This window comes from Triticum urartu, chromosome 4 (assembly GCF_003073215.2).
Source record: "Triticum urartu cultivar G1812 chromosome 4, Tu2.1, whole genome shotgun sequence".
Taxonomy (NCBI): domain Eukaryota; kingdom Viridiplantae; phylum Streptophyta; class Magnoliopsida; order Poales; family Poaceae; genus Triticum; species Triticum urartu.
This window is the reverse complement of record NC_053025.1, coordinates 484,404,593-484,476,681: the sequence shown is the minus strand read 5'-3', so window position 1 is coordinate 484,476,681 and position 72,089 is coordinate 484,404,593. Positions and strand designations below refer to the sequence as shown.

The 72,089-nt window shown below is 43.8% G+C and overlaps 3 protein-coding genes across 3 annotated transcripts; 1 reads left to right on the top strand and 2 right to left on the bottom strand.

The window, feature by feature from the left end:
- The first annotated feature begins 26,532 nt into the window (after nucleotides 1-26,532).
- LOC125552176 lies at nucleotides 26,533-27,783 on the top strand. Its single transcript, XM_048715657.1, has 4 exons — nucleotides 26,533-26,989; nucleotides 27,099-27,191; nucleotides 27,273-27,410; nucleotides 27,504-27,783. The coding sequence occupies exons 1-4, from the start codon at nucleotides 26,768-26,770 to the stop codon at nucleotides 27,546-27,548; spliced, it is 498 nt and encodes a 165-aa protein (XP_048571614.1). The 5' UTR covers nucleotides 26,533-26,767; the 3' UTR covers nucleotides 27,549-27,783.
- Nucleotides 27,784-27,817: 34 nt separating this feature from the next.
- Nucleotides 27,818-28,508, bottom strand: LOC125552177. Its single transcript, XM_048715658.1, has one exon. The coding sequence runs from the start codon at nucleotides 28,417-28,419 to the stop codon at nucleotides 28,072-28,074; it is 348 nt and encodes a 115-aa protein (XP_048571615.1). The 5' UTR covers nucleotides 28,420-28,508; the 3' UTR covers nucleotides 27,818-28,071.
- A 261-nt stretch (nucleotides 28,509-28,769) lies between these two features.
- LOC125552175 lies at nucleotides 28,770-47,294 on the bottom strand. Its single transcript, XM_048715656.1, has 25 exons — nucleotides 46,865-47,294; nucleotides 46,717-46,776; nucleotides 46,533-46,625; nucleotides 45,929-46,157; nucleotides 45,323-45,429; nucleotides 45,138-45,200; nucleotides 44,738-44,838; nucleotides 38,730-38,824; nucleotides 38,479-38,499; nucleotides 36,253-36,348; nucleotides 36,034-36,154; nucleotides 35,773-35,931; nucleotides 35,500-35,684; nucleotides 34,443-34,714; nucleotides 33,892-33,993; nucleotides 33,481-33,657; nucleotides 33,204-33,392; nucleotides 32,831-33,072; nucleotides 32,610-32,756; nucleotides 31,562-31,787; nucleotides 31,246-31,365; nucleotides 31,004-31,147; nucleotides 29,880-30,065; nucleotides 29,514-29,573; nucleotides 28,770-29,423 (listed from the first exon to the last, which is right to left on the bottom strand). Exons 1-25 carry the CDS (start codon nucleotides 47,135-47,137, stop codon nucleotides 29,352-29,354), a joined length of 3,540 nt encoding a protein of 1,179 aa, XP_048571613.1. The 5' UTR covers nucleotides 47,138-47,294; the 3' UTR covers nucleotides 28,770-29,351.
- Between the last annotated feature and the right edge of the window lie 24,795 nt (nucleotides 47,295-72,089).

The window sequence follows — 72,089 nt, the reverse complement described above, 5'->3', positions numbered from 1 at the left end:
CTCTGTGGTGAAAGAAGGGGAAAGAGAAATCTTTCTGGTAAAATACGAGCGCTTACCTGACTGGTGTGCTGTTTGTGGCCACCTTGGGCACCAATTTAAGGAGCACGGAGATGGTGTTCATCCACCTGAAGCTCTGGTCTACAAGAATTTACGGGCATCGTGGTTTAGAGGACCGGGCTGGGGACCGGGAGAAGGAAGAGGGCGTGGCAGATCGGGTCGAGGCCATGGACGAGGCCGCGGTTCTTCTCAGAGGAGTCAGGAGATGTGGGCTGAGCAGGAGGATCCAGAGAATATGAAGGGAGATGTTGCTATGGATGATGCAGATAACAACAGGAAAAGAGGCGCTCTAGTGGTGTTGGACCCGAGGGGTTCTGCTAGCTCTATGCATGTTGCCCAACCAAGCAACCCTTTGCCTATGCAGCAGAACCAAGATGTACCAGCGAGTTCTCCATCCAAGCAGGAACCAAAGAGGAACAAACTTTCTCTACCAACCCAAGACAACTCAATGATGAAAAGCCTAGTTTTGACAATAAACAATGATGCGCGTTTGGCGGGCTCCCAAGGGGAGTCGCGGCATGCGCAATGAGTCTACTATGTTGGAACTATCGCGGGGCTGGCAAACCCGCGACAGTTCGAGAGCTTCGTCATCTAACGAGGAACTTGCCCCCTCTGTATTTGATACATCTCCAATGTATCTATAATTTTTGATTGCTCCATGCTATATTATCTATTGTTTTGGGCAATATTGGGCTTTATTTTTCACTTTTATATTATTTTTGGGACTAACCTATTAACCAGAGGCCCAGCCCAGATTTGTTGTTTTATGCCTATTTCAGTGTTTCGAGGAAAAGGAATATCAAACGGAGTCAAAACGGAACGAAATCAACTGGAGAAGTTATTTTTGGAAGGAAACCTACCGGATAGACTTGGACCCTACGTCAGAAGATGAAGGAGGTGCTCACGAGGATAGGGGGCGCGCCCACCCCCCTGCCTCGTGGCCCCCCCTTCGGTCCACCGACGTACCCCTTGTACCCATATATACCTACGTATCGTAAAACTTCCAGAGAGCACAATAGATCGAGAGTTCCGCCGCCAGAAGCCTCCGTAGCCAGCGAAAGCCAATCTAGACCCGTTCTGGCACCCTGCCGGAGGGGGTAATCCTTCTCCGGTGGCCATCTTCATCATCCCGGTGCTCTCCATGACGAGGAGGGAGTAGTTCTCCCTCGGGGCTGAGGGTATGTACTAGTAGATATGTGTTTGATCTCTCTCTCTCTCGTGTTCTTGATTTGGCACGATCTTGATGTATCGCGAGCTTTGCTATTATAGTTGGATCTTATGTTTCTCCTCCCCCTCTTCTCTCTTGTAATGAATTGAGTTTCCCCTTTGAAGTAATCTTATCGGATTGAGTCTTTAAATATTTGAGAACACTTGATGTATGTCTTGTCGTGCGTATCTGTGGTGACAATGGGATATCACGTGATTCACTTGATGTATGTTTTGGTGATCAACTTGCGGGTTCCGTCCATGAACCTATGCATAGGGGTTGGCACACGTTTTCATCGTGATTCTCCGGTAGAACTTTGGGGCACTCTTTGAGGTCCTTTGTGTTGGTTGAATAGATGAATCTGAGATTGTGTGTAGCATATCGTATAATCATACCCACGGATACTTGAGGTGACATTGGAGTATCTAGGTGACATTAGGGTTTTGGTTGATTTGTGTCTTAAGGTGTTATTCTAGTACGAACTCTAGGGTTGTTTGTAGCGACCCGACTTGAATGGGTCAAGTCTCTGTGCTTAAGTGTCATCCCTGGATCGGTATGCTGACACACACAGTACTCGAGGATTTATAACAGAGGTAAATCACATGTATAAGTAACGTAAATACTATTACCTCAAATCCAAAAATAGCGGAAGTAACAAGGTTGTGGATTCCCATCAACACCAACGGCAAAGTTGAGTGTAGAAATCGTAACCCTAACGTATCACTTACTCGTCGTAAGATAATCCTGCAACATGAGACGTTGCAGCCATAGAGGGTCAGTACATTGAATGTATTGGCAAATTCACACCATAGAGAATGATGAATAAAGGCTATCACTACATGCATATTTGGCTGGTGGAAAAGCTCTATGGTTATAAGGTTTTTGCGTAAAGCCAATTTTTCCCTACTGCAAAGGAATACATTTTAATTAACTATCATGGTGGTTGTTGAACATTGAGAATGGTTGACAGCATTCTCAATCCCAATTAAGTAACATCATTAAACCCAACAATATTCATTTAAAGTAATGTGATGAGATCAACAGGATAATCCACGAACTAGATACTCAAGATGTCCATAACCGGGGACATGGCTAATCATGATTAGTTTGTACACTCTGCAGAGGTTTGCGCACTTTTTCCCACAAGACTCGATCTCCTCCGTTGGTTTCCTCGCACTACATGGTGTTTGAGAAACGGATGACCGAGACATAGCCTTTCAGAAGCGCTAGCACCTTACGTTGGATAGACCGGTACACCTACTTTCCCCTACATCTGCTAGTCTACCCTGTAAGAGTTCGCACGACTTAATCAACTATGCCATAGCCCATAATGGCTTGTGGCTGCACACGGAAGTTTCTAGTATGAATAATCTCATGATCCCTTTGAGCCTGGGTGGCGGACCGTAGGATGATCACACGGTATATCCCCGGGATCTCCTAGGACAACACTGGTATATCCCTAGGTGTCCGGGCAAGTCCACTGGTATATCCCCAGGGTTCCCCTAGCAATCCACCCAGATGTGTATTCAAGTTGCCACCTTAAGTTGAACCATTAAATAACAATCTCACATCTGTCATGGATTTCACTCATACCCAACCATGTCTACGAGCATAGCATGGCAATATAAGCATAACGTAAAAGTAACTCCCAAGGTTTGATAATAATCAGGTAATAGGTACTACCTCAACTACTTCCCATCCCACAATTTAATTAGATCCTAATCATGCAATGTTTGAGGATTGATCTAATGCAATAAAAACTGGGTATGAAAGAGGTATGATCAAAGTGTGAACTTGCCTGCAATGTTGATGAAGATGATTCGCACTCAAAACTCTTGATAGTTCTACTCGTCACACTCCGGTCAATCTATCATAAGCAAGCAATAGTAACCACACATAAGCAATCACTCCAAAGATCAGAAAGAACGAAGAAGACGATCCGGAAACATCAAAACCAAGCAAATAACTCTTGCAACATAAAACAATTTCTAACAGTACCAAAATTATGTGAATTTGGCCTTATCAGAATGTTTAGGTCAAGAGCTTTGATTTGCAAAAAGAATCAACTCAAACGGAGCTACGAAACTCAAGTTATGATCAAACGAAGTTTGAATTCAAAACTGATCTAATTCAAATTTTAAATTTTTCAAAAACATGTTTGAGTTGGATTACTGGATAGAGGGGGTCATAACGAAGACGTGAGCGTTGGTTTCGTCTAATTCCGACTAACGAGCAAAAAGTTATGATCGTTTGAAAATCAGGGGCCAATCTGTAAATAAAATATTCACAAACGAGTCCCTGGCAGAAAACTAAAAGAAAAGGGAAAAGGACTAAAAAGCGAGCGTTCGTTACAGAAACTTACAGAATGAAAATCGTTCGCTATCGAATCTAATCTGATGAACGTTCGCTAAGTAAATTAACTAAATAAATAAATAAACGAGTTTTTAAACGGAAATCGAACCCTAAAAAAAGGCGAACCGGGCGGTTTTATTACCGGTTTACAGCGGTTCGTGGATTGGGCGGATCGGACCGGCGTTGGCGGTCAACTCCGGCGAGACGGGGCAGCGGCGACGGCGAGCTCCGGCGCGGTGCGGCTTCGCGACGAGGGCGAGGGCAGCGCGGGGCGATGGCAGCACGGGGAGCGAGGGCGGCGAGGTGGTGGCGGTGGCGCGCGGGGTGGAGGCGCGGCGAGGCGATGGCGCAGAACAGCGGCGGCGACGGTTGAACGGCGGCAGCGGCGGCGGATCTGGCGATGGGCGGCGGCGGCGGCGAAAACGGGACCCAGGGGTCTCGGGGGGGCCTTTTAAAGAGGGCAGGGGAGGGCGGTGGCGTGGGGGAGGGGCGAGGTCGACGCGGAGTCCGGCCGGCGGCGGCGATGCTCGGGACTTTGTCCCGAGCTTGGGGGCGGTGCGGCGCGGCTGGGCTGCGGCCTGGCCCGGTTGGCTGGCCGGCCCAGTCGGGGAAGGAGTTTTTTTTAAACATTTCCAGACAAATAAAATAATAAAAGCAAAATAATTAAAAATATTATATAGGCATATAATATATCAAAATTTTTAGAAAAAGATTTTCTATGACATGAACATTTTTATAACTTCAAATAAAATCCACACAAATTCAGATAAATCAAAGAGTGCTACTGGTCTATTAAAATCCAAGTAAAATCATTTTAAAAAAATACCAAAATGATTTCAAATTAATTTTTCTCCAATTTTATAATGTAGGGAATCATGTTACCCTATTTTCCATATATTTTATTTTTGGAGAAAAATAATTTGAATAAAACTCAAATAAATCCAAATTGAAAATTAATTCCAAAAGGACTTGAAATTGATCCTTTGAAACTCCCAACTCATATTTCATAATTTGAAGAAGTCATTTTATCTTCTCTCATGAAAATCATTGAGTTGCATAAAGTTTCTGAATTGGGAAAATATTTCCCAATGGAATTCAAATATTTTTCAAACACCCTTTTCATTTTAAATGGAAGAAGTCATGTCATCTTCTCTCCAGGGTTTCGTGATGAAAAAAAAGTATTTGAATTCATGGAGAGCAAAATGCAAAAATGAAAGTTTGGGAAAGTCCTTTTATTCCCTCTCATTTAACTTTCAAAAAGTTTCGAATTTCACTCACTTTCAGACAATCAATCAAACAATCAATCAAATCTATCTATTTATTATAACATTCCAAAATTTAGAATTTTGGGATGTTACATTGTTTGTGACACTTATAGGAATAGCCCAACAGATTGATTGGAAAGGATAACTTTGAGGTGGTTTCGTACCCTACCATAATCTCTTCGTTCGTTCTCCGCTATTAGTGACTTTGGAGTGACTCTTTGTTGCATGTTGAGGGATAATTTTATGATCCAATTATGTTAGTATTGTTGAGAGGACTTACACTAGTGAAAGTATGAACCCTAGGCCTTATTTCCACACATAGCAACACCGTTTACGCTCACTTTTATCACTTGTTACCTTGCTGTTTTTATAATTTCAGATTACAAAAACTATTATCTACTATCCATATTGCACTTGTATCACCATCTCTTCGCCGAACTAGTGCACCTATACAATTTACCATTGTACTGGGTGTGCTGGGGACACAAGAGACTCTTTGTTATTTGGTTGCGGGGTTGCTTGAGAGAGACCATCTTCATCCTACGCCTCCTATGGATTGATAAACCTTAGGTCATCCACTTGAGGGAAATTTGCTACTGTCCTACAAACCTCTGCACTTGGAGGCCCAACAACGTCTACAAGAAGAAGGTTGTGTAGCAGACATCAAGCTCTTTTCTGGCGCCTTTGCCGGGGAGGTTAGCGCTTGAAGGTATATCTTTAGATCTTGCAATCGAGTCTTTTAGTTTCTTATTTTATCACTAGTTCAGTTTATAAAAGAAAATTACAAAAAATGGAATTGAGTTTGTCTCATACGCTTCACCTTTTTAATATCTTTCGTGAGTATGATGGAAAGGATAATTGTGCTCAAGTGCTAGAAGAAGAAATCTATAAAATGTTTGGCACTAAATCTTTGAATGATGAGCATGATTGCAATGTTGTTAGTATGAATTCTTTGAATACCCATGATGCTAATGATGATTGCACTAGTTATGATGAAAATGCCTCCTATAAACATGTCAATTTTTGTGGAGTGCATGTTTGCAAGTACACACCAAATAGGGAAGATAGATATTGCAAGGGGCATAAGTACTTAGAAACCAAATTGTTGCAAGAAGAGCTAGATGAATGTGCTGAAAATTTAAGATATCTTACCCATACTTGCGAACTTTGCAAAGAACATGGTCATTTAAATATCAAATGTAAATTGTTTCATGACCGTATCGTGTCCAAAAATTGTGATGACTTGATTTCCCTTGCACATCGTAATGAACTTAGTTTGCTCTTGGGTTATGAAGAAATGAAACGTATAACTGAGGGTATTCCAACTTGATAAAGTTCTTCATTTTGATCTGGAGAATATTTATATGTATTGCACGGTGAATTGCATTGAAAATCCTTATATTGCCAATTATATAAAGAAAAGAAAACAAATAGAAGATGAAGAGAATGCTAACGAAAGGGAAGAGACTTTCCAATATTCTCCTATTATTTCTTATGATGAATCAGGTAACGAAGAGGAGCCCTCTATTCAACCAATCTCATTAATAAGGATCTCCAAAAAGAGGATTGAACCCACGCATGATGTGGTGAAGAAGAAGAAAAGAAAAAAGAAGAGAGGTAAAAAGATATGTCTCCCAAATAATGCTGCTCCTATTACTATTGTGCCTCATGAAAATATAATTGTGGAAGATAATGATACTTCTTATGATCTTGAAAATCTTTTTGGCACTCGCTTGGAAGAATATGATAATTGCTATACTATTGGTGCTATCCATACTATTAATTATGAGAGTGATTATGCTTATGATATGAAAAGGCCCAAGCTTGCGGATGCTATGTTTGATGAAGATGATGTTTTTGAGAATATATTTGCTGCAATTAATGTTTGTCCTAAGCTTGGGGAAGCTATGATTAATGAAGATGATATTTTTAGTCTCCCAAGTTTTGATATGCAAGTTTATAATGATGATAGCATGCCTCCTACTTATGATGATTATTGTGATGATACTTATGCTATAAAAAGTAGCGATTATATTTATAAAACTTGTCATGATCATGATTACCCCTTCTCTGAACATTACTCTTTTAATGTGGAAACAATTTATAGTATTCGAGTCTCTTATGATACTCCCACTATTATTCATGAGAAGAATCTTGCTTGTGTGGAGAGTAGTAAATTTTCTATGCTTGTAGATCATGAAATAATGCTTTAGGTGCTGGTTATATTGTTGAATTCATTCATGATGCTACTGAAAATTATTATGAGGGAGGAATATATTCTTGTAGGAATTGCAATAATATCAAGTTTCCTCTCCATGTGCTTAAAGTTTTGAACTTATGCTTGTTTTACCTTCCTATGCAAGTTGATTCTTGGTCCCACAAGTTGTTTGCTCACAAAATCCCAATGCATAGGAAGTGGGTTAGACTTAAATGTGCTAGTCATATTCTTCAATATGCTCTCTTTATGTTACAATTCTTATCCTTCATGTGAGCATCATTGAAATCATCATGTCTAGCTAGGGGCGTTAAACGATAGCGCTTGTTGGGAGGCAACCCAATTTTATTTTTGTTCCTTGCTTTTTGTTCCTGTTTAGTAATAAATAATTCATCTAGCCTCTGTTTATATGTGTTTGTATGCTTTTAATTAGTGTTTGTGCCAAGTAGAACCTTTGGGAAGACTTGGGTGAAGTCTTCATGATCATGCTGTAAAAAAACAGAAACTTTAGCACTCACGAGAATTACTGTCATTTTTATTTGGAGAGTGCTATTTAGTTAATTCTTTTTTAAAATGATTAATAGATAAATTCCTCAGGTCCATCAATTTATTTGAGAATTTTATGAGTTCCAGAAGTATACGTTTGATCCAGATTACTACAGACTGTTCTGTTTTTGACAGATTCTGTTTTTCATGTGTTGTTTACTTATTTTGATGAATCTATGGCTAGTAAAATAATTTATAGACCATAGAGAAGTTGGAATACATTAGTTTTAACACCAATATAAATAAATAATGAGTTCATTACAGTACCTTGAAGTGGTGATTTATTTCTTATACTAACGGAGCTTACGAGTTTTCTGTTAAGTTTTGTGTTGTGAAGTTTTCAAGTTTTGGGTAAGGATTCGATGGACTATGGAACAAGGAGTGGAAATAACCTAAGCTTGGGTATGCCCATGGCACCCCAAGGTAAAATTTAAGGACAACCAAGAGCCTAAGCTTGGGGATGCCCCGGAAGGCATCCCCTCTTTCATCTTCGTTCATCGGTAACTTTACTTGGAGCTATATTTTTATTCACCACATGATATGTGTTTTGCTTGGAGCGTCAATTTATTTTGTTAGGATTTGCTTGATGTTATTTATAATAATGTTTTGCATCTTTTATTTCAATAAAAGTGGCATTGATAGCCTTTACTATGCCTATGTTACAAGTATACATGTCGCTGTTTGAAAACAGAAAGTTTACCGCTGTTGCAATAATTCCCTAGAAAAGTTAGAATGTGATAAAATGTTGAAACCTTTTGAATATTAAGCTCTGATAAATTTACTACAGTGGAATTTTCTTACATAATTTTTGGAGCTAGGGAAGTATGTATGTTGCAGCATTCTTTATAGACTATCATGTTTAGGCAGATTGCTGTTATGTTTGCATTGTTTGCATATGTTTGCTTCTTTAATGATTCTATTTGAGGATAGGACTATTAAATATCGCAGAGGCATTTAGTATGCAATGTTGAATAATAATTTTAGTGATTTGCTACAGTAGAGTATGATAAGGTTTTTGCAATGGTTTATACTAACTTATCTCACGAGTCCTTGTTGAGTTTTGTGTGGATGAAGCTTTTGAGATTTAGGGAGACCGTGATATGAGAGGAATTAAGGAGACACAAAAGCTCAAGCTTGGGGATGCCCAAGGCACCCCAAGATAATATTTCAAGAAGTCTCAAGCATCTAAGCTTGGGGATGCCCCGGTTGGCATCCCACCTTCTTCAACAATTATCGGTTAGTTTCGGTTGATCCTAAGTTTTTGCTTCTTCACATGATGTTTGCCATTCTTAGAATGTCACATTATTTTGCTTTGCTTGCTGTTTGAATAAAATACCAAGATCTGAAATTATTAAATGTTAGAGAGTCTTCACATAATTGCATAATTATTCGACTACTCATTGATCTTCATTTATATCTTTCGGAGTAATTTGTTGTTGCTCTAGTGCTTCACTTATATCTTTTAGAGCATGGTGGTAGTTTTATTTTGTAGAAATAGATGAACTATCATGCTTCACTTATATCATTTTGAGAGTTTTAAATAGCATGGTAATTTGCTTAAATAATCCTAATATGCTAGGTATACAAGAAGAATAATAAAATTCTCTTATGAGTATTTTGAATACTAAGAGAAGTTTGATGCTTGATGATTGTTTTGAGATATGAGGATGGTAATATTAGAGTCATGCTAGTTGAGTGGTTATGATTTTGAGAAATACTTGTGTTGAAGTTTGTGATTCCCGTAGCATGCACGTATGGTGAACCGTTATGTGATGAAGTCGGAGCATAATTTATTTATTGATTGTCTTCCTTATGAGTGGCGGTCAGGGACGAGTGATGGTCTTTTCCTACCAATGTATCCCCCTAGGAGCATGCGCGTAATACTTTGCTTTGATACTTCTAGATTTTTGCAATAAGTATATGAGTTCTTTATGACTAATGTTGAGTCCATGGATTATACACACTCTCACCCTTCCACCTTTGCTAGCCTCGCTAATACCGCGCACCTTTCGCCGGTATCATACACCCAACATATACCTTCCTCAAAACAGCCACCATACCTACCTATCATGGCATTTCCATAGCCATCCCGAGATATATTGCCATGCAACTTTCCACCGTTCCGTTTATGACATACTCCATCATTGTCATATTTCTTAGCATGATCATGTAGTTGACATCGTATTTGTGGCAAAGCCACCATTCATAATTCTTTCATACATGTCACCCATGGGTCATTGCACATCCCGGTACACCGCCGAAGGCATTCATATAGAGTCATATCTTGTTCTAAGTATCTGCTACATCTTGAGCTTGCGTTGGTTTTCCCCGAAGAGGAAGGGATGATGCAACAGAGTAGCGTAAGTATTTCCCTCGGTTTTTGAGAACCAAGGTATCAATCCAGTAGGAGCCCACGCTCAAGTCCCTCGTACCTACACAAAACGATAGCTACTCACAACCAACGTGATTAGGGGTTGTCAAGCCCTTCACGGTCACTTACGAGAGTGAGATCTGATAGATATAATATTTTTGGTATTTTTGGTATAAAGATGCAAAGTAAAAAGTAAAGGCAAAGTAAAAAAGCAAAGCAAGATTAAAGTAATGGAGATTGATATGATGAGAATAGACCCAGGGGCCATAGGTTTCACTAGTGGCTTCTCTCAAGAGTATAAGTATTCTACGGTGGGTGAACAAATTACTGTTGAGCAATTGACAGAATTGAGCATAGTTATGAGAATATCTAGGCATGATCATGTATATAGGCATCACGTCCGTGACAAGTAGATCGAAACGATTCTGCATCTACTACTATTACTCCACTCATCGACCGCTATCCAACATGCATCTAGAGTATTAAGTTAAAAACAGAGTAACGCCTTAAGTAAGATGACATGATGTAGAGAGATAAATTCATGCAATATGAAATAAACCCCATCTTGTTATCCTCGATGGAAATGATACAATACGTGCCTTGCTGCCCCTTCTATCACTGGGTCGGGACACCGCAAGATCGAACCCAAAGCTAAGCACTTCTCCCATGGCAAGAACTACCAATCTAGTTGGCCAAACCAAACGGATAATTCGAAGACACTTGCAAAGATAACCAATCATACATAAAAGAATTCAAAGAAGATTCAAATATTATTCATAGATAGACTTGATCATAAACCCACAATTCATCGGTCTCAACAAACACACCACAAAAAGAAGATTACATCGAATAGATCTCCACAAGAGAGGGGGAGAACTTTGTATTGAGATTCAAAGAGAGAGAAGAAGCCATCTAGCTACTAACTATGGACCCGAAGGTCTGAGGTAAACTACTCACACTTCATCGGAGAGGCTATGATGATGTAGAAGCCCTCCATGATGACGGCCCTCTTCCGGCGGAGCTCCGGAACAGACCCCAAGATGGGATCTCGTGGATACAGAAAGTTGCGACGATGGAATTAGGTTTTTGGATCCCGTTCTGATCGTTTGGGGGTACGTGTGTATATATAGGAGGAAGAAGTACGTCAGAGGAGCAATGAAGGGCCCACGAGGCAGGGGGCGCGCCCTAGGAGGGCCCCCACCCTCGTGACCGCCTCTTTTGTTCCTTGGAGCAGGGTCCAAGTCTCCTGGATCACGTTCGGTGAGAAAATCACGTTCCCGAAGATTTTATTCCATTTGGACTCCGTTTGATATTCCGTTTATCTGAAACACTGAAATAGGCAAAAAAAACAACAATTCTGGGATGGGCCTCCTGTTAATAGGTTAGTCCCAAAAATAATATAAAAGTGGAAAATAAAGCCCAATATAGTCCAAAACAGTAGATAATATAGCATGGAGCAATCAAAAATTATAGATACGTTGGAGACGTATCAGGCATCCCCAAGCTTAATTCTTGCTCGTCCTCGAGTAGGTAAATGATAAAAAGAGAATTTTTGATGCGGAGTGCTACTTGGCATAATTTCAATGTAAATCTTCTTAATTGTGGTATGAATAGTCAGATTAGAAATATTCAAGACAAAAGTTCATATTGACATAAAAAATAATAATACTTCAAGCATACTAACAAAGCAATTATGTCTTCTCAAAATAACATGGCCAAAGAAAGTTATCCCTACAAAATCATATAGTCTGGCTATGCTCCATCTTCACCACACAAAGTATTTAAATCATGCACAACCCTGATGACAAGCCAAGCAATTGTTTCATACTCTAACTTTTTCAAAACTTTTTCAATCTTCACGCAATACATGAGCGTGAGCCATGGATATAGCACTATAGGTGTAATAGAATGGTGGTTGTGGAGAATACAAAAAAGGAGAAGATGGTCTCACATCAACTAGGCATATCAACGGGCTATGGAGATGCCCATCAATAGATATCAATGTGAGTGAGTAGGGATTGCCATGCAACGGATGCACTAGAGCTATAAGTATATGAAAGCTCAAAAAGAAACTAAGTGGGTGTGCATCCAACTTTGTTACTCATGAAGACCTAGGGCAATTTTTGAGGAAGCCCATCATTGGAATATACAAGCCAAGTTCTATAATGTAAAATTCCCACTAGTATATGAAAGTGATAACATGAGAGACTCTCTACTATGAAGATCATGGTGCTACTTTGAAGCACAAGTGTGGTAAAAGAATAGTAACATTGTCCCTTCTCTCTTTTTCTCTCATTTTTTTATTTGGGCCTTTTCTCTTTTTTTATGGCCTCTTTTTATTTGGGCTTCTTTGGCCTCTCTTTTTTCGTCCGGAGTCTCATCCTGACTTATGGGGGAATCATAGTCTCCATCATTCTTTCCTCACTGGGACAATGCTCTAATAATGATGATCATCACACTTTTATTTTTCTTATAACTCAACAATTACAACTCGATACTTAGAACAAAATATGACTCTATGTGAATGCATCCGGCGGTGTACCGGGATATGCAATATGACAATGATGAATGTGTCATGAACGGAATGGTGGAAAGTTGCATGGCAATATATCTCGGAATGGCTATGGAAATGCCATAATAGGTAGGTATGGTGGCTGTTTTGAGGAAGGTATATGGTAGGTGTATGATACCGGCGAAAGGTGCGCGGTATTAGAGAGGCTAGCAAAGGTGGAAGGGTGAGAGTGCGTATAAACCATGGACTCAACATTAGTCATAAAGAACTCATATACTTATTGCAAAAATCTAGAAGTTATCAAAGCAAAGTATTACGCGCATGCTCCTAGGGGGATAGATTGGTAGGAAAAGACCATCGCACATCCCCGACCGCCACTCATAAGGAAGACAAACAATAAATAAATCATGCTCCGACTTCATCACATAACGGTTCACCATATGTGCATGCTACGGGAATCACAAACCTTAACACAAGTATTCCTTAAATTCACAACTACTCAACTAGCATGACTTTAATATTATCACCTCCATATCTCAAAACAATCATCATGCTTCAATCTTTTCTTAGTATTCAATACACTCAAAAGAAAGTTTCACAAATCTTGAATACCAAGCATATTATTATTAAGCAAATTACCATGCTATTAAGAGACTCTCAAAATGATTTAAGTGAAGCATGAGAGATCAATAGTTTCTTTAAAACAAATCCACCACCGTGTTCTAAAAGATCTAAGTGAAGCATATAGAGCAAAATTATAATGCTCAAAAGATATAAGTGAAGCACATAGAGCAAAACTACTTAGCTCAAAAGATATAAGTGAAGCACATAGAGCAAACCTACTTAGCTCAAAAGATATAAGTGAAGCACATAGAGTATTCTATCAAATTTTAATTCATGTATGGCTCTCTCAAAAGGTGTGTACAGCAAGGATGATTGTGGCATACTAAGACACAAAGACACAAATAATACAAGACGCTCCAAGCAAAACACATATCATGTTGGTCAATAAAAATATAGTTCCAAGTAAATTACCGATGGAAGTGGACGAAAGAGGGGATGCCTTCCGGGGCATCCCCAAGCTTTGACTTCTTGGTGTCCTTGGATTATCTTGGGGGTGACCTGGGCACCCCAAAGCTTAGGCTCTTGCCACTCCTTGTTCCATGATCCATCAAAAGAATTCACCCAAAACTTGAAAACTTCACAACACAAAACTCAAAATAGAAAACTCGTGAGCTCCGTTAGCGAAAGAAAACAAAAGACCACTTCAAGGTACTATAATGAACTCATTCTTTATTTATATTGGTGTTAAACCTAATGTATTCCAACTTCTCTATGGATTATAAACTATTTTACTAGCCATAGATTCATCAAAATAAGCAAACAACACACGAAAAACAGAATCTCTCAAAAACAGAACAGTCTGTAGTAATCTGTAGCTAGCGCAAGATCTGGAACCCCAAAAATTCCAAAATAAATTGATGGATGTGAGGAATTTATCTATTAGTAATCTGAAAAAATAATTAACTAAATAGAACTCTTCAAATAAAAATGACAGCAGTTCTCGTGAGCGCTGAAGTTTCTGTTTTTTATAGCAAGTTCAACAAGACTTTCCCCAAGTCTTCCCAATGGTTCTACTTGGCACAAACACTAATTAAACACAAAAAAACACAATCAAAACATAGGCTAAATAATTTATTTATTAAATAACAGCAAGGAAAAATATTGGGATGTCTCCCAACAAGCGCTTTTCTTTAAAGCCTTATAGCTAGGCATTGATAATTTTAATGATGCTCACATGAAAGACAAGAATTGAAGCACAAAAGGAGCATCATAAAGCATGTGACAAACACATCTAAGTCTAACATACTTCCTATGCATAGGCATATTATAGGCAAACAAATTATCAAGGCAAGCAAAAACTAGCATATGCAAGGAAGAGGAAAGAAACAATAGCAATCTCAACATAACGAGAGGTAATTTAGTAACATGAAAATTTCTACCACCATATTTTCCTCTCCCATAGTAATTGCATGTAGGATCATAAGAAAATTCAACAATATAGCTATCACATAAAATATTCTCAACATGATCCACATGCATGCAAAGTTGGCACTTTTCCGAAATAGTGGGATTAACATTAACTAAAGTCATGACCTTCCCAAACACACTTTTATCAAAAACTTCATAAGATTGAACATTCTCTAAATATGTGGGATCTAAAGTTGACATTCTTCCAAACCCACTTTCAATATTATTGCAAACATTATAATCAATCTCATATTCATCATGGGGTTTAAATAAATTTTTAAGATCAAAAGAAGAATCACCCCAATCATGATCATTGCAACAAGTAGAGGACATAACAAAACTAGCATCCCCAAGCTTAGGGTTTTGCATATTATTAGCACAATTGTCATTAATAGAATTTATAATAACATCATTGCAATCATGCTTTTTATTCAAAGATCTATCGTGAATCACTTCATAACATACTTCATTGCAATTTTCAGATTCACGAATTTCAAGCAAAACTTCATAAAGATAATCTAGTGCACAAAAGTCACTAGCAATTGGTTCAACATAACCGGATCTCTTAAAATGATTAGCAAGCGGATGAGGATCCATAAATCTTAGGTTCTCTGTTTAGTAATAAATAAATGACTATTCCAACCATACGAGCAAACAAAAAGCAACCGGGCAAAAGAGGCAAATAGAGAGGGAGGGTAGGGAGAGAGAGGGCAAATAAAACGGCAAGGGTGAATTGGGGGGAGAGGAAAACGAGAGGCAAACGGCAAATAATGTAATGCGAGAGATGGGGATTGTGATGGGTACTTGGTATGTTGACTTTTTGCATGGACTCCCCGGCAATGGCGCCAGAAATCCTTCTTGCTATGTCTTGAGCTTGCGTTGGTTTTCCCCGAAGAGGAAGGGATGATGCAGCAGAGTAGCTAAGTATTTCCCTCAGTTTTTGAGAACCAAGGTATCAATCCAGTAGGAGCCCACGCTCAAGTCCCTCGTACCTGCACAAAACGATAGCTAATCGCAACCAACGCGATTAGGGGTTGTCAAGCCCTTCACGGTCACTTACGAGAGTGAGATCTGATAGATATAATATTTTTGGTATAAAGATGCAAAGTAAAAAAGTAAAGGCAAAGTAAAAAAGCAAAGCAAGATTAAAGTAATGGGGATTGATATGATGAGAATAGACCCGGGGGGCATAGGTTTCACTAGTGGCTTCTCTCAAGAGCATAAGTATTCTACGATGGGTGAACAAATTATTGTTGAGCAATTGACAGAATTGATCATAGTTATGAGAATATCTAGGCATGATCATGTATATAGGCATCACGTCCGTGACAAGTAGATCGAAACGATTCTGCATCTACTACTATTACTCCACTCATCGACCGCTATCCAACATGCATCTAGAGTATTAAGTTAAAAACATAGTAGCGCCTTAAGTAAGATGACATGATGTAGAGAGATAAATTCATGCAATATGAAATAAACCCCATCTTGTTATCCTCGATGGCAACGATACAATACGTGCTTTGCTGCCCCTTCTATCACTGGGTCGGGACACCGCAAGATCGAACCCAAAGCTAAGCACTTCTCCCATGGCAAGAACTACCAATCTAGTTGGCCAAACCAAACGGATAATTCGAAGAGACTTGCAAAGATAACCAATCATACATAAAAGAATTCAGAGAAGATTCAAATATTATTCATAGATAGACTTGATCATAAACCCACAATCCATTGGTCTCAACAAACACACCGCAAAAAGAAGATTACATCGAATAGATCTCCACAAGAGAGGAGGAGAACTTTGTATTGAGATTCAAAGAGAGAGAAGAAGCCATCTAACTACTAACTATGGACCCGAAGGTCTGAGGTAAACTACTCACACTTCATCGGAGAGGCTATGATGATGTAGAAGCCCTCCGTGATGACGGCACTCTTCCGGTGGAGCTCCGGAACAGGCCCCAAGATGGGATCTCGTGGATACAGAAAGTTGCGATGGTGGAATTAGGTTTTTGGATCCCGTTCTGATCGTTTGGGGGTACGTGTGTATATATAGGAGGAAGAAGTACACCGGAGGAGCAACGAGGGGCCCACGAGGCAGGGGGCGCGCCCTAGGGAGGGCGCCCCCCACCCTCGTGACCGCCTCTTTTGTTCCTTGGAGCAGGGTCCAAGTCTCCTGGATCATGTTCGGTGAGAAAATCACGTTCCCGAAGATTTTATTCCGTTTGGACTCCGTTTGATATTCCGTTTATCTGAAACACTGAAATAGGAAAAAAAACAGCAATTCTGGGCTGGGCCTCCGGTTAATAGGTTAGTCCCAAAAATAATATAAAAGTGGAAAATAAAGCCCAATATAGTCCAAAACAGTAGATAATATAGCATGGAGCAATCAAAAATTATAGATACGTTGGAGACGTATCAGTATCGAGTTGTAATTCTTGAGTTGTAAGTAAATAAAAGTGTGATGATCATCATTATTGAAAGAACATGCGGTGCCCCCATGTTTGGTTTTGGTAATTGATGACAATCTCTATGGACTAATGGTTGTCTTGAGTTATATTTGAAGGTTTTGTCCATAGGCTTTTCTTGGAGTACATGTGTTGGTTTCAAGGAGAGTTTGTGTTGACCAAGGTGCTATTAAGGAATTATCCAAAGCTTGGTCATGTGAGAGTTGAGCTTATTGCAAGCATGTCTTGAAGAAGAAGATTGTGTGATCATTCATGTTTACCTTCAAGACATCATCCAAACGAAGAGAGTTGGAAAGATTCAAGGTTGATCAAGACTAAGTCAAGAGTGAATCAAGTTGATCAACTCACAAAGAGTAGAAGATGTACCGAGAGGGATCAAGTGATCCCATGGTATGGTAAGCATTGTCCATTGCACTTTGTGTACTAACCCATGGTCTATGTGAGAGTCTATGTGGGGTTAGGTACGTGTCCATGGGCTTGCGTCAAGAGGATGATATCATACAACCCATGGTAAGGATGACATCAAGTGGTGATCATCATCAAGATTGCCGTGTGCAATTTCAAGTGGAGAATCACGAAGAGATCAAGTGCTTGAAGCTTGCCATCCATTGTGGTGTCAATGGACTTGTGAAGATGTGCCGAAGAGTGGGTCACCCATAGTGTAGTATGGGGGAGCAATCATCTAGTCTTCTTCGACCCAACGCAATCAAGAAAGGTGGTCCATCTTGAGGAGGACAAGATCGTCATCATCTAACTCAAGTGGATCATGTGCAAGGAAAAGGTTTGCCCTTGATAGGTTTTCTATTACCGGTCTCATGGTGGTAGTTGGGAGACCGGGTTATAGGATCGATAGCCGTACTATTAAGGGGGGCTCTCAAGTGAGTAGCTTGATCGTATCGTTCGTCGAGAGCTCAAACCATTGCATCCTTGCATAATGTTTCTTGGTTCTTATTTGGTTCTCTTTGTGAGTCTTAGAGCTTATGGTCATCTTTATGACAAGCTTGAGTTCATCGAAAACGGAGTTCGCATGTGTCTTCTATGATGTTTTCGGTGTTGGAGGTTTTACCGGTCTTTTCCGAGGAAGGGTTCTCACCATTTTCTTATGGGCCTTTTCTCATTTGCTTCTTATTGATATTTCTTTGAAGATTGTGTTAGCCCTTGTCGCTAGCTTTCCAACAAACTTGGTTTCATCGAATTCGGAGTCTGTTTGCAAAAGTTGTGGCAGTTTTGGTGTTCTGAAAAGGCTGCAGCGGTACTACCGCGAATTGGAGCGGATGTAATTTTTTACTACCGCTCCAGAGCAGTACTACCACGGCTCCTACAGCGGTAGTACCGCTCCGTACCAAAAACTCGTCCCAAGTCTTGTGGTGGTAGGCCCGGATGTATTTTTTAGTACCGTGAGGTCGAGCGGTAGTACCGTGAGGACGAGCGGTAGTACCGCTCCGGCGGTTCTTCTGGCCTTTTGCCTCCTCGCTGTTGTTTTTCAAAGGGGTACTTCCGCCCTAGCGGTAGTACCGCTCCTTGGAGCGGTAGTACCGCTCTGTGCGGGTTGTGATCATAACAGTTGGATTTTTCCCCACCTATAAAAGGGGGCCTTCTTCCCCAATGAACCTTATCCTTTTAGCTCGTGTTCTTCCCCCATTGTTGACCTTCTTCGAGCTTGCTAACTCTCAATCCCTCCAATGATTCTTGCTAGTTCTTGAGGGAAAAGAGAGAGGAGATCTAGATCCACGTTTCCACCAATCACTTTCTCCTCTAAGTGAGGGGAACCCCTTGGATCTAGATCTTGGAGTTCTTCGTGTTCTTCTTTCGTTCTTCCTCTCATTTTCTTCCCTAGCATTAGTTGCTTTGGTGGGATTGGGAGAGAAGGACTTGGGCACTCCGTGTGCCCTTGCCATTGCATTTGGTGCATCGATTTGAGTTCTCCATGGTGATACGTGGAAGTGAAGTTTGAGAAGCTTATTACTCTTGGGTGTTTGGGCACCCTAGAGCTTGTTCCTCTTGGGTGCCTTGGCGCCCTAGACGGTTGGTGGTGTTCGGAGCTCAATCATTGTGGTGTAAAGCTTCGGGCAAGCGTCGGGGTCTCCAATTAGGTTGTGGAGATCGCCTCGAGCAATTTGACGGGTACCGGTGACCGCCCCCAAGGGTTGCCAAAGTGTACGGGTTCGGTGACCGCCCCCAAGGGTTGCCATTTGTACGAGTTCGGTGACCGCCCTCAAGGGTCCCTTAGTGGAATCACGGCACCTTGCATTGTGCGAGGGCATGAGGAGATTACGGTGGCCCTAGTGGCTTCTTGGGGAGCATTGTGCATCCACACCGCTCCAAACGGAGATTAGCATCCGCAAGGGTGTGAACTTCGGGATACATCATCGTCTCCGCGTGCCTCGGTTATCTCTTACCCGAGCTCTTTACTTATGCACTTTACTTTGTGATAGCCATATTGTTTCTTGTCATATATCTTGCTATCACCTAGTAGTTTATCTTGCTTAGCATAAGCTGTTGGTGCACATAGGTGAGCCTAGTTGTTGTAGGTTTTGTGCTTGACAAATTAACCGCTAGGTTTATTCCGCATTTGTTCAAGCCTCAACCGTAATTATTTTAAAGCACCTATTCACCCCCCCTCTAGGCGACATCCATGATCTTTCAATTATTATAGCATTGTCCCAGTGAGGAAAGGATGATGGAGACTATGATTCCCCCACAAGTCGGGATGAGACTCCGGACGAAAAATAAATAAAAGAGGCCAAAGAAGCCCAAATAAAAAAAGAGAAAGAAAAGAGGCCATAAAAAAGGAGAAAAGGCCCAAATAAAAAAATAAAAAAATAAAAAATGAGAGAAAAAGAGAGAAGGGGCAATGCTACTATCCTTTTACCATTCTTGTGCTTCAAAGTAGCACCATGATCTTCATGATAGAGAGTCTCCTATGTTGTCACTTTCATATACTAAGTGGGAATTATTCATTACAGAACTTGGCTTGTATATTCCAATGATGGGCTTCCTCAAAATGCCCTAGGTCTTCGTGAGCAAGCGAGTTGGATGCACACCCACTAGTTTCTTTTGTTGAGCTTTCATATACTTATAGCTCTAGTGCACCTGTTGCATGGCAATCCCTACTCACTCACATTGATATCTATTGATGGGCATCTCCATAGCCCGTTGATACGCCTAGTCGATGTGAGACTATCTTCTCCCTTTTTGTCTTCTCCACAACCACCATTCTATTCCACCTATAGTGTTATATCCATGGCTCATGCTCATGTATTGCGTGAAGATTGAAAAGGTTTGAGAACATCAAAAGTATGAAACAATTGCTTGGCTTGTCATCGGGGTTGTGCATGATTTAAATATTTTGTGTGGTGAAGATAGAGCATAGCCAGACTATATGATTTTGTAGGGATAACTTTCTTTGGCCATGTTATTTTGAGAAGACATGATTGCTTAGTTAGTATGCTTGAAGTATTATTATTTTTATGTCAATATGAACTTTTGTCTTGAATCTTTCAGATATGAATATTCATATCACAAGTAAGAAGAATTACACTGAAATTATGCCAACTAGCATTCCACATCAAAAATTATCTTTTTTATCATTTACCTACTCGAGGACGAGCAGGAATTAAGCTTGGGGATGCTGATATGTCTCCAACGTATCTATAATTTTTGATTGCTCCATGCTATATTATCTACTGTTTTGGGCAATATTGGGCTTTATTTTCCACTTTTATATTATTTTTGGGACTAACCTATTAACCGGAGGCCCAGCCCAGATTTGCTGTTTTATGCCTATTTTAGTGTTTCGAGGAAAAGGAATATCAAACGGAGTCAAAACGGAACGAAATCAACTGGAGAAGTTATTTTTGGAAGGAAACCTACCGGATAGACTTGGACCCTACGTCAGAAGATGAAGGAGGTGCTCACGAGGGTAGGGGGCGCGCCCCTGCCTCGTGGCCCCCCCTTCGGTCCACCGATGTACCCCTTGTACCCATATATACCTACGGATCGTAAAACTTCTAGAGAGCATAATAGATCGGGAGTTCCGCCGCCAGAAGACTCCGTAGCCACCGAAAGCCAATCTAGACCCGTTCCGGCACCCTGCCGGAGGGGGCAATCCTTCTCCGATGGCCATCTTCATCATCCCGGTGCTCTCCATGACGAGGAGGGAGTAGTTCTCCCTCGGGGCTGAGGGTATGTACCAGTAGCTATGTGTTTGATCTCTCTCTCTCTCTCGTGTTCTTGATTTGGCACGATCTTGATGTATCGTGAGCTTTGCTATTATATCTGGATCTTATGTTTCTCCTCCCCCTCTTCTCTCTTGTAATGAATTGAGTTTCCCCTTTGAAGTAATCTTATCCGATTGAGTCTTTAAAGATTTGAGAACACTTGATGTATGTCTTGTCGTGCGTATCTGTGGTGACAATGGGATATCACGTGATTCACTTGATGTATGTTTTGGTGATCAACTTGCGGGTTCCGTCCATGAACCTATGCATAGGGGTTGGCACACGTTTTCGTCATGATTCTTCGGTAGAACTTTGGGGCACTCTTTGAGGTCCTTTGTGTTGGTTGAATAGATGAATCTGAGATTGTGTGCCGCATATCGTATAATCATACCCACGGATATTTGAGGTGACATTGGAGTATCTAGGTGACATTAGGGTTTTGGTTGATTTGTGTATTAAGGTGTTATTCTAGTACGAACTCTAGGGCTGTTTGTGACACTTATAGGAATAGCCCAACGGATTGATTGGAAAGGATAACTTTGAGGTGGTTTCGTACCCTACCATAATCTCTTCGTTCGTTCTCCGCTATTAGTGACTTTGGAGTGACTCTTTGTTGCATGTTGAGGGATAGTTTTATGATCCAATTATGTTAGTATTGTTGAGAGGACTTACACTAGTGAAAGTATGAACCCTAGGCCTTATTTCCACACATTGCAATACCGTCTACGCTCACTTTTATCACTTGTTACCTTGCTGTTTTTATAATATCAGATTACAAAAACTATTATCTACTATCCATATTGCACTTGTATCACCATCTCTTTGCCGAACTAGTGCACCTATATAATTTACCATTGTATTAGGTGTGTTGGGGACACAAGAGACTCTTTGTTATTTGGTTGCAGGGTTGCTTGAGAGAGACCATTTTCATCCTACGCCTCCTGCGGATTGATAAACCTTAGGTCATCCACTTGAGGGAAATTTGCTACTGTCCTACAAACCTCTGCACTTGGAGGCCCAACAACGTCTACAAGAAGAAGGTTGTGTAGTAGACATCAGTATTATGCATTGTCGAAACTCAGATAGAGGGCTCTCGTGTAGAGAATCTAGCAGGCTCATTAGGTTTTACCAATAGTTTTGCAGTTAGTAGCTCTGGGAGAAGTGGTGGACTTGGTATCTTTTGGAATGATGAAATAAAGCTAGTGGTTGATGGTTACTCCAAGTATCATATTAATGTTGTGATAGATGATTTGGCTCAGATAAAAACAAGGGTCACCTTCGTCTACAGGGAGGCCTAGGTAGTGGAAAGATATAAAACATGGGACACGTTGCGGAGCATTGTTGGTGCTAACGATCTGCCATGGGCAGTTATAGGAGACTTTAATGAGGTGTTATACTCACATGAGCATGATGGAGTGGCAAACAGAAGTCAGGCACAAATGGATGCGTTTAGAGATGCGCTTGATACATGCGGTTTGTCAGATATAGGCTTCACTGGAATCAACTGGACTTTTGAAAAAAAGGTGGCAGGAGGAACTTACGCCAGAGTTCGTCTGGATAGATGTGTAGCTAATCCAGTATGGTCTTTGGCTTTCCCAACAGCAATTCTGGAACACAAGCATGCTGTTTCTTCTGATCATATTCCCATCTTCCTCCAGCTCGACACGCTGCATGCAGTTCCACGAGGACCGAGGCAGTTCAGGTACGAGATGTGTTGGGAGCGTGACCCCATGCATGCAGAAGTGATTGGCGACGGGTGGGCCGCACAGAACCTGGACCACATCCGACCAGTGGAGCAGGTACGACAAAAGCTGCAGCGGGTGTCGGGGGATCTCTCTGCATGGGATCGCAAGCACTTTGGGAATGTAAGGCGGCAGATTGCACGGCTGCAGAAACAGCTACAGGAGTTGCGCGGCCTCCCAGGTAGATCCGGTCCTAACCACATGGAGTTAAAAATCACAGAAAATCTAGTTGAGCTATATCATCGCGAGGAAATATTATGGCGCCAGAGGGCAAGACTCGAGTGGCTGATGCATGGAGATAAAAACACGTACTTCTTTCATTTACGTGCGAGTAGAAGGAGACGAAAAAAAATCAAATTAGGGCTCTTCAGAAAGAGTCCGGTCAGTTCACCGAAGATAAAGATGAGATGGAAGCAATGACAACCGCTTTTTACAAAAACTTGTATAGCTCAGAGGGGGTACAAGATATGGAGAGTGTCCTCTCGACCGTACCCCGCAAAGTAACGCAGGGAATGAATGATATGTTGAACGCGCCCTACACCCAAGCAGAAGTTAAAAAAGCCCTTTTCCAAATGTTCCCACAAAATCACCGGGCCCGGATGGTTTCCCGGCCCACTTCTTTCAACACCATTGGGAGATCTACGGAGATGATGTTACAAAAGTAGTGCTTGACATTGTAGAGGGCAAGGAATCAGCAAGAAGCATCAATGAGACAGTTTTGGTGATGATCCCAAAGGTAAAAAAACCCACGTTATTGTCACAATTCCGGCCTATCAGTCTATGTAACGTCCTCTAGAAAATTGCATCCAAGGTAATCTCTAATCGTTTGAGAGTCATTTTACCGGAGATCATTTCAGAGGAGCAGTCAGCTTTCGTCCCGGGGAGACTGATAACTGATAATATTGTGACTGCTTATGAGTGCTTGCATTTCATGAAGAGGAACAAAGCAAAGAAACATCAATCATGTGCATTGAAACTTGATATGATGAAAGCTTATGACAGGGTAGAGTGGGAGTATTTACAAGCAATCATGTTGAAACTTGGTTTCTCTCAGAGGTGGGTGGATATTGTCATGGGACTGGTATCTTCAGTAACTTTTTTAGTTCAGTTTAATGGGAAGAGGTTGGAGGAGTTTACACCAACACGTGGGATCAGACAAGGGGACCCGATATCTCCGTACTTGTTCTTGCTAGCAGCAGAGGGCCTTTTGTGCCTGTTAAAATCCAGAAGCGAGTCATCCAACATGAGTGGTTTACAAGTGGCGTCCTCGGCACCTAAGGTGAATCACTTATTATTCGCTGATGACAGCCTGCTGTTCTTCAAGGCAAATAGTATTGGTGCTACCGAGGTGAACCTAGTTCTTGACAGATACTGTCAGGCTTCAGGACAGCGTATCAACTACAACAAGTCATCGATTTATTTTAGCAAGGGGGTTCCCGATAGTATCCGGACAGAGATGAAGACGGTGATGCAAGTTCCAAATGAGACCCTAAATGAGAAATATTTAGGCATGCCCTCGGACATAGGCTCATCTAAATACAGTGTATTTAAATACTTGAAGGATCGTCTATGGAGTAAAGTGCAAGGGTGGATTGAGAGCACAATGTCTTCAGCAGGCAAAGAGGTTTTGGTGAAAGCGGTCGCCCAAGCAGTTCCGGTCTTCTCTATGTCTTGTTTCAAATTGCCACGAGGTTTGTGCGAACATCTCAATATGTTAATCCGGAAATTTTGGTGGGGTAGCAAGGAAGGAAAGCGAAAACCCCATTGGGTTTCGTGGAAGACTATGACCCAGCCAAAAGGAATGGGTGGTCTAGGCTTTAAGGACTTTGAACTCTTTAACTTGGCCATGTTAGCAAAGCAGGCATGGAGGCCGTTGCAGGAGCCGGACTCTCTCAGCGCGCGTGTTCTGAAGAGTATATATTACCCGAGTTGCTCAATTTTGGAAGCTTCATTGGGGAATCACCCAAGTCAGATTTGGAGGGCCATTATAGAGGGACGTGACACCCTGAAGATGGGCCTGATCAAGCGCATTAGCACCGGAGAATCCACAAAAAATTGGGAAGATAACTGGCTACCCAAAGAGGAGATGATGAAACCTTACAGGTGCGTTACTCAAAATCCTCCTCTGCTAGTGTCAGAACTCATAGATCACACATCCGCAAGCTGGGATAGAGAGAAGGTGGAGTCGGTGTTCATGCCGATGGATATTCAAGTCATACTAAGCATTCCCCTATGCACTGGCAATATCTCTGATTTCTGGAGTTGGCACTATGAAAAGAATGGCTTTTTCTCGGTCCGTTCGGCATATCGCATGCTTGTAGCTAACAGGTTAAGGAGAGAGGCATGGCTTGAGAATACTTTGGGTCCTTCAAGCACTGTGACGGAAGAGAGATCTTGGAAGAGTTTGTGGAAAACGAGAGTGCCTGGCAAGGTGAGGATGTTCCTCTGGAGACTCTCAAAGCATTCGATCCCAACAAACGATGTCCGTGCGAGAAGACATATGGCACACTCGAACTCATGTGGCATGTGTGGGGCACCCGATTCGTGGAGACACTCGCTCCTCGATTGCACGTCCTCACGGTGCACCTGGGCGCTCATAGATGGTGAACTTCTGCAAAAGATGACGTCAACTACCGAACCAAAAGCCAAGCAGTGGCTATTTACTCTAATGGAGCTGTTATCACATGCTGAATTTGTGAGGATTTCGGTGACTCTTTGGGCTATCTGGGTAGCGAGGCGAAAAGCTATACACGAAGGTGTTTTTCAGAGCCCACATGCGATCATGTCCTTTGTAGAGAGGTACATTGATGAACTCGAGGTAATCAATGGAAAACAGGAGCCGGTAAGGACTGAACCCAGAGTGGTACATAACAGCAACAGGAAACCCAAAGCACCTCCTACTGGCTATGCCAAAATTAATGTTGATGCGGGGTGCAGGAAAGGAAGCCGGGGGACAGCGGCAGCGGTATGCAGAGATAGCTCGGGGACTTTCCTTGGTAGCTCGGCTCTAGTTATCAGAGGTGTGGATGACCCGGCAACACTAGAGGCAATAGCGTGCTGGGCAGGTTTGGCGTTTGCAATTGATCTTCACCTAAACCAATTTGTCGTAGCGTCAGACGCGAAGGAGGTGATGAGTGCCATACACAACGACAGCAAGTGCGCTTATGGAGCAATCATCAAGGAGATTAGAGTCCAACAATCTTTTTTTCATTGTAATTTTTGTTTTAAAGGCCGTTTGAACAATTTAGAAGCTCATAGATTAGCCAAGCATACTCTTTCTCTGGGTCCGGGGCGCTATGTTTGGTTAGATCAACCCCATAACCTGAATTGTATCCCACTCCATGTGGTTTTTAATGAATAAAGCTTGGCTATTACCCTCAAAATTATTTTTTTGAGCAGAACGCCGTGTCTGAACGCCTGCGGATAAACCACGGCCCCGGCCAGGGCCCCGATCTCGCCGTCTCCGACGTGACGGCCGAGCGGCCGCGCATTCCTGGCCTCTCGTCCGTCCATCTTCTCGCCAACCCAGCGACGTACCCCTCTATCCACCCAGCTCCCCGCGGATATTTTCTCCTCACAAACATCTCGCTGCCGGGGCAGGCCACCGTCGCACGCGGCATAATAGCACGGCGCTTTCAGCCACCATCACCACCGCCGCCCGCGCAATTAACACCACCGCTAACGAGCGCGGCCACGGCCACGGCCTAGCAATACACACCACCAGTACGCTCCGGCAGCAGTAGCATCGGCCGGCGCGCTTGTGCGGAGAGGTCGGTCGAGCGACATGTCGAGGCCGAGCAGGAGCGACGCGCACCTGTCCCCGGTGGACGAGGCGGTGAGGGTGGACGAGGTGCGGGGGTACTACGACGGCGCGGCGCCCAAGCGCCACTCCAAGCCCTCCCGCAGCGACCACTCCGCCGTGTACACCGACGCGCTCGCCGGCCCCGGCGCCGACGGCTCCCACCCGGAGCTCGACAAGTTCCAGGACCTGGAAGCCCACTCCGAGGTCGGTCGCACCATCTCCTCCTGTTCATCAAGACCTCTCGTGGATGCTTAGAATCTACAAGCCGGAGCGGAGCCACTGATGCCGCGGTGCGTGTGGTTTCTTGTCGCAGAAACTGGTGTGCGAGGGCGGGAAGGCGGGCGAGGAGTTCGTGGAGACGGAGTACTACAAGGACCTCGGCTGCGTCGGCAAGCAGCATCACACGGTCGCTGCCTTCCTCCTCTGCAATTTTTCTCTGAATTATATGAGTCGCTGAGCTGAATCGTGGTCGATGGACGTGGTGCAGACTGGCACGGGCTTCATCAAGGTGGACAGGCCCGCCGGCGCCTCGTTCGAGCTCTCCGAGGACCCGGATGCGACGGAGCGCCATGCTTCCTCCAAGGGAAACCCCGCCACAAACGAGTGGATCCCGTCAGCTGACACGGTAGGAGGACAGATACTGCCCCCTCTCTCCCTCTTCTTTGCTGGCATTTCTGCAGTTCTCATCGGCGATTGACACGCTTCGTGCTTGTTTCAGGTGTATCAGGAGGAGTCAGACAAGCCCAACAGAAGCGACAGCTGAGCCGGGCAATGGTCTACACTCTACAGCCAACATGATCAGATGCGTGTGACCTCCGGTTAAATCGGCTATTAAAAAAATTAAGGGCGCGTATTCGTGTATATCTGCCATTTGTTATTGCGATTCTTGTGAGGTTCTATCTACTACTTGTCAAACTCGTGGGTCGTTTTGGGAGCCTGTGTTGTGGAACTGAATGAAGTGCAGGAAAATAAATCAGAAGTATGTCCAGTTCGTGTTAGAACTGCCCCCATACCAAGGAGAAGAGAAAGGCCTTAGAGTAGAGCAATCATAATTCACGAGAGGCAAAGACACATGGTAGAACTACTACTACCTCTGTCCCACAACGTTTTTGACACTAGTGTAGTGTTAAAAACGTTCTTATATTTTGGTCGCAGCAAGTAAGTACACATACACCAGGAACCTCAGTAGACAAATGCTCCGACACACCTGCAAGTGCGCGGAATCTTTATTGGTTGATTGATGCTGGCACGGCACGGCACGGACGGCGAAGAGGCGGCCGGATCGGTCAGTCGGAGGCGAGGCGCGGGTGGACGCGGAGGCGGGCGAGCTCGGCGTCGATGCGGCCGGTGAGGATGAGGGCGAACATGCGGTAGTCGCAGAGGAAGGACCAGACGGGGTGACCGAAGGTGGCCGGCCGGTTGCCCTCCACGAAGAAGTGGCTGTACCAGGCCATGCCGTAGCCGAGCACAGGGCAGGCCACCAGGAGCGCGGCGCGGCCGGTGGCGGCCGCCAGCAGCGCGCACACCAGCGAGGCGAGCGTGCCGGCGAAGTGCCAGCGCCGCGTCGCCGGCTTCGAGTGCTGGCCCAGGTAGAACCCCCAGAACTCCTCCATGCTCCCGAACTCCTTCCCCATCTTCGGTTTGCTTGGGGCTGCGGTTGTTGCCTGCTTGCGTATTGCGGTGTGTTGGCTAGATGTGTCCGTATACCTACTGCTTTCTCTGTGGGGGTTCAAGATAAGGAGGCTGGCTAGCGACCAACCGACTTGCGCTGCCTATTTTTATTGAACAAGTCGTGATTCTAATGACGATCCGGTGAATCTGATGCATTTGTCGGTCTGATGCACATGCTTTGGCCAACACAATTTAGGCGGCGTGAACACGACAGGGCGATATGACCTCAACATTGCTGCAGACGTGAGCACTCACGTAGTATCAGCCAAACTATTGCCAACAACTAACTGATCAGAACATAGGGAAGGCAAAATGAGTAAAATATCAGGTGCCTGTTGTTTTCACTATGGTATATTTTCATGTATCCTAGATACACCGGAAAACAAAAATTTACACAAACCATAAAAAAAAATACAGCACTACTACTTGCTACTGAATCACACAGTTCACACCATACGATACACAATACCAAAAGAATCGTGGGGTAAAAAAAAAAATTGAGCCTACAGTTTACAACAGCCTCTTCACAGCTAAATAGTTATACAATTACAATGGGATGTATTGCACAGCCGATGGAAGAACTGGGCACGGGGTGTAACCGAAACCTTCCAAGCATAACCGGTGGAGCAGAACGGCGCATGCAAGATGGAATGGAGTGTCCCAAATTCCTATCCACCCATGTAAACAATGACTTGAATGGGCCGTATGTATAGCAAACAAAATCAGCACACAGAGACCAGCAACAATACCGCCGCACCGTACAAACACACACACGGAGAGGGTTGGATATGTCCTTGCTTCCACAGGACAGCATCAAAACTAACCAGCGTTTCATTCTTAGGCCCATTTGCTCCACCCAGCTCTTCAGAGTAGTATGTCACAAGGTTCATTGCTATCACGAGCTCACGTACAAAACAGGGACCAGACCTGCCATCTTCCCATCCCTTCCTGGTCTCTTTTTCTTCACCTGAGCAAATAGCAACGGTTGCACATTTGAAATCGTTATCATCCCAGCCAGGGAACAAGTTAAATAAATGGTGAGGTCATAATAACTTACGTAGTACCAACCATCAACCTCATATTCAATATCCACATCTTCTCCAGAGTTTAAACTCAGCTGAAAACAGTTACATAAATTAGTATGTGTTATCTTCTTTGCACCCCAAGACAAGAAAGAAGGGACAGCTTGATTATTTTGACATTCGCATCCATTCAGTTTTGGTGCATAAGTTTTTTTTAATTAACCAGCATGCTAAGCGTTAGATGAACACACCAACTAAATTTAATTTAGGAAACTAATAATTATCTCTCTGGAAAAGAAAACGTGTCTTCCAATAAGCAATACCCCATCAAACTCGGGAGAAAGAAAAGCATTGGACTTCAGAAAGTTATAAAACGTAGCCATGAATTACAGCCTCCATACCTCATCATCGCCGCCTGCTGTGAAGTCATACAATGCTTTCCCAGATTGAGGGTTCCCGGAACTCTTCTCAACATCCTCATGGGATCCAGATCCAGAACTTCGACCCCCACGCCCCGCCAGGGGATTGTCAAACGACTCACGCTTCTGTAGGACAGATGTTGAATATGATGGTGGTTCTTCACGTATCTGAAACAAAATGCAAATGGATATAAGGAATAGTCTTCTTTAAACAAATGGCATCTGAAATCACAGGGTAGAAGCAGCAAACAAAAAGATACTACACCAATACACTACTTGAGGACATGCTTGCAGAAACTGGAAAAATATAGCTTTTAATATTCAAATACTGAAAGTTCGATTATAATTAAATATGAAGTGGTTTTACTGTAACTCGTGTGCTCCAGTATTGCTTGAAGCTGGCCATAATTATATGATGTTCCAAGGATGAACACAGGAGCCACCCAACCAGTGGTGAGACCCCAGTAGCACCCTAACAGTGAAGGGAACACAGGCAATACGAGGGAGGCACAAACTGGGTGACTTCTTGTATTCCTCTGGCGCCTGTGTTTTCTGCAAAGTGTTTCAAACTGAGGGTGTATCTGGTGCACCAGGTGCATCCAACCACCCTAGCACCTCTAAAAAATCAAGTTACAAAATTTTAAGCCTAAATTCGAAACACAGCTCAAGAAACAAAAAGACAAATTGAGTGTTGATATAATTTACAGCCCAATTTGGATTAGCTACTATTTGCGGTGCGAATTCTCTCTTTTGTTTCTCAAGGAGTATTTTGGATTCAGATTAACAGTTTATGTCACAGATGTTGTGCCTATGTCCTCGATTCAAAAAAATAAATTAGGGATATAGTATGCAATGTCCATATCGGCTGGTGAACCACACTTTTAGTCTCCAGCTCTAGCTGGTGCAGCGCATATAGTATGCAACGTCCATATCGGCATACACATTTGAGCCATAGGATCTAAGAAATGATTATCATAGTTAAGTGCATAGTGCTCTTCCCTAAGAAAAACATTTAAACATTACAAATATGATATCTGCATTGTAAGATGCAGTAACAGAAACGATATAGATAACATTGCAATAATATAATGGATGAAGCAAAATACCGTTTGTTGTGAAGCCCCATAGCTTGGTGGTTTTGAACTAAACAAAGACGGATAGTTCATGCCACCGAAATGGGACGATATGGATGTCTCCACAGAACCAGTCGAGTCAGGAGAGGACCCGCCAGAAGACCTCCCATCATCTTCCTGCAAAATATAAAACAAAACGAATTATTTATCTTTAATTTTTAAATAAGTATACGGAGTAGAGTGGTTTAAGAAAATGTCATAAAACTTGCATCCACCTCTTCAAGAATTGTCTTGGCCCACATATCATCATAACCGACTGATGGCCTAGAATTCATGTATTCCTCGTCATCCACATCAGGAGCATCAGTTCCAGCACCAGAAAGGAAATCCTTGACCTATTATATGATCAAAGAAGAAGGAAGCAAGTGTATCAAAAGCAACATTCTCTAATTGAGCACAAGCAATGAGGAAAAGGGAGCTGGTACGGAAATGATTAAGCAACCAGGCTATCTGCCACAGTTAACAGCAAGCCTTCTTAGCTGAACTGATAGGTATCAGGAACCTTTATGAATCAACACAAAAGATGCTTACTTTGTCCACACCTGGGGCATCGTTTGCCCAGGCATCATCTTCCAAACCCGCTGCCCAGGCCATAGCTAGATCAGGGTCAATTCCGGATTGCATAGTACTGGTCTCCTTATGTACTTCTTTCGACTCATACATGAGGTCAGATATTCCGGTAGCAACAGCAGGGTCACTTAGACCGACAGATGCACTAATGTTATGCCGATTGCGGTAGATCTCAATTAGCTTGGCACTGTACATAAGATTCAACATCATACATGCATCCCAGCCAAAAAAACAAGGGGGAAAAGGCAGGTCATTTACACTCAACTTTCTCTTATGGAATGCTACAACATTTCTCTTATGATACAAATACGATAGTCAAGCAGATTTCATGAACTGCACAAGCCAGCAATAAATAGCACTTAACCTACACCCTAAGCAATCACAAATGTAAAATTACAGCTTACTCAACAGCAATTCAGAACTTAATTCTAAATGTTGTATTTTCCAGGGTGAAAGACATTTGAGAATATAGGCCTTCGCATAGAGTTTAAGTTGCAAACTAGCAGTAGCCAGTAGGTAAAGAAAATTATGTGGATCAGAAAGCTTTAAATTAAAGCTGATGGTCACTACAAAAACATCATAACATGTGAGACCTCCCACTGTCTCCCGGATGACATAAATGCTTGAAAAAAGAAGTTACAAATAAAGGAGGATTGCTAAGACTGTCACTTAGGATTAAGAAGAAGAAAACCCTATGGTACAGCAGTGAGGCCCATATGAAGTATGGACCATAACCAGCATGTGGTGGTCCAACAGTACAATTAATCGCATCATATGGAGCAAATGATCCAGCTTGTCCAAGATAACACCACCACCCAAAAAAAATCTATTGTATGGCTCCAAACAACACTAAAGATGTAGCGGATGGTAAAGTTTACAATCCTTAGTGGTGAATTGTACAGCTCTAACTTCATAGATGACTTCCACGATGAAGTAACACTTCAAATCAGGAGCAAGAGCAACTTGACTGCACTAGGAAATTAGAACCCCAAATATTACAAATACATACCTGGTAGGGCCTAAAGGCAAGTATTTAATCCTTGGAACGAAACAGAATAAACAAACGAAATCAAGAAGCCTCTCATGGGTTTCATAAAGTTTCTTGAGTTCATCATCACTCCATTCTTGTTTGCTATTATCATGCTGACGGATGTCCCTGCAAAAATCCATAGAGCAGCCATTTCAAGGACAATTCCAGAGCAGGCAAGAGGAATTTTATGGACAACATACCTAGCAAGGTCGTCTTGAGCTTTATACATCTCATCCAAGACCTTGAGCATTGGGTTAATCAAAGACCCAAGACCCGTACCACTCGCACCTTGGTTTTCCCCATTACTTAGCTGCAATTCCGAAAAGTTTGACTGCACACCCCCCAGACTCAAAGCATGAAGAAACTCGTATATCTGTAGTCTATAAGGTTCACCAGACCTTATTGCAATGGTAGTTAGGGCCTGGACAGCAGCGATACGGATCTACAAAGTGTAAACCATAAGATAAGGAAAACGGGAAGGCGTGTACAAGGAGATGCAGTACCATCTCAGTCTCACTCGATCAAATTGTCAAGTTAAAGGGAAGGAAACTAATTTTTTTTTCAGGCACATACCTCCCAGCTGCCACTAAATGCACACCTTTGGAGCCGCGTCAGAGCGCTAGCAAGTGTAGGGTTACGGGAGCTAGCTGCAGCAACCATTTTATCAGCATCAAGCATCATTAGAGCAGTACCAGGCGGCGTTGCAGATTCCCATGCATACTCAGATGCAGCATAGTTTGCATTTTCTCCCAGAAACCAAACCTGTTGATCATTTGAAGGGCCAAAACATAAACATATTTTGATTCCATGCTCAATGAATAAACTAACCAAGTCAAAGTTTTGCTCTTACAGCAGCTTGGACTAATCTTTGCAGTGCCATTGCAGATTTTGGATCAGAGGCGGATATCATATCAACAGACGTGAGTACAGACATTGAACCAGGCTGAGGTGGTGGCAGATCAAGGACAATTGTCACAGCTTCCAATGCTGTATGTTTCCCATCTGGTCCTGCTCCTACAAGGCATGTCTGGGAAGACAAGAATTGTTATTTTGTACTCAAGTTATTAGCCCCATTATACAAAAAATGTCATGAAAACTATTGCATAACAACATAGGACCAAAATGCTGTAGAAACCAGGGATTATATGATACAATACGTTGCAGCTTTGCAAATGACTTCAGATGGTTGGGGCCCCTTTCATCAAGTAAACCTTGGCGGTTCAGAAAAACATTAGTAAATATTTTATGAAAAAATGCCTACCTTCCATAACAGTTGTAGAACGTCAGCATCAATCTTTCCAGGAACTTTAGTAGCAAAAATTCTAGCAATCTCAAGCAGAGTCACAGCCATATCAGGGGTTGCCTATCATGTAAGAACAAACCAGAATAATAGATCACTCAACAAAAATCCACAAAAATGAGAACATACTACAACTAATTAAAATAATAGCTGCAAAATGCATATACTCTTAACTATAACCATAAAACACATAAACAAGGGGGCAAAACAAAAATTAAAAATAGTTCAGACCATATTTAATTGCAACAATAATCCTGTATGAAAGAAGGCAGAGAAAATACCAAGATAAAAAATGTGTCATAATATATTGTTTTTCTAAACAGTGTTATTCTAAAATAATTGAAACGTCAGAAACTCGAAGTGACTACAGAAAGTTAAGGTTGCTTCCAGTTTCAAAATGATTTCAGGCACATGGCTGATAAAAAGGCATCAAATGTGGACGAAAGAGCACCTTCATAAAAAGAAAAACAAGGCAACCTGCATAATATTTAACAGCGAAAGGGATACAATACCTTGAACCTAGCATGTAGGGTTAGCAGGACATCATTCAGTAGAGAAGAAGGCCAGGCTGGGTCCGACAGCTCACACGCAATTATAGATTTTAGTTCATCGAGGGACTCATGTGGATTTTGCATCCATATCAAAGCTTTGATGACCATTGCTCGAACATATACGCACTCGCATGCTACAGTTGTCCGCACTACTTCCATTAGTGACGCCAATAACCCTGCTACTGTGTCCATTCCACCATGTCCATTCGACAGTGGCTTAGCTTTCCGGGTGGCTACAACATGCACCAGAACAGTTAGATGATTTATTGCAAAATGAAATAACATAAAACATAGGACGCATAACTTTATGCCAAACAAAAAAAGGGAGGGGCCTAAGGTAACTCACTAATGAAACCTCTGTAAGCATGCCCGAATACATTCGGATTCATGCTTATATAAGAATTATTGCCAGGTTTGATTTTAAAAGAGATGCTTAGACATGATATTACCAATCCTATATCCTATATACCAAAAAAGTTGATCCCCACTAACTCCAATTCTCTCAACATGCAACTATGCCACCTCATCATGTCTCCATGCATGGGAGAACGCCTATATTAACACGCACGATGCATGCTACTCATATTCAATACCCACTAACTTCAATTCTCTCAACATGCACCTATGCCACTTCATCATGCCACCATGCAAGAGAAAATACTCATATGACGACCAAGCACTATGCATGCTACTCATATCAAGAAATATTCTACACCTATAAAATAATCAAATACAATAAGGTATATGTATTTTAGTTTCAATTCACATATTGTTAGTCTAATACTAATGTTTCATACACCCAATTTCACTGAAATAATTGCAACCAATTCCTGCAGCAACGCGCGGGGTATCATCTCTAGTTTCCTAGTTGTCCAGTAAACTTGGCCCGGAACGAATTGACAGAACCAACATGCATGACTCCGACTCAACATTACTTCTAACCAACGTAAAGTGCATGTGGTTTTCCATGTTTTAATATGTAACTGAATGACTCGACTCTATGATAGAATCGCAGTACCTTCAGGTTGTGAGTTCTCATCAGAATCAAGAGATTCAACATTATCTGAATAAGCTTGAAGATTGGCTCCCTCATCATAAGCACCCAAAGAGTAAGCAGCTGCTCTGCTTTTACCCATTTCCTGGACTACTCTTGCAGCGGCATGAAGAACAGGGCGAGAAAAGCTACGGAAAGAGCTCTCCAGCCTGATAGAATAAGAACCAAACGGTTAGCATAGAGGAAAACAGAGAGACCAACCAACCACTTGAACATCCATAAAAAGATGCGACAAACCTTCTCATTACAAGTTTGATGAGGGGTTGAGGACGCCTTGCTTTAGAAGATTTCTCACTAGCTTTTGACAGAAGACCTTTTGATGCTACAGATGGGGCCTCAGGCAATTTGAGAATTTCTCTAGTTAACCGGATCCATCCGCCAGCTCTGTCCTCAGTGCTGCAACACATGATAATTGATTTAACAACACAACATGCAACTCCAACTTTGGTACAGAAGCACATCACAACAAAGAATAACTTGATGAAACATCATTGCCACCTTTCTGTGTTGTCAACTTTTCCCAGAACACAGAGTATTGCCTCGAAACAGACCCTGTCACTTGGATCCAAAAGGAGTTGATAAAGGAGAGAACTGTACTGTGATTTTATGTCGGGCCTCTCTGTGTAAATCATATTATGTCAGGGGCACAGATCAATACATGCACTCTGGAATCGCAAAGTGGACTTGGTAAAAAAAACAAAAGCAAACTGCACTTACCATCCAATACACGTGCCCTAGATATTGAATGACACAACTTTGCAAGGTAAACTCTTGCGAGAACGTCATGCAGATGAAGGATGTCCTGAAGAGCGCCTGTTCCAATTTGACAGGTCACGCTATCAAACGAGTGACGTCATTGAAGTTGACAAAACAGGAAACGGTCATTTATAGACAAAGGCAGGTAAGAGCAACTCTAGCAGATTCGGAAAAGGGACCCCAAACTCCATAACAACTGCCAATATGGAGGACAGGAGTGGGAAAACCCACTCTAGCAGACTCCCAATACGCGCCTCGGCCTCCAAAAAATATGGAGTGCAATCCAAAAACTGGGTTCTAGCATCCATATTTGGCTGTGGCGGGAGGGAAGTTTCATGGCAGCCGTCGCGTCTCCACCTGCCCGCACCCGCTGTCACCATGATTTCCCACCACGATCTCCTGCCCACAGCTACAAAAGCCGCCCGCTGACGCATCTGTCGCAACTCCTCCACTCACCTCTCAGCCTCTCCCGTCCCCTCCACAGATCACCCCACGCCATTTCCTCCGTCGACGCCATCGGCCTCTCCACCCCCTCAGGAGCATGGCCGCCTCATGGCTCCGCGGGCCTCCAATAGAGGAGGAGTTGCGATGGGAGCAGGAGACTGCCGCCATTGAAGCCATGGCCGCCGCTGTCAAGGAGGAGCAAGCCGCCGCTGAAGAGGAACACAGCGCCACAGTTGACATTGTTGGCATAGAGATCTTGATAACAAGGATCCCGTCATCCAGCGCGTGCTTGCGGAGTCTCGCGAGACAGCCGCCGCGGGTGCTGCCAGCGCCGCGCCCTCACATGTAGGGACTAGGGAGGCTTGAGACGCCCCCCACACCGCCTATCTCGCCCCACCCGCCCCAATCTTCGACGAGAACACGGGCTTGGCAAAAGGGAGCACGCCATCTAGGAAGGCACCACCCCGACGCTGAAGAGGGTGCCTAGACGGCATGGGAGGCTGAGGCCCCTGCCCATTTCCACGCTGGGAAGGCCGCCGCCCGTGACTTCAAAGCCGCATCCAGCATCGGCAAGTCCCGCGGCATCTAGTTTAGTTATCTATAGTTGTGTATGAAGATTTCCCCTTCTCTAAAACGTTGCTAAGCAATTTTGCCCCCTGGATATGTACAATGTCGCTAAAGCGCCTAATCCCCCCCCCCCCCCAACACACACAAATGAACTATTAGTTTGCAATGTTATTCAAATGTTCGAGGTTGATCTGGCCGAAATTCAGTTAAAAACCTATGCCAAATATTAGTACAAATTTTGTGTTGATGCAACGAAAATGAGTGGGGAAATTATGGAGGCTGCATTTTTGAGAATCTGAGTTTGCACGTAGGCTCATCAGCCTCCAAAAAATCATGGAGTGCACTCCAAAACGGTTTTGGAGGCTGCCAATTTGGCGTTCTGTTAAGAGTTCCTCTAATGCCCTTCGGTCTCTGGGTGGAATGGAAACAATCAAAGCTATTCGTACACAATTATACTGTTGGTGAATTAAAAACCTCCCAAAACAATGGTTGTCATAGTCCAAAACTCGAAACAGACAATTTATTGCACTTAAGGCAACCTAGATCCTCAAGTATCACTGAATTGCCATTTTAAACCTATAACAAGTAATATTATTGCAACTGCCAAGAAGGAAACGTTTTTCCCCAGGTAACTAATTATCCACATAACAGTTTCATGTGGATGCACAAGTAAATGTAACTTATGGATATGCGAACCGAAGATAAAATTCCTAGCGCTACCTGTACTTTGAATACAGAAGGAGTATCAAGAAATATTCCCTAAAAAGGAAAAAAATCAAAAAGTATTTGCGGAAACTTAATTCTTCAAACTAAGATAAATTCAACTATGACTGCACTTCTTGAATCGTACAGGCACACAATAAAGTTATCAATTACTCCCTCTGTGCTTGAAAAGAAGGCGTATAAGTTTTGTCTTAAGTCAAACAGTGTAAAGTTTGACCAAGTTTGTAGAAAAAACTATCAAGAACTAAAATACTAATTTGTTATTGCAGTTGTTGATTATTATTTTTGTGTGTGTATAAACTCAGTCACTTTTGCACTGCTTGACTTTAGATAAACTGTGTATGTGTTCTTTTCAAGCATGGAGGGAGTTTTACATAAGCTGAAAGACCAAACGTATTTATGTTCAAATCAAAATTCAAAACTGGACTAAAAAACAAGGATAATGAAGCATACCACCAGGTTGTGCGTTTTTGCCTGCAAAACATCAAGTCATACATGAGAGTAAGAAACTACAGAACTAGCATCAAACCAGATGAGTTAGAAATTAACTAAATGTACAAATATTAACTGGAATTTCTATGTTGACATCTCTATTATTGCCCACTTTTTAGAGCATAAATCATTCCAAATTATAACGATGTACGGCTTTTATCTTAACAAATAAAAATAGAAATTTCAAACAATTAACAGCAGCGAAAACTAACCGAGTGCCATTGCAACAGAGTATGGATCTCTAACGGCGATTTCTGAGATTATTGACAAGGCATGCCTCACTGCAACTGGGTCAGAAAATTCAATCCTGCAGTTGTATCACGCTGATGAGAACAAAATGACAGTTATGCAGCAGCATGTTCCTATTAACTACTATTGGCAGATGACGATATGCGACAGTACTATCATGGCTGTAAATTCATTGCAGAAGCAGACAGTTTTCTGTACAGATAGACAGCAAATTAACTCTTAATTTTGGCACATATGTTAAAAGATAATAAATTTAATACAGAAATAGAACTGAAAATAATAAATCAATAAAAACATTAACTATATGAGTCATGCATCATTCTTCGTTTCTCACAAAGAGATACTATTGCAACCAAAGAAAAGAATCATGAAAACGATGCTACAAATCGTCAAATCTATTTGTCCATTTGAAGCACCAACCTTGAAGCAGCACAAAGGTTGTGGAGGAGCAACTCCACCTTGCTGCTACAATGTGTACAGCACAAGTGTTGAAGGAACAGCTTCAACGTGCTGCGCTAGATATCGCTCTAGAGGCGAATGTAGGCGGATAGGGCAGCAAGAGTTCAATCCAGAACTCCTAGGGCACAAGATCTACTCCAAGATCTTAGATAAGAACAACAAGTTCTATTATAGGTAAGGGTACATAGTCTCGGTACAGAGTAGAGGTGAGGACCTCTATTTATAGGGCTTTGGGAAGCCTTCACATACTTCTACTTATAGCTGGAATACTCTAGAAACATTATTTAAGGTTCACCATTCTACTCATAGCTACTCACAACTAGAAGACTCTAGAAAACAGTAGGTAGGATAAAGAAAAGAAAAGAAATACTAGACCACAACAGAAGTATCTAGAAGTAGCCAAACAGATTTGACATATGATTATATTTTCATGTTCCTCATCTATTGTTCCTCATCATTCTCCCCTGATTGTTTGGAATTCGCCCTCGAGTTATCTTCATAGAGCGCTTCTTCTGGATGGTAGAGAGTCAAGTCCGCAACATTGAAAGTGTTGGAGATACCCATATCGCTTGGAAGATCTATCACATAAGCATTATCATTTATCTTCCTCACGATAGAGAAGGGTCCATACCTTCGCTACCTAAGTTTCCCTTTAACACCTAAAGGCAGCCTCTCTTTTCGGACGTAGACCATCACCTTATCACCGGCTTGGAATGATTTTGGCCTCCTTTTGCAATCAGCAAGTTGTTTATATTTCTGATTTTGTGCTTCCAAAGAACCGCGAATCTCTTCAAATAACTCGGCGTAATTATCAGCAAAGGACAATGCTGATTTTGAGTTTCCCCTTGATGGTAGCTTCACCAGGTCCACCACATGTGATGGAACTTTAGTGTAGACAATGGAAAAAGGGCTCCTTCCTGTGGATCTATGCTTGGAGTTATTGTAGGAGAATTCTGCAAGAGATAAAGCCAAATCCCATTGTCCCTTTCTTTCTCCACAAATGCAACGGATCAGATTACCCAAAAACTTGTTCACCACTTCCGTTTGTCCATCTGTTTGTGGATGAGCAGTGCTAGAAAATTTCAATTCAGTGTTTGAATTGCTTCCACAAAGTGAGCCAAAATGCAGCAAGAAACTTGCTATCACGGTCTGAGACAATGGACCTTGGAACTCCATGAAGTCTGACCACTTCTCGAAAGAATAGGTTTGCCACATGATGAGCATCCGTTGTCTTGCAGCATGGGATGAAATGAGCCATCTTAGAGAATCTATCCACGACCACAAATACAGCATCACTTCCTCGTCTTGTTCTTGGCAAGCCCAAGACGAAGTCCATAGGAATGTCCTCCCATGGAGCAACAGGAACAGGCAAAGGCATGTATAACCCTGTGTTCTGGACTTGGCCTTTGCAGGTCTGACATACGGGGCACCGTTGAACGAACTTTCCAGCATCTCTCTTTAGTTGTGGCCAAAAGTAGCGAGCTTCCAGGTTAGCGATAGTCTTGTCCCGTCCAACATGGCCACTAAGATCACTTGAATGGAGCTCTCTAACCAGCTTGTCATGTAAAGAACTTTTTGGAATGCACAAACGATCATTTTTGAAGAGATATCCATCTTGCATCAAATAGTCATCACCTAATGGTTGGCCCCTTGCGTGCTTTACCCAAACATGGCCAAAGTCTTCGTCACCCTCATACAACTCCTTTATTTGATCCATGCCCGAAAGTTCAGCTTCAAAAGAAGTCAAGAGGCATGCACGACGACTCAAAGCATCGGCCACTCTGTTAGTTATTCCAGATTTATGCACGATGAGATGGTTAAACCTCTCCAGATATGCTGCCCGTCTTGCTAGCATGCGGTCAACATGCTTTTGATTTCTAAAATGCTTCAAGGATTGATGGTCGCTATAAACAATGAACTCTTTAGGCAGTAAATACACTTCCCAAGTTTTCAACGCTCTGAAAACGGCATATAATTCTTGCTGATAGGTACTCCATTTCTGTCTAGCTTCACTTAACTTCTCACTAAAGAAAGCAATGGGCTTCCTTTCTTAAGATAGGACAGCTCCAATGCCTACTCCACTTGCATCACACTCCAACTCAAAAGTCTTATTGAAATCAGGTAGTATCAAGACAGGAGCTTGTGATAGCTTTTGTTTAATCTCATTGAAACTAGCTTCAGCTGCATCTGTCTATTGGAACTTTCCTTTCTTCAAACACTCGGTAATTGGTGCCATGATAGTGTTGAAGTTCTTCACAAATCGCCTATAGAAAGTTGCAAGGCCATGAAAGCTTCTTACCTCAGAAATGGTCTTAGGAGTTGGCCATTCTCAGATTGCTTCAACCTTAGAATCATCAACACGAATGCCAGTCACATGTTATGACGAGTCCTAGGAAAAGAAGTTGTGTTTGTAGGAAAACACATTTCTTCAAGTTGACGTAGAGCTCAGTTTCCCTTAGTACTTCTAGCACCTTCCGAATGTGATCAAAGTGTTCATCCTCACCCTTGCTATAGATTAAGATGTCATCGAAATAGACCACAACAAAGTGGGATAAGAAGTGTCTAAGGACTTGATTCATTAAGTGCATAAAGGTACTTGGTGCATTTGAGAGTCCAAATGGCATGACTAGCCATTCAAACAACCCTTCCTTTGTCTTGAAGGCGGTCTTCCATTCATGCCCGGGTCTTATATGGATTTGATGATATCCACTTCTTAAATCTAGCTTTGTGAACACTCTTGCTCCACTAAGCTGATCCAACATATCATCCAGACGGGGAATAGGGAATCTATACCTTACGGTGATCTTGTTAACGGCTCTACTGTCCGTACACATGCGCCAAGATCCATCTTTCTTTGGCGCGAGTAGGGCTGGTACAGCACATGGGCTAATACTTTCTCGAATGTGCCCCTTTTGCAACAATTCCTCCGCTTTCTCCTTCAATATATCATGCTCCTTTGGGCTCATTCGATAGTGTGGAAGATTAGGAAGACTTGCTCCCGGAATTAAGTCAACTCTATGTTGAATTCCTCTCATCGGTGGCAAGCCATGTGGCTCCCCAAGTATGTTCTGAAATTCTGCCAATAAACCACGTACCTTTGCTGGAATTTCAACAGTCAGGTGCTCTTCTCCCTTTACAACAAGTGCAGCACACAAATCTGCCTCCTTCAAGTCTTCCATAAACTCATGAGAGGTATGGGAGATAGTTAACATAGTTTTCCCCTCCTCCTTAGAGGTATTACCTTCGGTTTTGTTTGGTAAGATAATGATCTTTCTCTTGTTCCAAATGAAAGAGTAAGAATTTTCCTTGCCCTTGTGTGTAGTATCCACATCAAATTGCCAAGGCCTCCCAAGAAGAACATGGCTGGCATCCATGTCAACCACATCAAACAACACATTTGAGCGATAATGCTTACCCAAAGAAAGTGGCAGGTTGCATTGTTTGGTGATCCTCATATTCACTCCTTTCTTGATCCATCCAATAGTGTAGGGATTTGGATGATCATGGGTTTCAAGCTTTAAATGGTCCACCAACTTCTGGGAGAGAAGATTCTCGCAGCTGCAACTATCAATCACTACTTTGCATACCTTGCCATTCACCGTGCATTTCCTCTCAAATATTTTCTTCCGTTGTGTGTCATCGAGTTGTGGTGTGGAACATAGGAGACGCTGGATCACACATACCACCTCTTCGCCTTCTTCTTGACAAACCTCTTGTCCGTCTACATCTTTAGATTTGTATTCTTCCTCATCACTTTCACCATCATGGATAGTCGTGTTAACAAATTTCCTTAGTGGGCAACCGCTGGATATGTGTCCCTCTTTACCACATTTATAGCACTTTGGGCCTTCATTTGCCTTACCCTTGCCTCTAGTTTGTTTCGGGATGGGCTGTTTTGTCTTTGGTGGAGTGGCCTTTTCTTCCACTCTATTAGGTTGACTCCTAGATGAGCCTTCGGTATGACGATATGGAGGATATGGAGCCTTAGTTGTCTTTCTCATCCTCACAAACCTCTCGGCCTTTAAGGCTAGAGCTTGTGCTTGATCAACGGACCAGATTTGTTGCATCATCAATCGATCTTGAATAGCATCATTGAGACCATTGATGTACCTTGCAACTTGTTGCTCCTCAGTTTCAGCAAGGTTGCACCTCACTTGTAGCCTTAGAAACTCCTCCGTGTAATCTGAAACAGTCCTATTTCCTTGAGCACAATTTTGAAATTGGATAAATAGGATCTGGTCATAATCAGCGGGCAAAAATCTCACTTTCAAGAGGCCTTTCATTTGTCGCCAAGTTCTAACACGAGGTTCTCCTCTCAGCCTGCGCTCCTCTTGAACGCGATGCCACCATGCACCGGCTCCTCCTTTCAGCTTGTATGCGACCAAAGGAACTCTACGATCTTCCAGAACCTCCATGACCTCAAAGAAAGTCTCTACTTCATATAACCAATCCAGGCACCCTTCAATGTCAACATTTCCATTAAAACTTGGGATCTCAGCTTTCACCTTGTATGTATCTCTTGCATATGTAGGGTTGGGTACTCTCCGATTTGCATAGAGATCAGCTTCTTCAAGGGCTTCATCATATTCTTCACCTTCAGAAGTTTCAACATAAATTGGCCTTCTTGAAGCACGTTGAACAGCATGTTGTTGTGGCGGTCTTGCTCCAAGATTACCTCTCCTTTGATGAACATCTTCTTCTCCTTTAGATGAATCTCCTTTATTGGTAGCAGGGGGAACACCCTTTCTTATCATCTCAACCAGCTGATCAAATCTCCGATTAAGATCTTCACGCAGCTCTTTGATTTGTTGTTCTGCTGCATCCATCCTTTTCTCCAATTGCTCCATTGCTTGCTGCAGCTTGCTCTCGGAGAGGACAGCAAGAACTAGTATGGGTCAACGAGGCTCTGATACCACCTGAAGCAGCACAAAGGTTGTGGAGGAGCAACTCCACCTTGCTGCTACAATGTGTACAGCACAAGTGTTGAAGGAACAGCTTCAACGTGCTGCGCTAGATATCGCTCTAGAGGCGAATGTAGGCGGATAGGGCAGCAAGAGTTCAATCCAGAACTCCTAGGGCACAAGATCTACTCCAAGATCTTAGATAAGAACAACAAGTTCTATTATCGGTAGGGGTACATAGTCTCGGTACAAAGTAGAGGTGAGGACCTCTATTTATAGGGCTTTGGGAAGCCTTCACATACTTCTACTTATAGCTGGAATACTCTAGAAACATTATTTAAGGTTCACCATTCTACTCATAGCTACTCACAACTAGAAGACTCTAGAAAACAGTAGGTAGGATAAAGAAAAGAAAAGAAATACTAGACCACAACAGAAGTATCTAGAAGTAGCCAAACAGATTTGACATATGATTATATTTTCATGTTCCTCATCTATTGTTCCTCATCAAACCTCTTGGGAACTCATGGAATAAAAACAGGTGCAAAAATGAATACAAGATGGAAAATAAGATTAATTTATCTTCCCAGAGACAATAAAGTTATACTCACCCTTGGACAGCTCGGTGCAGAAATGCTGGATTACCAGGATCAAGTGGAAGTCTTCTCAGGGCACTTAGAGAAGCATATTGCAAGTTACTTCGTAAAATAGACTGCCAAATTGATACAAGAAAAACATAAGGATAGCTCGCATTCATGATAAGGAATCTCAAAATATTTGAAGTCCTGTCATCATGTTCATTGTTTATTTAGCTATATAAGGTAGAAAAAGTGTCAGATGAGGTATAATGAATAAATGTAATTTCGAAGTTTTGATGCCCATCATTAGGTTAGGAAGGTACATAACAGGAATATCCATGCGCCTCTTTGAGAAGGGTTGGGTGTATATACCCACACAAAAAGTACTTAGCAGTGTATAAATTAAATGCACACTCTTGGATCCAACTAGTACCTCCTTATCGCCACCTTGCTTGGTAAATATCCCTTTCTTTCGTTTCTGTTTAGTATCTGCGACCTGAAAGCATCCAAAATATATCATAAAGAGAACACTTGTGAGCTTCTAGCCAGAGTCCAGGGACACTGAAAAGGAGCTCAAAGAAGTACAATGTTGGCGGTTGGGGGACTTGTACAACGAACCTTTTCCAAAATGCCAAACACAATCTCACTAAGCTTCTCCAACATCTCGGAACTGCTTGTGGAAGAGGAGGTTAGGGCCTTCAGAGCCGCAAGTCTCCGCGCATGAACTTCAAATAACAGAATCCTTAAATTAATAATTAAGCACAATAAAAATCATTTGCCACAACTTGAAATGAGAAGACAAAAGGTTGAAAACATATGGTTGACATAAATATATCCTTTCTTGTGGACCCTAACATGAAGATATTTGAAATGCTTCTTTGGTCATAAAATAGATGGCCAGTATGCCTACTTTCAATTAAGACGTTGCACAAACTTGCTTGGTCATAAGGTGCCATTTTTATTCAGGACATGATTACCAAGAATATGGAATTCCCACTACGCCTCTGCAAAATACCTCCATGAGGAGATCGGTTTCCTAAAAGGTGAGGTCATAGGGTTTGAGAAAAAAAAGCATGACTAATTTTGGTGCAAATGGGGAACAGAACCAATGAAATATCTAGGTAATCAGTAGGAAAAAGCTGTACCAGGGCACAGATTTTTATTGGAACCCAGATTTTGCATGCTAGATTTGATGTACACTGAGATTACGGTATAGAAGCCTACACTCAACATCGTCGCTGGTGGATTCTGCTGAAAGCTGATCAACTATTCTGGGCACAACATCTGCCCGAGTCACTCCTCCAGCAACATCAATGTCCGCAAGAGCATCCCAATTTGGTGTGGGGATTCCACCAGCAGCACTTAAACCCTGGGAGCCATTATCTGACAAAATTCGTGCAAGATAATAGTACACATAGCGCAGAACATTTCTGTCCTCACATTGCTGATGCAGCTGTAAATACAGAAATAAACTTGATGTAAGAAAAAAGGTATCTGAAGTAAAACAAGAACATTAGGCTGATGTTAGTATAGACTACGATAGGTGTCTGGTTTCAGTTACAACTTAGACGCATATTTAAGTATCATGGCAGAATTATGGGAAGGGCGCATTTATTTTGCTTTTTTGAGAATGGAAGGGCGCATTTCCCTTTGTACTAATTAAAATGGATGCCTATGAAGAAATGTGGAGGCTGATTTCAGTCTTAGAACACATATTCTGAAATGGCCGGGAGTGGGCTCATTTCCCTTTGTACGAACTAAAGGGGATGCCTATACAGAAATATGGAGGCAAAGAGAGAGCGACGGCACTAAAAGATGGCATACTTACCATGAGAAGAGATGGAGCCACCGAAGGATCCACAGAATTGTACACTGCGAGCTTGGGGAACACACTGTTCACGAGCTGCCTCTGGGATTTTTTCTGTAAAAGGCAGTGCAGAAGAGAGCAACTTAAGCCAACAGATCCAAGCTCACATCACGCAATTCGATCCAACCGAAGCAGCACAACGAACCTGGTCGCACGTCGCCGCAAGCTCGTGGATGCTCCGCGCCAGCTGCGAGTACGAGACGGGCTGCAGAGAAACAGAGAATTCAGCATGAGACCGGAATAAGAGTGCGTAGAGCGTAAAAATGAGGTACGCGGCCGCGTAGGAGACGAGCCTTCTTCTTCCTGTTGCGCTGGGGGAGGGCCTTGACGGGGTTGAACGCCTTGGCTGCTGAGATGGTGTCGCTCTGGATCTGCATCAGGGTCGCCCTCTTCGACTTTCGATCCGCTGGCGCCGGCGCCGGCGGCGGGGCAGGCCTCCCAAGCGAGCCGCCGCCGCCGCCCGAAGACGGCTGCTGCGACGACGCGCCGGCGGCCGGGGCGGCCGACGGATCCGAGGTGATGAGATCCATCAGCGTTGTCCCGGAGGAGTCATGCCCGGAAGACATGGCCGCGGGCGTGGCGGGCTCGCGGCCGTGCTAGTGAGATCTCCGGCGAGCACTGCGGTCGGGGTGGGGAGCAATTGGAACGGTGAAGTGCTGCGGAGAGGTGGCTGCTGGATCGCTGGATCCAACCGCCAATTTGGATTTGGTGGGTGCTGCGTGCTGGTCTAGCTGGCTGGGCTGGTCCGACCGAGCCGGTGTTGGGAACGGCCGAGGTCTTGCTGACTTCTTTTCTCTGAAATTTTGCTGACTTTTTTTTCACGAATACACTAGAGTGTGTATCTTTTCATTGATTGGAAGGGAGGATACAACAGAAATAGGTAGGGTGCAAACTCAATGTCAAGGCAAGACAAGGAGCTGCAGAGCATTGGTGACGGGTTGCTTAGCCCGAGTACAATATTAAGTCCATATGCAAGTAACGAGCTAAGTCCGTGCACGCCCGCCCTAACCAAGGATCTAGCCTTGTCCTCGATAGACGTGAAGGGCCGCGAGATGGAAGGGTCTCACTGTCGAAAACGCACCGATTGCGTTGCCTCCAGATGGACCAGGCCGTGAGGATAGCCAGCGTGGCTAGATCCTTGCGATGGACAGTGAGGGATCCCGTGATAGCCGTCGTGTATCACGGGAGAAAATTTGTTGACTTGCATTACATGTTTATTAGACACAGCAAAATAAAGAAAAAAAATTCATTTTACTACACTAAAGAAACTTGGTGGTTCATATAACCTCCTGATTTTTTTTGCTCCTTTACTCCCCTCAACTATTTCATATCGGTCAAAAAATTTCCTTGACTAGTTTCCCCAATCGGATGCTGGCGTGGATGAGGTCAAAGCAGTATTTGACCAGTGGGAGCCCCTCGTCAGTGACCCATGAGTATCTCTCGGCGGCGCCATAGGGGGTGTGGCGGTGTGGCTGACCAGAGCAACAACTAAGGGTGCGGACAGCGGGGAGGTGTTGTAGGAGGCCCAAGGGTGACCGACGGTGAGCTCCTAGTCGAAGCATAAGTGGTGAAGCGGCTGGCGACGAAGCAACGCTGGGCATGAGAGATCGTCAACGTGGAGGGCTTCAACGGCGGTGCATCGGCGCGGTGGTGCTCAGGCATAGCCATGCCCAGAGGAGCTCGGGACGACAGTCATGGCGGCTGCGGAGGGCATGGCCTCACGTCGATCAGAGGTGGTTGGCCAGGGACGTGGAAGCAGTAGCAAGGGCCATCCATGGGCGTGGAGACGCCAGCAAGGGCCGACCATGGGCGTGGAGACGGCAGCAAGGGCTGGCCATAGGCATGGAGGCGGCAGCAAGGGGTGGCGGGTGAGCAGTGCGAAAGATGGGTGGCAGGGTCAACGGGCCAGTGGAGCAAGGCAACACTTCGGCGGCGGGGATCGAGCAGGCGACCCAAGGCACGTGCGGGCGGCGTAGAGCTGGCGTCCCACGGGAAAAGGACAGGGGGGCGAGTGAACCGGGGCACAGGGGCAGTTGCCCTTAGCTGGCGGCGACCATGGCCGGCGGGATCGGGCAATTGGCGCAACTCCTGATCTTGGCGGCGGCAGCAGAAGAAATAAGAGGGAGATGATTTCACTAAAAATAACATTTCCGTTACATTATGTCCTGAACGATAACTTTTTCTATCATGGATGTGACACTTCCATGATGATATTTGTGACAAAAACACGTATCATCATAGATGTGATGGGCTCCTACTTCTATGACAAAAAAATAAGCTTTTCGTGATTTCGTCCTGGGTGGGCCAGAGGCGCACTTGCATGACATTCTTTGGGTCGTTTATGACGTAAAAAATCGTGGTAGAAGTGAGGGCGGGAAATTTTTTGGGGAGTTCCCGGTTACGCTGGGCAATCGGTGGGTGGTCGGAGCCGAGCGATGCAGTGTGTTTTGTGCGTTTCTCTCGTACGCGTGTGTGTGTGAGGTGATCTCTAACTGAAACCGAGTAAGGCGTTCGCTTACTGAACCCGAGTGATCGATCGATCTCTCACACTACGTGTTGAATATGAGCGGTCGATCCCTCTATGTAGTGAACAAGAGTGATTCATTCGCTGCTAACTGAACCTGAGTGATTCCTTCGTTCCAAACTGAATTCGATCGATCCCTTCGTTGTAACTGAAGCTGAGCGTTCAATCCCTTGTCCCTGCTTACTGAAGCCAATCGAGCGATGCATTGCATCGAGCCCCCACTATAAAAAAACCACTTCCGTGATGATACGTGTTTGTTACAGTAGGTCACGTTTTCTATCATGCATGTATATCCATGACGATTTTATGACAGAATCAAGATAGTCATACATGTGTTGTCATAGAAGTGTTCCATGACAATACCGAAATTATCACCACGGAAGTGTCCACTTCCATGACGATAAATGACGCGTCATGGAAGTGGTTTCGTCAAGGGTAACCGACATGTGGCATCCACCGTAATGGGTCGCCGTTAAGCTATCGAGTTTTGGTTTGGATCCGATAAACCGTTAACAGCCCGGACCATTGGGGATTTTCCACGAGTAAAATTCGGATTCGCCTTAGTATCCACGTGTCAGCTCCGCGTTGGGATAGGTGTCATCCAGCGAGTGGACAGCACGCGCCTATGGTACGTCGACACGTGGCTCGGCCCAACAGTGGCCCGTTTAGGTTTAAATGTTGGGCCTGTCAAAATAAGCGGTCCGGGCCATTAGCGGCCTACTTGAGTAAGGCACATTCATAAGCACGACCAATACGAGTTACACAGAATCGACCCATGAAAGGCCCATTCTAGATTTGACAATTTCCAGCCCATCGCCAGTTCCATCTCGTTAACGGCCCGTGATAACCCACAAGTATAGGGGATCGCAACAGTTTTCGAGGGTAAAGTATTCAACCCAAATTTATTGATTCGACACAAGGGGAGCCAAAGAATACTCTCAAGTATTAGCAGCTGAGTTGTCAATTCAACCACACCTGGAAACTTAATATCTGCAACAAAGTGTTTAGTAGCAAAGTAATATGATAGTAGTGGTGACGGTAGCAAAAGGTAACAGTAGTAAAAGCAATGTTTTTGGTATTTTGTAGTGATGATAGCAATAGCAACGGAAAAGTAAATAAGTGAAGAACAATATATGGAAAGCTCGTAGGCAATGGATCAGTGATGGAGATTTATGCCGGATGCGATTCATCATGTAACAGTCATAACCTAGGGTGACACAGAACTAGCTCCAGTTCATTGATATAGTGTAGGCATGTATTCCGAACATAGTCATACGTGCTTATGGAAAAGAACTTGCATGACATCTTTTGTCCTACCCTCCCGTGGGAGCGGGGTCCTTACGGAAACTAAGGGATATTAAGGCCTCCTTTTAATAGAGAACCGGAACAAAGCATTAACACATAGTGAATACATGAACTCCTCAAACTACGGTCGTCACCGGTAAGTATCCCGATTATTGTCACTTCGGGGTTAACGGATCATATCACATAATAGGTGACTATAGACTTGTAAGATAGGATCAAGAACACTCATATATTGATGAAAACATAATAGGTTCAGATCTGAAATCATGGCACTCGGGCCCTAGTGACAAGCATTAAGCATAGCAAAGTCATAGCAACATCAATCTCAAAACATAGTGGACACTAGGGATCAAACCCTAACAAAACTAACTCGATTACATGATAGATCCCATCCAACCCATCACCGTACAGCAAGCCTACGATGGAACTACTCACGCACGGCGGTGAGCATCATGAAATTGGTGATGGAGGATGGTTGATGATGACGATGGCGACGGATTCCCCTCTCCAGAGCCCCGAACGGACTCCAGATCAGCCCTCCCGAGAGGTTTTAGGGTTTGGCGGCGGCTCCGTATCGTAAAACGCGATGATTTCTTCTCTCTGATTTTTTTCTTACCGAAACTCAATATATGGAGTTGGAGTTGGAGTCGGAGACGCAACAGGGGGCCCACGAGGTAGGGGGGCGCGCCCCCCACCCTCGTGGCAAGGTGGTGGGCCCCCTGGCCTTCATCTTTTGCAGGTATTTTTCTTATTTTCTGATAAGTAGATCCGTGAAGTTTCAGGTCATTCCGAGAACGTTTGCTCCTGCACATAAACAACACCATGGTAATTCTGCTGAAAACAGCGTCAGTCCGGGTTAGTTCCATTCAAATCATGCAAGATGGAGTCCAAAACAAGGGCAAAAGTGTTTGGAAAAGTAGATACGTTGGAGACGTATCAACTCCCCCAAGCTTAAACATTTGCTTGTCCTCAAGCAATTCAGTTGACAAACTGAAAGTGATAAAGAAAAACTTTTACAAACTCTTGTTGTTGTAAATATGTAAAGCCAACATTCAAGTTTTCACAAAGATTATAACTAACCAAATTTGCAATAACGCTCAGGTCTCAAGTTTACTCATATCAATAGCATAATCAACTAGCGATCCATAATAATAAATCTCGGATAACAACACTTTCTCAAAACAATTATAATATGATATAATAAGATGGTATCTCGCTAGCCCTTTTGAGACCGCAAAATATAAATGCAGAGCACCTTTAAAGACCAAGGACTGACTAGACATTGTAATTCATGGTAAAAGAGATCCAGTCAAGTCATACTCAATGTAAATTAACAGTAATGAATGTAAATGACAGTGGTGCTCTCCAACTGGTGCTTTTTGATAAGAGGATGATGACTCAGCATAAAAGTAAATAGATAGGCCCTTCGCAAAGGGAAGCAGGGATTTGTAGAGGTGCCAGAGCTCGGTTTTGAAACAGAGGTGAATAATATTTTGAGTGGTATACTTTCATTGTCAACATAACAACCAAGAGATGGCGATATCTTCCATGCTACACACATTATAGGCGGTTCCCAAACAAAATGGTAAAGTTTATACTCCTCCTTCCACCAACAAGCATCAATCCATGGCTTGCTCGAAACAATGAGTGCCTCCAACTAGCAAGAGTCCCAGGGGGAGTTTTGTTTGCAATTATTTTGATTTAGTTTGCATAAAGCATGGGACTGGGCATCCCGGTGACCAGCCATTTATCTCGTGAGTGAGGAGCGGAGTCCACTCCTCTTGAGAATAACCCGCCTAACATGGAAGATACAGACAGCCCTAGTTGATACATGAGCTATTCGAGCATACAAAACAAGATATTTATTTGAAGGTTTAGAGTTTGGCACATACAAATTTACTTGGAACGGCAGTTAGATACCGTATATAGGTAGGTATAGTGGACTCATGTGGAATAACTTTGGGGTTTAAGGAGTTTGGATGCACAAGCATTATTCCTGCTTAGTACAAGTGAAGGCTAGCAAAAGACTGGGAAGTGACCAGCTAGAGAGCGACAACAGTCATGAACATGCATTAAAATTAATCAACACCGAAAGCAAGCATGCGTAGGATATAATCCACCATGAACATAAATATCGTGAAGGCTATGTTGATTTTGTTTCAACTACATGCGTGAACATGTGCCAAGTCAAGCCACTTAAATCATTCAGAGGAGGATACCACCCTATCATACCACATCATAACCATCTCAATAGCATGTTGGCATGCAAGGTAAACCATTATAACTCATAGCTAATCAAGTATGGCACAAGAAACTATGATCTCTAGTCGTCATTGCAAACATGTTTATTCATAATAGGCTGAATCAGGAACGATGAACTAATCATATTTACAAAAACAAAAGAGGTCGAGTTCATACTAGCTTTTCTCATCTAAGTCAGTCCATCATATATCGTCATAATTGCCTTTCACTTGCACGACCGAACGATGTGAATAATAATAATAGTGCGCGTGCATTGGACTAAGCTAGAATCTGCAGGCATTCAATAAACAGGAGAAGACAAGGCAATATGGGCTCTTTTTTCAGATAAACAACAATGCATATAAGAGCCACTTCAACAATTTAATCATGGTCTTCTCCTATCGACCCCCCAAAAAACTATTTACACGGGAAAGCTCCCAACAAGTAAAAGAAGAACAGGAAATATTTTTGGGTTTTCTTTTTAATTACTACTACAAGCATGGAAATTAAACTGATTAAAAGGTACAACTAATTTTTTTTTGGTTTTTCTTAAGGTTTATTAAACACACAAGAAGAAAGCATAAAAAGGAAATTAAACTAGCATGGATGATACAATGAAAAAGTATGAACACCGACATCTAGCAATGAGTGTGTGAACATAAATGTAATGTCGGTGGGAAATACGTACTCCCCCAAGCTTAGGCTTTTGGCCTAAGTTGGTCTATGGCCACGGCTGGCCTGACGGATATCCATAATAGTAGTTGGAGTCGTACTACGATGCAGCGGCTATCGCCTGCTGAGCTACAGCGTGGCAACGAGGGCCTCCTCTCTCCTCTCGTACTCATCTGCCTCCTCTCTGGTAATAGTATATCTTCCTCTTGCCTGATAATCAAAGAAGGTAGGAGTAGGGAGAGTAATACGGACAGCACGACGTCTGTCGAAGATTAGTCGATACTGGAGAGGTGATTCATTCCTCTCAACAAACTGGTGGTGAACCATAGCATTAAAATCTATATAAGCAGGTGGTAATTCAATATCACCTTCGCGTATGTCTATACCAAGAAAATTAGCTATGCGGGTTGCATAAATTCCTCAAAAGAAATCTCCATTATATCTGTTAAGGTGCAACCTACGTGCAACAATGGCTCCCAAATTATAAGATTGGTCTCCTAACACAGCACTCTTAAGAATACTGAGGTCGGGGACACACATGTGACATGCCTCATCCTTACCATTGATGCATCTACCTATGAAGAGAGCAAAATAATGTATAGCAGAAAAGTGAATGCTCCCTGTGGTAGCTTGTGTAATATCTCTAGATTCTCCCACAGTTATGCTAGTAAGAAAATCTCTAAATTCAGATTTGCGAGGATCCCTTATACTACCCCATTGTGGAAGTTTGCATGCAGTGGTAAAATCCTCTAAGTCCATAGTGTAAGATCTATCATAAAGATCAAACAGGACAGTTGGAGAATTACGTGAAGTTGAAAATTCAAATCTCCTCACAAAGGTACTGGTGAGGTTGTGATACTGGCTGCACTTCTCTTCCTCGAAGCTCACAAGATCGGCGTTATGCAAATATGCGTTGAATTCTTCATTAATTCCCGCTCTATCCATAAAGTTCTCAGAGGGCCATTCACAAGGACGCACTGGAGCGTTTCTTGGTGGCTCGTCATCAACATCACACATTGCAAGCATGGGTCCTTGCTTCCTTGAAGAACCACCTTGGAACATTTTCCTAAGCATATTTCTTCCTATAAAAAATTCTGAAAATTTTTAGTAACTTCAAAATAAAAGTAAACCAAACTCAATAATATTGATAGCAACTACTCCTACAAGGGCCTAGGGCCTATATCATGCATCAAAACTACTTTTAACCATATAAATTTGACATGCAAGCTCAAGAACAGGGTCACCTAAGCAGCAAAAATTTGCAATGAATAAAGCACTAGAACAAAAACTAATTGGACCAATGGAGGAGTCACATACCAAGGAACAATCTCCCCAAGCAGTTTTGTGAGAGGTGCTTTGAGCAAGGAGATCGAAAATGGCAGCAAGATGAGCTAGAACTCGTGCTTGGGCTGGATATTCGTGTTTGTGGGAGGAAGAAGAAGTGTATGGGTGAAAGAATGAGTAGAAGAGGGCCACCGTGGGCCCACGAGGCAGGGGGCGCGCCCAGGGGGTAGGGCGCGCCCTCCACCCTCGTGGGCAGGTGGTTGACCCCCCTGCTGTGTTCTCAGTGAAGGAAATATGCCCTAGAGGCAATAATAAAGTTATTATTTATTTCCTTATATCATGATAAATGTTTATTATTCATGCTAGAATTGTATTAACCGGAAACATAATACATGTGTGAATACATAGACAAACAGAGTGTCACTAGTATGCCTCTACTTGACTAGCTCATTGATCAAAGATGGTTATGTTTCCTAACTATAGACATGAGTTGTCATTTGATTAACGGGATCACATCATTAGGAGAATGATGTGATTGACTTGACCCATTCCGTTAGCATAGCACTTGATCGTTTAGTTTATTGCTATTGCTTTCTTCATGACTTATACATGTTCCTATGACTATGAGATTATGCAACTCCCGTTTACCAGAGGAACACTTTGTGTGCTACCAAACGTCACAACGTAACTGGGTGATTATAAAGGTGCTCTACAGGTGTCTCCGAAGGTACTTGTTGGGTTGGCGTATTTCGAGTTAGGATTTGTCACTCCGATTGTCGGAGAGGTATCTCTGGGCCCTCTCGGTAATGCACATCACTTAAGCCTTGCAAGCATTGCAACTAATGAGTTAGTTGCGAGATGATGTATTATGGAACGAAGTAAAGAGACTTGCCGGTAACGAGATTGAACTAGGTATTGAGATACCGATGATCGAATCTCGGGCAAGTAACATACCGATGACAAAGGGAACAACGTATGTTGTTATGCGTCTGACCGATAAAGATCTTCATAGAATATGTGGGAGCCAATATGAGCATCCAGGTTCCGCTATTGGTTATTGACCGGAGACGTGTCTCGGTCATGTCTACATAGTTCTCGAACCCGTAGGGTCCGCACGCTTAAAGTTCGATGACAGTTATATTATGATTTTATATGTTTTGATGTACCGAAGGAGTTCGGAGTCCCGGATGAGATCAAGGACATGACGAGGAGTCTCGAAATGGTCAAGACGTAAAGATCGATATATTGGACGACTATATTCGGACATCGGAAAGGTTCCGAGTGATTCGGGTATTTTCGGGGGTACCGGGGAGTTACGGGAATGCGAGGAAGAAGTAATGGGCCTCATGGGCCAAGTGGTGGAAGAGAGGAGGCAGGGCGCGCGGCCCCCCTAGCCCAAACCGAATTGTACTAGGGGGCCGGCCCCCCTTTCCTCCTTTTCCTCCTTCTCCTTCCTTCTCCTTCTCCTCCTTCCTTTCCTCCTCCTAGTAGGAGTAGGAAAGGGGAGTCCTCCTGGCACGCCCATAGAGGGCCGGCCGGCCTCCCCCCTTGCTCCTTTATATACAGGGGCAGGGGGAACCTCTAGACACACAAGTTGATCAGTTGATCTCTCCCAGCCGTGTGTGGTGCCCCCCTCCACCATATTCCACCTCAGTCATATCGTAGCGGTGCTTAGGCGAAGCCCTGCGTCGGTAGCAACATCATCACCGTCACCATGCCGTCGTGCTGATGGAACTCTCCCGTAAAGCTCTGCTGGATCGGAGTTCGCGGGACATCATCGAGCTGAACGTGTGCTGAACTCGGAGGTGCCATGCGTTTGGTACTTGGATCGGTCGGATCGTGAAGACGTACGACTACATCAACCACGTTATGCTAACGCTTCCGCTTTCGGTCTACGAGGGTACGTGGACAACACTCTCCCCTCTCATTGCTATGCATCACCATGATCTTGCGTGTGCGTAGGAAATTTTTGAATTTACTACGTTCCCCAACAGTGGCATCCGAGCCAGGTTTTATGCGTAGATGTCATATGCACGAGTAGAACACAAGTGAGTTGTGGGCGATATAAGTCATACTGCTTACCAGCATGTCATACTTTGGTTCGGCGGTATTGTTGGATGAAGCAGCCCGGACCGACATTACGCGTACGCTTACGCGAGACTAGTTCTACCGACGTGCTTTGCACACAGGTGGCTGGCGGGTGTCAGTTTCTCCAACTTTAGTTGAACTGAGTGTGGCTACGCCCGGTCGTTGCGAAGGTTAAAACAACACCAACTTGACAAACTATCGTTGTGGTTTTGATGCGTAGGCAAGAACGGTTCTTGCTAAAGCCCATAGCAGCCACGTAAAACTTGCAACAACAAAGTAGAGGACGTCTAACTTGTTTTTGCAGGGCATGTTGTGATGTGATATGGTCAAGACATGATGCTAAATTTTATTGTATGAGATGATCATGTTTTGTAACTGAGTTATCGGCAACTGGTAGGAGCCACATGGTTGTCGCTTTATTGTATGCAATGCAATTGCGCTGTAATACTTTACTTTATCACTAAGCGGTAGCGATAGTCGTGGAAGCATAAGATTGGCGAGACGACAATGATGCTACGATGGTGATCAAGGTGTCGCGCCGGTGACGATGGTGATCACGACGGTGCTTCGGATATGGAGATCACAAGCATAAGATGATGATGGCCATATCATATCACTTATATTGATTGCATGTGATGTTTATCTTTTATGCATCTTATCTTTCTTTGATTGACGGTAGCATTATAAGATGATCTCTCACTAAATTTCAAGATAAAAGTGTTCTCCCTGAGTATGCACCATTGCCAAAGTTCGTCGTGCCCAGACACCACGTGATGATCGGGTGTGATAATCTCTACGTCCATCTACAATAGGTGCAAGCCAGTTTTGCACATGCAGAATACTCAAGTTAAACTTGACAAGCCTAGCATATGCAGATATGGCCTCGGAACACTGAGACTGAAAGGTCGAGCGTGAATCATATAGTAGATATGATCAACATATTCATGTTCACCATTGAAAGCTACTCCATTTCACGTGATGATCGGTTATGGTTTAGTTGATTTGGATCACGTGATCACTTAGAAGATTAGAGGGATGTCTTTCTAAGTGGGAGTTCTTAAGTAATATGATTAATTGAACTTAAATTTATCATGAACTTAGTCCTGGTAGTATTAGCATATCTATGTTGTAGATCAATAGCTCACGTTTAGCTCCCCTGTTTTTATTTTTGATATGTTCCTAGAGAAAACTAAGTTGAAAGATGTTAGTAGCAATGATGCGGATTGGATCCATGATCTGAGGTTTATCCTCATTGCTGCACAGAAGAATTATGTCCTTAATGCACCGCTAGGTGACATACCTATTGCAGGAGCAGATGCAAACGTCATGAACGTTTGGCTAGCTCAATATGATGACTACTTGATAGTTTAGTGCACCATGCTTAACAGCTTAGAATCGAGACTTCAAAGACGTTTTGAACGTCATGGATCATATGGATGTTCCGGGAGTTGAAGTTAATATTTCAAGCAAATACCCGAGTTGAGAGATATGAAGTCTCCAACAAGTTTTATAGCTAAAAGATGGAGGAGAATAGCTCAAGCAGTGAGCATGTGTTCAGATTGTCTGGATACTACAATCGCTTGAATCAAGTGGGAGTTAATATTCCAGATAAAATAGTGATTGACAGAATTCTCTAGTCACCATCACCAAGTTAGTAGAACTTCGTGATGAACTATAGTATGCAAGGGATGATGAAAACGATTCCCGAGCTTTTCATGATGATGAAATCGATGAAGGTAGAAATCAAGAAAGAGCATCAAGTGTTGATGATTAACAAGACCACTAGTTTCAAGAAAAGGGCAAAGGGAAAGAAAGGGAACTTCAAGAAGAACGGCAAGCAAGTTGCTGCTCAAGTGAAGAAGCCCAAATCTGGTCCTAAGCCTGAGACTAAGTGCTTCTACTGCAAAGGGACTCGTCACTGGAAGTGGAACTGCCCCAAGTATTTGGCGGATAAGAAGGATGGCAAAGTGAACAAAGGTATATTTGATATACAGATTATTGATGTGTATTTTACTAGTGTTCGTAGCAACCCCTCGGTATTTGATACTGGTTCAGTTGCTAAGAGTAGTAACTCGAAACAGGAGTTGCAGAATGAACAGAGACTAGTTAAGCGTGAAGTGACGATGTGTGTTGGAAGTGGTTCCAAGATTGATATGATCATCATCGCACACTCCCTATACTTTCGGGATTAGTGTTGAACCTAAATAAGTGTTATTTGGTGTTTGCGTTGAGCATGAATATGATTTGATCATGTTTATTGCAATGCGGTTATTCATTTAAGTAAGAGAATAAATTGTTGTTCTGTTTACATGAATAAAACCTTCTATGGTCATACACCCAATGAAAATGGTTTGTTGGATCTCGATTGTGGTGATACACATTCTCATAATATTGAAGCCAAAAGATGCAAAGTTAATAATGATAGTGCAACTTATTTGTGGCACTGCCGTTTAGGTCATATTGGTGTAAAGCGCATGAAGAAAATCCATGTTGATGGGCTTTTGGAATCACTTGATTATGAATCAGTTGATACTTGCGAACCGTGCCTCATGGGCAAGATGACTAAGACTCCGTTCTCCGGAACAATGGAGCAAGCAACTGACTTATTGGAAATAATATATACTGATGTATGCAGTCCGATGAATGTTGAGGCTCGCGGCGGGTATTGTTATTTTCTGACCTTCACAGATGATTTGAGCAGATATGGGTATATCTACTTGATGAAACATAAGTGTGAAACATTTGAAAAGTTCAAAAACTTCAGAGTGAAGTGGAAAATCATCGTGACAAAGAAAATAAAGTTTCTACGATCTGATCGCAGAGACAAATATTTGAGTTACGAGTTTGGTCTTCAATTAAAACAATGTGGAATAGTTTCACAAAATCGTGCCACCTGGAACACCTATGACGCCCCCGATTCAATCGTACACTAATCATACATGCAAACGTGTACGATCAAGATCAGGGACTCACGGGAAGATATGACAACACAACTCTACAAATAAAATAAGTCATACAAGCATCATAATACAAGCCAGGGGCCTCGAGGGCTCGAATACAAGTGCTCGATCATAGACGAGTCAGCGGAAGCAACAATATCTAAGTACAGACATAAGTTAAACAAGTTGCCTTAAGAAGGCTAGCACAAACTGGGATACAGATCGAAAGAGGCGCAGGCCTCCTGCCTGGGATCCTCCTAAACTACTCCTGGTCGTCGTCAGCGGGCTGCACATAGTAGTAGGCACCTCCCGAGTAGTAGTAGTCGTCATCGACAGTGGCGTCTGGCTCCTGGGCTCCATCGTCTGGTCACAGCAATCGGTATAGAAAGGGGGAAAAGAGGGAGCAAAGCAACCGTGAGTACTCATCCAAAGTACTCGCAAGCAAGGAGCTACACTACATATGTATGCATTGGTATCAAATGGAATAAGGGTATCATATGTGGACTGAACTGCAGAAAGCCGGAATAAGAGGGGGATAGCTAGTCCTATCGAAGACTACGCTTCTGGTAACCTCCATCTTGCAGCGTGTAGAAGAGAGTAGATGGTAAGTTCACCAAGTATCATCGCATAGCATAATCCTAACCGGCGATCCTCCCCTCGTCGCCCTGTGAGAGAGCGATCACCGGTTGTATCTGGCACTTGGAATGGTGTGTTTTATTAAGTATCCGGTTCTAGTTGTCATAAGGTCAAGGTACAACTCCAAGTCGTCCTATTACCGAAGATCACGGCTATTCGAATAGATTAACTTCCCTGCAAGGGTGCACCACATATCCCAACACGCTCGATCTCTCTCCTAGGTGGTCTGGCCCTGCAAGGCTATTCGAATGCCGACCAGGGCCAGGCCCACCTCTCTCCTAGGTGGTCTTAACCTGCCCTGTTGCTCCGCCTCAAAGTAACAGTCGGGGGCCGTCGGGAACTCAGGCCCACCACTACCTGGATGGAGCCACCTGCCCCTTCAGCCCCCATCTCCAAACATTATCATAAGTAATGTAACAGTATAAGTATATATCATATGCCCGTGATCACCTCCCGAGGTGATCACGGCCCAGTAGTATAGCATGGCAGACGGACAAGAGTGTAGGGCCACTGATGGAACACTAGCATCCTATACTAAGCATTTAGGATTGCAGGTAAAGGTAACAACAGTAGTAGCAAGAACAGGCTATGCATCAGGATAGGATAACGAAAAGCAGTAACATGCTACACTACTCTAATGCAAGCAGTAGAGAGAAGAATAGGCGATATCTGGTGATCAAAGGGGGGGCTTGCCTGGTCGCTCTGGCAAGAGGGGTCGTCAACACCGTAGTCGTACTGGGTAGCAGCGGCGTCGGTCTCGGTGTCTACCGGAGAGAAGAGGGGGAAGAAATAATAAATACGGAGCAAACAAAGCATCACAAAACATAACGAGGTAATACACGGTGCCAGGGGTGATCTAACGCAGGGATAGGTGATACCGGTGAAGGGGGAAACATCCGGGAAAATATCCCCGGTGTTTCACGTTTTTGCACAGATGAATCAGAGGGGGAAAGTTGCGTGTTCGCTATGCTAGGGATGCGTGATGGACGAACGGGCCGCATATTCAGATTCGTCTCGTTTTTCTGAGCAACTTTCATGTATAAAACTTTTTCATCCGAGTTACAGATTATTTTCTAAGATTTTTCAAAGATCTAAACAATTTTTTAAAATATATTAATTCGAATTAAGAAAAAAAGTAAATAGTTTTGTCACCTAAGGTTACGCTAGCTAGAGCGTATTACAGGTGGGGCCAGGGGGTTAGTCAGCAGTTGACCAGTCAAGGTTGACTAGTCAACAGGGTCATAGCGGGGCCCAAGTGTCATAGGGTCATTTGTATAGCAGATTAGTTAATTAGTCTAAATAGTGGAGGGGCCCCTAAGTCATATTCTACATAGCATCTAGACTTAGTACCAATACCTGTTTTGAGTTAGTTATTAAATAGGACTAATCCTAATCTATGGCCGGCCATTTAGTAGTGGCCCATCCGGCCAGAAACACAAAGCACGCACACACAACAAGCAATTGGCCATGGCCAGTGGTGGCTGTATACACACACACAATGCTAGTTATAAGAGAAGATGGCATTTTGTGATTTTTGTAGGATTTAATCCATGCATCAAAAAGATTTGGTCCAGTGGGATAAAATGGAGTTTGTAAGTATACTTTCTACTTATATTATTTTTACCCATTTTAACTACTATTTAGTCGTTGTTTAGAGGCTGTACGGAGGGTCAGACAATGTCAAATTAGAAAAGTTAGCACTAGCTACAGTAACTGAATGTTACTGTAGCCGCGTAGCATAGCAGCAGGCACCTGCGGGAGCAGGAAAGCAGCAGCGAAGTGAGCGGCGTGCACGGGGCCGCGCATGTCGGGCGCAAGGCGGGACGGACGCGGGGCGTGGGTGTGCGCCGGAGACGAGCTGCGGCGCCTGCAAAGGACGGCCAAGGCAGGGCGCGGGGAGCGGGGCTGCACGGCAAGGCCGGTCAGGGCCAGACGCAGCGGTGGGCAGCAGAGCATCGCCCAACGGCAGCGGCAAGTAGTACAGCAGGCGGAGCTGCAGCGAGCAGCACGGGCGCCTGGTGCGTGCGGCGGGCGGGCGCAGGAGCTCAGGCGAGCAGCAAGCCACGACGTGAGCAGTAGCGGAGGCCAAGGGCGTTGGGCGCGGGCGGCACGGTCGCGGCGACTACGGGCACGATCAAGGGCAGGGCTGGTGCGTGCGGGCGTGGTGACGCGCGTGTGGCGGGTCGACGAGCGCCGTACGGGGCGGCCTTGGAGCAGTAGCAGGCGAAGTAGCACTAGACCACGGCGAGGCTGGCGCGCGTGCATAGAAGCAGTCACAGCACGCACGCACGTACGCGTATGCGGCAGCTCGGACGAGCTCGGGGACGGCGGCCTACGGCGCAAGAACGGGAGGGGAGAGGATGTGCTCACCGAGCAGGCACAAGGAGGCCCGTCGAGTGGCTTAGGAGCAGCAGAGGTGGCCGGTGTTGGCGACGATGGCGGCGACCGAGACGGATGGAGGTTGAGGACGGGGAAGCAGCGGGCGTCCCGGTGGCTTCCGGCTCGATCTCGCCCATGTAGCCGAAGTAGGCGACGAAGACGGTGCCCCTGGCGCGGTCTCTGGCAGCGAGGAGGCCATCGGTGACGGCTACGCCGACGGCGCGTCCATGGCAGAGATTAGGAAGGAGGGGGATCTGAGGAGGGAGGCAGGGCACAGTAGAGAGGGAGAAGGGAGCAAGCGAGTGGGGGGGGGATAGGGTTGAGGAGTCGGGGCGTGGCGCCCTTATCTCCTCGTCAGCGTGGCCGGCGAGGTGGTCGGGCGGGAGCACGTCCCTGTTGCGGTTTGAGACAGAGGAACAGGAGAGGGGCAACCGGTGCGGGGGGAATTGGGATGGATGGGTAGGAGTGGGCTGAGGCCCGGGGGAGCCAGGGGTTGTCTTATATTTATCTTTGTTTTCTTTTTATTTAATTTTTTGTTTCTGTTTTCTTTTTATTTACACATTAATTTTAGTTTAATAAAATATGACAATAGCCCCTAAAGTAATGTTCCAGAATAACCGACTGCCATGAAAAGTTTTTACCCCGAATTAAAATAGTTTAGCAATTTATAAAATACCAAAGGCATCTATATAATTGATTTTGCTACTGTTTAAATCACTTTAGAGTATTTGAACATTTAAAAAAAAGTGTAGTTCCTCCGCCATAATTACCTATGCATTATTTGGCTCACTCCGAACATTTTAGTTTTAATATTTGAAAACTTTTATTGTTTGCCTTTAATTAAAATTTGAATTTGAATCGTTTCGAACTAACGTGAGTTTATTAACAGAAATCGAGGTGACGTGGCACCATTAGCAAGGGTTTACTATAGCTTGATTATCCGGGCGTTACAATTCTCCTCCACTACAAGGAATCTCGTCCCGAGATTTAAGAGGGAAGTAAAGGGGGAAGGTTCGGGTTACGAAATTCTAGGGAGTGTTCCTGGTCTTGGTTGTTCTTCGCGAAGAGGTTGATCCATTACATTGATGTCTTCATTTCGATGTTTCAGTTCATCATGATGAAGTTGTCGTCCTTTCTTCAGGAACTCCATCGTACTTACGAAAGAATAAAAGGGGGTAGTCCGGGAGAACAGAATTCCGCAAGGTTAACTATCTGGTAGATATCATCAGGCAAGGTGGCGGAAGGTAACTCTCGAATTGAAACTTAAGAAGATATCGAGAGCAAAGTAAGAAGGTACCATGAGAAGTTTCAAACGGATAGGCAATCGTTCAATGCCTAATCAGAAGGTGAAAGGTTTCTAGGCAACGAGATTAAGTATTGCGTCTGATACCAGAATAGATCACTAGGAAGGTGACCTGGCAATTACATATGTAGCCAGGCCCGAGAATTAACTTTGGAGACAGGGATATACAGAAGAGTCAGGTTTTGATCCTGAGGAACTGTGGGTTATGGGCCCACCATGTGGGTTAAAGTAAGAGGGCAGTGACATCTTGCATGGTCATGATAGCAAGGCATGTCAGGGAATAGCCTGTCAGTTATGTCGGCATCAACGTCGGTACCAAGGGCGAGGGACGAAGAGGACCATTTCCCTACTCGTTGAAACGAGGCGGACCAATAGGCAAGGTTCTCGTCCATCGGTGGTTACCGAAATGTCATCAACAATAGTAACAGAGTCTTGCTGACAGAATTGTACACCGAGGTGTTTACCTAAGCAGGAGAATATTACTGCTTAGATCATTTATATCACAAGAAAGGTTAACCCAACCAATGAAAAGGAAAATATGATTATCGGATTAAATAGAACAATGGAAAGGAAAATGTGTTTAAACACATATTTCAAGGGTATATCCTTCCCAAGGGCAACAAGAGTATGATATCCATGACAGGGTATATCATAGAAAACCCTTTAGGAAAAGGGAGAGAAATTTGATGACATTACCCATACAACGGTGCTTGGGGTAATTTATAAAGAAATTTTAGCATTGTGCTTCAAATGTTCGTACTGAAAATCAGAGTACCACATACATGCTTCGAGATAGCGTTGACATGGTCTTTAAGCAAAGGTCAGACTTTGGATACGCAAAGGATCCATCAGGAACAACCCATAGATTAAGTGTTACAATTTCCTCATGGAAGAATGGTTAACCTTGTTAAACAGGAAACTATAACCACAAGTCCTCCGGCCAGGTGTGATGGGCATGACATCACCTTACCGATATATAAGGACCAGTGTTATAACTCTTGGAAATATGTCCCAACCATCATATCTGACCGAGATTCAGATTTGATTGGTGTCAGGATACCTCTGACTCAGGATGCCTGAGAAGAAAAGGTGCAACACAATTGTCGAGATGACCTTGTAAATTTTTTAGGAAATGAACTATGGGAGTGAGTTCCGAAACAAGAGTTCATCATTAACCCAAGGGAAAGATGAGGGGGTGGCTGATGGACTCAGCGACAATTCTTCAAGATTTCCAAAAGCTGGATTTCCACACTTTGTGAACAAGGAGATAACATTTGTCAAATCAAATGATATAATGTTGTATGCTCGAGGAGAACATCCACGAGCAAACATTGGTTCAAAGCAATAGGGTTGCCAGAAGTTTTGAATTCACACATTATAGTTCATTTGTCGGTATTCCGGTTAGGAACAACACGAGGACCAAGAAGGAATGGTGATGGTGATAAGTATTACCTGTATCAAGAATTCTCAGGAGGTGGTGAAATTCTCATGACATTCTTGACATAAAAGATGGTAATACTCCAAGGTAAAGAAGAATAATTGCTGGATAGCACGGGTCTCCAGGTATAACACAAAACACGAACAAGTTTGTGTTGGAGGGAAAGAAATAATGTTGTCGGTGATAACACAAATCATCGAGGGACAAGGATGGTACTTGTCATCATCAATTTGGTTGATATTCTGGAAGGAATCAAAATGTTGTTTGACGACCACGACAAATTTTGTCGAGAGGCTCCACGAAGATGTAATCGATCGGCGATGATATTAAGTCAAAGGAATGATGAAGCGAAAGGTTAATGGATCCAAGGGTATGACACAAACTCCAAACCAATCTTGTTGTCCAAAGCGAAATGATATGATGACGAAGATCGACGTAAGCTTAGCTCATCGTCGAAAGTTGTGCTCCGGGATTAAGAACCAGGTAGCACCGATAAAATCAGCACAATAATGATATAGTCGGTTAGGCTAGGAATGACTTAAAGGATTATTAAACTCGTAAGCAACCAAGATTACTTAGAGTTATCGAACCAGAGTGCGGAATGGGTTCACATATCGGTGTTCTTGAGCGACTAACGTCTCAGTACGCATGAAAAATTGGAATCAGTGAGAAATGATAGCTGATGAAGAACTCATAAGATGCAACACAATTCTTAGATATTCTCGAGATACCAGAGGGTAATACTCGACAGTAGATCAAAGTAAAGGTTGGACTGGTGTATTGATTAGCAAAAGACAAGTGCTTTAACTTGTCCGAGAAATGGTATAAGGAGAAAATATGGTCGAAACCATGATTGCAAAGGACCAAACATAGATACAGGACGAACTTATAAAAAGGGGGTTATTATCATTTACAAGAAGCTTCGATGATAAGTTCCACATCGGGTCCATGGGCATGAACGCAGGGCTCAAGGTCGACTCCCACTTCTTCAATGCATAACCTTTCATTTTACTTCCCGCTTTTGATGAGGCCGCAATGTAGAAATTTTATCTGGCAAAACAATAGAAGAGTATGACTCGCGAAAACTTTCGGGGTTCATACGGTTTGGAGAAGGTATAGGTTCAATCCATAGGGGCATAATAGAAACATATACCACAAGCTTCAAGAGTAAATATCACCAGCTCGAAAGCAGAGCATGGTTGGTAAAAGGAGAGGATACAATTTACCAAAGGCATTATGTATCGGAGAAAGAACTCACAAGGTGATTAATTATGAAGGACATTGTCGGATAATAATCCAACAGTGGATATGGCGATCCACAATGGAGCTGATGTGAGTGTCGATACCCAATCAGAGGAAGAAAGAATGCAAGGAGATCGAATCATAGAAACAACTGACTAACTCAAAGCTCAAATGCAAAGGAATTATGATTTCCAAATCAAGGGATCTGAAGTAAACACTCTGATTAAGGATGTATAAGTTGAATAGCCTTAGGGGTACAATCGACGACAATTTGATTGGTCGAGATCCAGCTCATGTTTAAAATGACGTCTGAGCCAAACGGATGAATTCTAGGATTCGACTGAGGAATGGGAGCATCCTCAACATATTGAATCAACGGACTTAAGATCATAAAGACAAGGGATGTCACTAAGATTACGAGACTTATGGGATTAACCATAATGCAAGCAAGCAAGAATTTCAAGATCAATAGGCTGCTCAGGATTTTCGGAAGATCGAATGGTATTTCGAAGACTTTTATGAAATACATGAATCAACTGGGGATGAGAGGATACTCGGTAAGTGCGAGGAATTATCCATAGGGGCATTCAGGCGGCAAAGAACTGCAGGGCAGTAGACACAAGGGATTCTCGGAATATCCGAAGTATTTCAGGGTATCTTGTAATAACAAGACCAAATTGGAGATGAAGTTATGACCGACAAGTGTATGTAGCTTCCCATAGGGATTTACTGGTGGTATGGGATTGCAACAGCGAAGGGCACAAGGGTCTCGAGGAAACATCGGAGAGTATCTTCAAAATTTTCAGGTGCAACAGGCGATCATCTAGAGTGAAGGGGCTCTCCGGGAGAAGTATTTTCGAGAACCTAAAGTTAGATTTTAGAAAAATCATTTAACCCGAGTAGAAGAGAGTTCAGAGTCCCAGAGTAAGGATCGAGGAGTAAAAGATCCTAATACCACCCAGATGGCGACGTGGACCCGTAAGGCACACAGCCATGTCAGTAATAGTTTTTGTAATGTCTAGACTCAACTTCGGCCAAGGAGTGTGGAAGGGGGATTCCTATAGGCAGTCGGCTCTGATACCAACTTGTGACGCCCCCGATTCAATCGTACACTAATCATACACGCAAACATGTATGATCAAGATCAGGGACTCACGGGAAGATATCACAACACAACTCTACAAATAAAATAAGTCATACAAGCATCATAATACAAGCCAGGGGCCTCGAGGGCTCGAATACAAGTGCTCGATCATAGACGAGTCAGTGGAAGCAACAATATCTAAGTACAGGCATAAGTTAAACAAGTTGCCTTAAGAAGGCTAGCACAAACTGGGATACAGATTGAAAGAGGCGCAGGCCTCCTGCCTGGGATCCTCCTAAACTACTCCTGGTCGTCATCAGCGGGCTGCACGTAGTAGTAGGCACCTCCCGAGTAGTAGTAGTCTTCATCGACAGTGGCGTCTGGCTCTTGGGCTCCATCGTCTGGTCGCAGCAATCGAGTATAGAAAGGGGGAAAAGAGGGAGCAAAGCAACCGTGAGTACTCATCCAAAGTACTCGCAAGCAAGGAGCTACACTACATATGTATGCATTGGTATCAAATGGAATAAGGGTATCATATGTGGACTGAACTGCAGAAAGCCGGAATAAGAGGGGGATAGCTAGTCCTATCGAAGACTACGCTTCTGGTAACCTCCATCTTGCAGCATGTAGAAGAGAGTAGATGGTAAGTTCACCAAGTATCATCGCATAGCATAATCCTAACCGATGATCCTCCCCTCGTCGCCCTGTGAGAGAGTGATCACCGGTTGTATCTGGCACTTGGAATGGTGTGTTTTATTAAGTATCCGGTTCTAGTTGTCATAAGGTCAAGGTACAACTCCAAGTCGTCCTGTTACCGAAGATCACGGCTATTCGAATAGATTAACTTCCCTGCAAGGGTGCACCACATATCCCAACACGCTCGATCTTATTTGTCCGGACACACTTTCCTGGGTCATGCCCGGCCTCGGAAGATCAACACGTCGCAACCCTACCTAGGCACAACAGAGAGGTCAACACGCCGGTCTAAACCCTATGGCGCAGGGGTCTGGGCCCATCGCCCTTTGCACACCTGCACGTTGCGAACGCGGCCGGAGAGCAGACCTAGCAACCTCCATTACAAAGGAAGTTGCGTTACGCGGTCCAACCCAGCGCGCGCCGCTCAGTCGCTGACGTCACGAAGGCTTCGGCTGATACCATGACGTCGAATGCCCATAACTGTCCCCGCGTAGATGGTTAGTGCGTATAGGCCAGTAGCCAGACTCAGATCAAATACCAAGATCTCGTTAAGCGTGTTAAGTATCCGCGAATGCCGACCAGGGCTAGGCCCACCTCTCTCCTAGGTGGTCTTAACCTGCCTTGTCGCTCCGCCTCAAAGTAACAGTCGGGGGCCGTCGTGAACTCAGGCCCACCACTACCTGGATGGAGCCACCTGCCCCTTCAGCCCCCATCTCCGAACATTATCATAAGTAATGTAACAGTATAAGTATATATCATATGCCCGTGATCACCTCCCGAGGTGATCACGACCCAGTAGTATAGCATGGCAGACGGACAAGAGTGTAGGGCCACTGATGGAACACTAGCATCCTATACTAAGCATTTAGGATTGCAGGTAAAGGTAACAACAGTAGTAGCAAGGACAGGCTATGCATCAGGATAGGATAACGAAAATCAGTAACATGCTACACTACTCTAATGCAAGCAGTAGAGAGAAGAATAGGCGATATCTGGTGATCAAAGGGGGGGCTTGCCTGGTCGCTCTGGCAAGAGAGAGGGGTCGTCAACACCGTAGTCGTACTGGGTAGCAGCGGCGTCGGTCTCGGTGTCTACCGGAGAGAAGAGGGGGAAGAAATAATAAATACGGAGCAAATAAAGCATCACAAAACATAACGAGGTAATACACGGTGCCAGGGGTGATCTAACGCAGGGATAAGTGATACCGGTGAAGGGGGGAAACATCCGGGAAAATATCCCCGGTGTTTCGCGTTTTCGCACAGATGAATCAGAGGGGGAAAGTTGCGTGTTCGCTATGCTAGGGATGCGTGATGGACAAACGGGCCGCATATTCAGATTCGTCTCGTTTTTCTGAGCAACTTTCATGTATAAAACTTTTTCATCCGAGTTACAGATTATTTTCTAAGATTTTTCAAAGATCTAAACAATTTTTTAAAATATATTAATTCGAATTAAGAAAAAAGTAAATAGTTTTGTCACCTAAAGCTACGCTAGCTAGAGCGTATTACAAGTGGGGCCAGGGGGTTAGTCAGCAGTTGACCAGTCAAGGTTGACTAGTCAGGTCATAGCGGGGCCCAAGTGTCATAGGGTCATTTGTATAGCAGATTAGTTAATTAGTCTAAATAGTGGAGGGGCCCCTAAGTTATATTCTACATAGCATCTAGACTTAGTACCAATACCTGTTTTGGGTTAGTTATTAAATAAGACTAATCCTAATCTATGGCCGGCCATTTAGTAGTGGCCCATCCGGCCAGAAACACAAAGCACGCACACACAACAAGCAATCGGCCATGGCCAGTGGTGGCTGTATACACACACACAATGCTAGTTATAAGAGAAGATGGCATTTTGTGATTTTTGTAGGATTTAATCCATGCATCGAAAAGATTTGGTCCAGTGGGATAAAATGGAGTTTGTCAAGTATACTTTCTACTTATATTATTTTTACCCATTTTAACTGCTGTTTAGTCGTTGTTTAGAGGCTGTACGGAGGGTCAGACAATGTCAAATTAGAAAAGCTAGCACTAGCTACAGTAACTGAATGTTACTGTAGCCGCGTAGCATAGCAGCAGGCACCTGCGGGAGCAGGAAAGCAGCAGCGAAGCGAGCGGCGTGCACGGGGCCGCGCATGTTGGGCGCAGGGCGGGACGGACGCGGGGCGTGGGTGTGCGCCGGAGACGAGCTGCGGCGCCTGCAAAGGACGGCCAAGGCAGGGCGCGAGGAGCGGGGCTGCACGGCAAGGCCGGTCAGGGCCAGACGCAGCAGTGGGCAGCAGAGCATCGCCCAGCGGCAGCGGCAAGTAGTACAGCAGGCAGAGCTGCAGTGAGCAGCACGGGCGCCTGGTGCGTGCGGCGGGCGGGCGCAGGAGCTCAGGCGAGCAGCAAGTCGCGGCGTGAGCAGCAGCGGAGGCCAGGGGCGTTGGGCGCGGGCGGCACGGTCGCGGCGACTACGGGCACGATCAAGGGCAGGGCTGGTCCGTGCGGGCGTGGTGACACGCGTGTGGCGGGTCGGCGAGCGCCGTACGGGGCGGCGTTGGAGCAGTAGCAGGCGAAGTAGCACTAGACCACGGCGAGGCCGGCGCGCGTGCATAGAAGCAGTCACAACACGCACGCACGTACGCGTACGCGGCAGCTCGGACGAGCTCGGGGACGGCGGCCTACGGCGCAAGAACGGGAGGGGAGAGGATGTGCTCACCGAGCAGGCACAAGGAGGCCCGTCGAGTGGCTTAGGAGCAGCAGAGGTGGCCGGTGTTGGTGACGGCGGCGGCGACCGAGACGGATGGAGGTTGAGGACGGGGAAGCAGTGGGCGTCCCGGTGGCTTCCGGCTCAATCTCGCCCATGTAGTCGAAGTAGGCGACGAAGACGGTGCCCCTGGCGCGGTCTCTGGCAGCGAGGAGGCCATCGGTGATGGCTACACCGACGACGCGTCCATGGCGGAGATCAGGAAGGAGGGGGATCTGAGGAGGGAGGCAGGGCACAGTAGAGAGGGAGAAGGGAGCGAGCGAGTGGGGGGGATAGGATTGAGGAGTCGGGGCGTGGCGCCCTTATCTCCTCGTCGGCGTGGCCGGCGAGGTGGTCGGGCGGGAGCACGTCCCTATTGCGGTTTGAGACCGAGGAACAGGAGAGGGGCAACCGGTGCGGGGGGAATTGGGATGGATGGGTAGGAGTGGGCCGAGGCCCAGGGGGAGCCAGGGGTTGTCTTATATTTATCTTTGTTTTCTTTTTATTTAATTTTTTTTGTTTCTGTTTTCTTTTTATTTACACACTAATTTTAGTTTAGTAAAATATGACAATAGCCCCTAAAGTAATGTTCCAGAATAACCGACTGCCATGAAAAGTTTTTACCCCGAATTAAAATAGTTTAGCAATTTATAAAATACCAAAGGCATTTATATAATTGATTTTGCTACTATTTAAATCACTTTAGAGTATTTGAACATTTAAAAAAAAGTGTAGTTCCTCCGCCATAATTACCTATGCATTATTTGGCTCACTCCGAACATTTTAGTTTTAATATTTGAAAACTATTATTGTTTGCCTTTAATTAAAATTTGAATTTGAATCGTTTCGAACTAACGTGAGTTTATTAACAGAAATCGAGGTGACGTGGCACCATTAGCAAGGGTTTACTGTAGCTTGATTATCCGGGCGTCACAACACCACATCATAATGGTGTGTCCGAACGTC

Coding starts and splice junctions, on each gene's coding strand:
- LOC125552176 (XM_048715657.1), top strand. CDS start 26,768: ATGTCGAGGCCGAGCAGGAGCGACGCGCACCTGTCCCCGGTGGACGAG. Junction 26,990..27,098: donor ACCTGGAAGCCCACTCCGAG/GTCGGTCGCACC, acceptor TTCTTGTCGCAG/AAACTGGTGTGCGAGGGCGG. Junction 27,411..27,503: donor GGATCCCGTCAGCTGACACG/GTAGGAGGACAG, acceptor TGCTTGTTTCAG/GTGTATCAGGAGGAGTCAGA.
- LOC125552177 (XM_048715658.1), bottom strand. CDS start 28,419: ATGGGGAAGGAGTTCGGGAGCATGGAGGAGTTCTGGGGGTTCTACCTG.
- LOC125552175 (XM_048715656.1), bottom strand. CDS start 47,137: ATGTCTTCCGGGCATGACTCCTCCGGGACAACGCTGATGGATCTCATC. Junction 33,073..33,203: donor CATTTAGTGGCAGCTGGGAG/GTATGTGCCTGA, acceptor TACACTTTGTAG/ATCCGTATCGCTGCTGTCCA. Junction 31,366..31,561: donor ATGCCCCAGGTGTGGACAAA/GTAAGCATCTTT, acceptor ATCATATAATAG/GTCAAGGATTTCCTTTCTGG.